Raw genomic sequence first — 72089 nt, forward strand, 5'->3', positions numbered from 1 at the left:
TATATATATATATATATATATATATATATATATATATATATATATATATGTGTGTATGTGATGGGATGTATAGACATTATGGACAGTATGACGATAGAATATGTAGTATATCTATAGAATACGTAGGATAGAATAGTATATGTACAACATTAGTCGAATAGGATGGCCTTGAATAGTATATACATGAAGTGGGTAAAACAGTATAGTGCAGTGTTTCCCAAACTCTGTCCTCAGGACCCCAAAGGGTGCAAGTTTTGTTTTTTTGCCCTAACACTACACAGCTGATTCAAATGATCAAAGCTTGATGATTAGTTGTTGGGGCAAAAAAACAACACTTGTACCCTTTGGGGTCCCGAGGACCGAGTTTGGGAAACCATGCATAGTGTTACCTGGTCTAATTAACAAAGTAAAGTTGTTCTAATTAAAACCTTATTGTCATTGGCTAATAAGTGTGGGTGGGGTTGAGGAGAAAATGGTTAAATTCTGTCCTTTTCATCCAGCTCAGGGTTGAACACCATTATTATAATTTTTTAGAACAATGTGCTCAATAGCAGTTTGTTGTGTCTTGTATGTACAGGCAGTTGCTTTAGGCCAGGGCTGCCCAACCCTCTTCCTGGAGAGCTACTGTCCTGTAGGTTTTCAGTCCAACCCTCTTCTTGGAGATCTACTGTCCTGTAGGTTTTCAGTCCAGCCCTCTTCCTGGAGATCTACTGTCCTGTAGGTTTTCAGTCCAACCCTCTTCTTGGAGATCTACTGTCCTCTAGGTTTTCAGTCCAACCCTAATTTAGCATATCTGATTCAGCTAGTTAAGGTCTTGTTGAGCAGCTAATTAGTAGAATCAGGTGTGTTTTAAATTAGGGTTGGACTGAAAACTCACAGGACTGTAGATCTCCAGGAAGTGGGTTGGACAGCCATGTTTCAGGCTGTTCTTGTAGACTCTCTTTAGTCCCAGTAAGGGGAGAGTTAGGCTTTGTTTAGAACTGGATAAGGGGTAATCCCTAGTTATGCTGTTTAGCATTTAGGCCTAGTTTTAGCTGCAGCAGGAACCCAATTGAGGGGCTGCGCTTTAGACTCACAGTCATCTGTCATTTTTGTGAATTTTCTTTTGCTGACTGTTGCTATGGATAACTGTGTGAGACAAGCCATGTGTCCTGAAATGCAGTATCTCTAATAAATCCAAGTATTGTTTTTGTACAATGATGGGTCCTGATTCTATCACCTCCCTTGGCTACTCTCAGTTCGCTCCCTTACAAGTAGTTATTGACTCAACATTTTCAGCTTTTTAATAATTTGTAAAAATGTCTGTACAAAATTCCCCTTTGACATTGTGGGTTATTGTGTAGATCAGTGGCACAATATACATTTTTCAATCTTTAAATTCGGACTGTAACACAACCAATGTAAGGGGGAAAATACATTTAAAAAAGTCAAGGGGTGTGAATACTTCCTGAAGGCGGGCACTATGTATTAAACGTGAGTGGAGATAGTTGCGTTTATAACCTTGCGCATGCGCCGTGGGAACTTGGTATTGAGCTACCAGCTAACATCCTTGAGTCGAAGTCTGATCCCATCTATATTTGCTTGTCCTTAACGTTAGCTGACTGTCCCTGCATCATGTTTCGAGCCGCCGTCCGACTTTCAGTGTCCGGTGCCCGGAGTTTGACACGGCCACAGCTCGGACTTACAGGTATTATTGTGTTATCACTTAATTTCGTTGTTTGGGACTTTCATGCGGAAATCACTGTCGGCAGTCGTTATTGGCTGGCTAGCTACGTTAGCATGTTACTAGCACAATCAGTTGCGAATGGATAACTACAAAATACACGTTTTCGGTGAGCTACAAGTGGTAGACGTGTTAGATGAGCGATATCCCTTTAATCCTTAAAACAAATGTAATGTTTAAAAACGCTCTAATATTCAAGTGGATTTAAAAAAATATTTTTTTATTGATGTCCTTGCAATGACCGACTGCTTGAGGTGAGGCCTGTAACTAGCAAGTTAACTATCTAATGCCATAACCATGGCCTATATTTGTCTAATACTAGCTAGCGAATTAGCACTGGATAGCAGATGACTTGCCAGCCATGTCTAACTAGCTTACGTTTGCATATAGACTGGTATGGTTGTTCAACTCGAGATAATAGATTGTGCTTTTAAATGAACTAGTACTAAACAGGCAGCAACTCTAGCTAGCAAACCAGCTCAACTAACTAGTAGCGAACTACTGCTGGTTAATTAATAGTGCATTGCCGCATAACCCATTAATAGACCTCACTGATTTGGTGCCTATTGACGATGGTATTTTAAGATCCCCGAAGCTCGGTCTGAACATGGGCGGCCACCTGTACTAATTAGCTGGCGGGCTCCAAATACCGGTGTAATGGCTTCGGTGTGGCTGGTGCCTAGCCGAATTTAGCTAACCGTGTATGTTACTCCCTTAAAATACCTTCGGCAATAGTACTGTCTGTCCATTTTTTTTTTACAATTTGAAGCCAGTATCCACTTCCTCAATAGTCCGAATTAATCTAAGAACTGAAATCGGTCAATAATTTGTTTTTGCAGATATCTTAATTGGACCATTTCAGATCATATTTGGTGCAGTATTTTTCAATTAGAAAATGGTCATGAAAACTAGTAGTCTCTCGTTGAATAACATACTTTTATTGAAAAGTCCCTACTGTTGACCAATCACCGATGAAGGGGTGTAGACTTCGGCTCCGTACTTCCGTTTTCCTCAAGATCATTTGTGCCCGAACATCCGAAAAAACCCGAAGTCCAAAACGAACAAACGATGTCATATGTACGACCGGTTTCGACTGGGGAGCATGCAGACGCCTTATGCGTAACTGGGGAGGAAGTGTTGTTCACTTTAACTGGAGGCGCACACAGTTTATGTGCAAAGCTGCTACAGTAAGTGTTTTTAAAACTGTTTCTCGCTGATATGAAAGATAAGGGGCATATCAGTATATGGTTTGAAAACAATTTATCAAGTCACGATTATTGACTTTAACGTTAACACAGCGTCGGAATTTTAGTTCACCAACCGTGGCCGACGCTAACCACTGAAACCCCTACTGTTATATTAAGGGTTTTCTAGAGCAAATGGCATAACTTGTTAGCTATATTTTCTCAACATATATTGGTACATATTTGGTTCTTAGAAAGCATAATAATGCCTGGCTACCCAGACTCCTTGCTCCGGACAAACACGGATGTTATTATATTCTCCACAATGACTCTGGTTACCTCCCTGACCCTGCACTGAAAGCTCACACATTTGGGTCTGTCGGATTGGCCCAGAAACCGATTGGTTGGACCAGACCCAGCCCACAGGTGGGTAAAGCAGCGTTTAAAAAAAATAATAGTTAATGAATTTGATACTCTGATTGGTTAGATGATCCAATTGCTGATTACTTTGTACAACACTCCTCATCGCCTTAAATGACTAAAATGATGGCCGTCTCAGACTGAAGTATGTAGGGAACAACAGAGCATTTAGTCAGTCGTCAGGCTATAATTTACGGTGCAGTCAAACCTGGCTTCCATTCCCTCACCCTGTTGGACTGTGAACAATTTAACCATTAATGGTGCCATGACTGCCATCTAGCTAGGTCATGCAAATACACTGGTCATGCAAGTACACAATGTCAGTTTTTACCTATTTACATCTACAGCCCTAGTAGATGTAGCTAAATACACTTGACTAGTGATGGCTCTGCTACCCGACCCCTGACCCCTGACGTTATACATCAGGTTAGGGCAGGGTAGGGCCTGTTCTCTTTTTTCCCCCCCATCAATAACTAGGGTACGGGCAGGGCTCGGTTATCACTAAATGTAAGTCGCTCTGGATAAGAGGGTCTGCTAAATGACTTAAATGTAAATGTAAATGGATCATTTAGTAGCTTAGTGCTCTGCTTGCTGCACAGTAATGTCCCATCTGTCTAAAATCATAACATGGTGTCAGTAGTGATTCAACCTCATCAAATATAAGACAAATTATTTCACAATGTTCGCGATTTATCGGAGTTTAGAGTAGTTAAATCAACAACAACAAAAATATTTGTCATTTGCGCCAAATTACAACCGGGGTAGACTTTACTGTGAAATGCTGATTTACAAGCCCTTAACCAACAGTGTAGACCTTACCGTGAAATGCTGACTTACAAGCCCTTAACCAACAGTGTAGACCTTACTGTGAAATGCTGACTTACAAGCCCTTAACCAACAGTGTACACCTTACCGTGAAATGCTGACTTACAAGCCCTTAACCAACAGTGTACACCTTACCGTGAAATGCTGACTTACAAGCCCTTAACCAACAGTGCAGTTAAAAAAATTGAGTTTAGAAAAGATTTACCAAATAAACTAAAGTAACACAATAAGTTAACAATAATGAGGCTATATACAGGGGGTACCGAGTTAATTTGCGGTGGTACAGTTGAGGTAATTTGTTCATGTTTGTAGGGTTGAAGTGACTATGCATAGATAATAAACAGCGAGTAGCTGAGCAGCCCAAGTGTTGTTGCTATGCATACTCAGCCCCTCCCATGTTTTGAACTAGGATCTGAATATCTGTGGCCCTGACTAGAGTCTGAGGCGACGCTCTAGTCAGACTATAGGCTCTCTAAGCCCCACCCCTTTTATCTGGGTGGTATAAGACTGAGGTGACATTTTTCTTGAATAATCCCTGTATCTTTTCCTGCAGCTCCCCTGGTCCAGAGGTGTTACGCCCATGGTGGGAAACTGGAGTCGGACGAGGAGTTTGATGCCCGCTGGGTAACCTATTTTAACAAGGCAGATATTGATGCGTGGGAGCTGAGGAAAGGTGGGTGACGATGAAATCACATGGTCATTACGATTATGACGAAGAGCATAGTGCACAGCTGCATTGATTACTTGGAAGAGTATGTGTGTATGTATGTCTTTATGTGTGTGTATGTATATAGAGATTTACAGTTGACTAGATATCAGTAGTTCTCAACTAGGGTTGTGGAAGTCATGACATTTTGTCAGCCGGTAACTGTCATGCAAATAACTGCTGGTCTCATGGTAATTGACTGTTAATTAACAAAGCATGTTTAGCATCTTCACTCATAGCCGACAAACCACTGATGCAGACCTTTGGAACATCTACAATTGAAAGTCTAATAAATCAATTTATACTCAACAAAAATATAAATGCAACAATATAAAATATTTGGCTTAATTACATTTCATATAAGGTTCAGTCAAGGGGCGCAGCCATGGGTGGGTCCGGGAGGGCTGAGGCTAACCCACTTTGGGAGCCAGGCTCAGCCAATCAGAATTCGTTTTTCCACAAAAGGGCTTTATAACAGACCGACATACTAAAGAAAGTTCTCAAGAAACGCGTTGTGAGTCATCCTTATGAGTCATCCTTATGTTGGGCCCTGATCTGGTTATGCCATATGGCTGTAGGCTACACTAGTTAATTTAGCAGACAAGATTTGCTTATGATTATTTTATAGTAAGACTAATACAATTGAACGTGGCTGAAATAAAATAGAAGATATGATTTCCGGAGGAGTTGAACGGTTAACAAAATTATTATTTGAAACAGGTCCTCCTATATGCTTTACTTTAAAGTAAAAAATAATAATATTTTAATGCAACTTTAGTTGTGATATGAACCTGAGGCCAAATGTTTTGGTTTCTAATACATTCTTAGGCTGCATGATAAAACTAAATATGTTTTGAAAAAAGTTGCATGAAAGGCATGACCTCTGCTCAGTTAATTGGTCAGACTACACACAATCAGTCTCATTCACAATGTGACAAGGACTTGATGTTATTCTCACCATCCGACTATTCTCCATTTTTATTTGGTATTTACATATAACCTACGAATGTGTTGAATTATCTTTTTTTTTTTAATGGTGGTTAGACATTTTTGCTAATTTATTAACAAAACGTATATTACATTTACATAAGTATTCAGACCCTTTACTCAGTGCTTTGTTAAAGCAGCGATTACAGCCTGGAGTCTTCTTGGGTGTGACACTACATGCTTGGAGTCTTCTTGGGTGTGACACTACATGCTTGGAGTCTTCTTGGGTGTGACACTACATGCTTGGAGTCTTCTTGGGTGTGACACTACATGCTTGGAGTCTTCTTGGGTGTGACACTACATGCTTGGAGTCTTCTTGGGTGTGACACTACATGCTTGGAGTCTTCTTGGGTGTGACACTACATGCTTGGCACACCTGTATTTGGAGCTTTTCCACATTTCTTCTCTGCAGATTCTCTCAAGTTCTGTCAAGTTGGATGGGGAGCTTCGCTACACAGCTATTTTCAGGTCTCCAGAGATGTTTGATCGGGTTCAAGTCCAGGCTCTGGCTGGGCCACTCAAGGACATTCAGAGACTTATCCCAACCTTCGTCCCAGTCTGAGGTCCTGAGCGCTCTGGAGAAGGTTTTCATCAAGGATCTCTCTGTACTTTGCTCCGTTAATCTTTCCCTCAATCCTGACTAGTCTCCCAGTCGCTGCCGCTGAAAAACATCATGCTTTCACCACCATGCTTCGCCATAGGGACGGTGCCAGGTTTCCTCCAGGCGTGACGCTTGGCATTCGGGCCAAAGAGTTCATCTTGGTTTCATCAGACCAGAGAATCTTGTTTCATGGTCTGAGAGTCCTTCAGGTGCCTTTCGGAAAATTCCAAGCGGGCTGTCATGCCGTCTGGCCACCACTATAAAGGCCTGATTGGTGGCGTGCTGCAGAGATGGTTGTCCTTCTGGAAGGTTCTCCCATCTCCACAGAGGAACTCTGGAGCTCTGTCAGAGTGCCCATCCGGTTCTTGGTCACCTCCCTGACCAAGGACCTTCTCCCCCTGATTGCTCAGTTTGGCAGGGTGGCCAGCTCTATGAAGAGTCTTGGTGGTTCCAAACTTCCATTTAAGAGGCCAATGTGTTCTTGGGTACCTTCAATTCTGCAAACATGTTTTGGTGCCCTTCCCCAGATCTGTGCCTCGACACAGTCTCTGTGCTCTACGGACAATTCTTTCGTCCTCATGGGTTGGTTTTTGCTCATGACATGCACTGTCAACTGTGGGACGTAATATAGACAGGTGTGTGCCTTTTACAAATTGTCTAATCAATTGAATTTACCACAGGTGGTCTCCTAGTTGTAGAAACATCTCAAGGATATTCAATTGAAACAGGATGCACCTGAGCTCAATTTCGAGTCTCATAGCAAAGAGTCTGAATACTTTAAGTAAATAAAGTATTTCTGTTTAGTTTTTATAAACAGGCAAACCATTTCTAAACCTGTTTTCGATTAGTCATTTAGGGTGTATTGTGTGTAGACAGAGGGCGGAAAATATACATGTAATTTATTTTAGAACAAGGCTGTAACGTAACAATGTGAGTAAAACGTCAAGGGGCCTGAATACTTTCCGAATGCTCTGTATACATGTCAGCCTACTAATTATACAAATAGGCCCTATTATAATCAAATTCGCTAGCTTCTACTTGCTTTAGCATGGTTTAAATGATTCCTGTCTGTATGATACAGTACAGTAATACAGTTCACTCAAAGATTAGCCTAATGGAGCTAGTTGAATTGATTTACCCAAGAGAACATATAGCTAGCTCCATCTATGGGCTTTTATGGTTTTCCCCTCGTGCGTAATTTGCAGTAGCCTTTATCATATGTATTGGATAACGCCACAATCATTTGGGGCTTCCTTGAGCTCATTAATAAATGTCTTTTTTTTGTTATATAGTACTCCTAAAATGTATCATGTATGGCTCGTTAGGCTCCGGTAGCATCGGGCTTGAGTTTTATACCAAAAGCTATAATCACATCCAGACATATTTATATACTTTTGAATGACACTCACGGTTTTAGCGGGAAATCCTGGGTTACCCGAGAGTAAAGTGATTTATTCTCGGGATGGAAAACATTTCTAAAATACGGGTATGCACTTGAATAGCAAATAGAGGACTCTCTTCCTGCAGTTCATTTTCATGCCAGCCAGGTACGCTACTCTTGTCGTGACGTGGCGCGATATTAATTCATTAATATTAGCGAAGTTTAGAAATAAATGTAGAACGCTAATGTGATCTTTTTAATACAGGCCATCACCTTTCTCACTCAGTTAGTACAATATGGCTTTAATAGAAAGTTATTTTAAATCCATGCATCAACTAGCAATGAGGAGCTGACTCTCGCTGAACAGGTGCTCCTCTTACGCTCCAACTCAATGCCAGGGCTCTGTTTTATTTAATTTTTTACAATTTTATTTAATTAGCATTGATGTCAGGGATGAGAGGGACAATAGAGCACTGAGTACCAGGCCATCAGCAAGTTTTTGTAGGTTATGAATGACCATCAGTGACATCAGAGCATTTTGGAGAAGCCTAGTTGCCATGACTCAACGGTCACCATGCCAGCCCTATGCTCAACCTGTCCTGGTTACTGAACCCCAATCATATTTTCCTCTGCCCTGAGTCTTCCTCAGGGGTAATGGTAGTATGGCAGAACCAGCGCCCTAGATGAGCAAAACATTTTTTTAAGGAATGATTTGAGTGAACAAATCTATCCTTTTGGAGTCTCAAGTGACTTGCTGTCATTTAGTTTTTTAAAAACAACTGTTGTGAAAAGTAGACCTCTTCTATCATCCTGTGGTAACTAACCCTGACGTTGTTTGTCCAGGGATGAACACGCTGATTGGATACGACCTGGTGCCTGAGCCTAAGATCCTGGAAGCAGCTCTCCGAGCCTGCCGCAGATTAAATGACCTGGCTAGCGCCATACGTATCCTGGAGGCTGTCAAGGTGAGCTGGAGGATGCTCCTCGGAACACTTCAAAATGATAACGATCAGTTCTAGAAGAACACCTGTTGAATGGCAATGACCCCTTTGACCTCCCCCCAGTCACTAGTCTATCCCCTTTCTATATGTTTACTCTGAACATGAGGTATATTACAAACTCCCAATTTTATATATATATTTTTTGTAATCATTCTGCCCAGAAATAAACAAAACATTTATATATATATATTATGTTTTGCTACACATCGTCCCTGACATTTTCCTCAAAGCAGTTGGTTTATGTTGTTTCCCCCAGGACAAATCTGGCCCCCACAAAAAAATCTACCCATACTTAATTCAGGAGCTGCGACCAACACTAGATGAGCTTGGTATCTCTACACCTGAAGAGCTTGGCATGGACTAAGTATAGATGGGTAGGTATCCAATGGACATGCACTGTCTAAGCAATAAGGGCCGAGGGGGTGTGGTATATGGCCAATACACCACGGCTAAGGGCTGTTCTTAAGCACGATACAACGCGGAGTGCTAGGACACAGCCCTTAGCCGTTGTATATTGGCCATATACCACAAACCCCTGAGGTACCTTATTGCTATTATAAACTGGTTACCAATGTAATTAGAACAGTAAAAATAAATGTTTTGTCATACCTGTGGTATACGGTCTGATATTCCGACTGTCAGCCAATCAGCATTCGAACCACCCAGTTTATTACAGTCCTTATACCCTGAATCCCAAATGAACCCCTGGCCTAGGCAAGGGGTGTGAAACATACAGCCCGATTCAGCCTGTCTAATCGGCACACGTTTTGTTTGTCATTTTAAATCATATTTATATTGGGGGGGGGGCTCAATATGCTTTCAAATAACTAAAACCGAATTGAAACTGGTATAGAAATGATAATAATTATTTTTACTGTGTCCAGCTTGCTGATAATCACTGAACTGAAAGCTAGATTATTTTATGCTCTTACAATCTAAAACCAATGAGTGGAGGAGTGTCTTAGGGCAAATTGACAGCAAATAAATATAACCCATTTTCAGTGCGGCCCTTCGGGCCTAGTTAAAGACTACATGAGTCACGCCCTAGGCAGTTTTATAGATCTTAGAGGATTGGATAGTTGTAAGCAATATGGTGATGGCTCCATCTTGTATATTACCCTTAGATAGGCCTGGTGGAAATGCAGCGATACTGCTTACACCTGTCCAGGCCTGTTCTCTTAACTGAAATAATGTCTTCCTCCCTAGTTTTCTCTGGGCTGCTGTTTTCTCTGGGACTCTCTGGGCTGCTGTTGTCTCTCTGGGAACCTTGTACTTCGTCTTTGCCTCGTATAAATGTGATATTTAATTTGGGCCTTTATTAAGTTCTTTTGCTTGTAAAATATTGATGAACCTAATAAAGGAAAAAATACATTTTTTATTTTATTTTTTATGTGTCAAATGTTCTTCTTGGCATCATTTTAGATATGTTTGCATTTCAACATTGCAGGTGATTTTTATTATTATTTTCTTCCCGTTTTTAAATGTAACTAGGGAAGTCTGTTAAGAACAAGGATGGCCTACACCGGCCAAACCCTACCCCGGACGATGCTGGGCCAGTTGTGCTCTGCCCTATGTGATTGCCGACTGACTGAACTACAGATTGCCTTGCGTCATAAAGAACTGTTAATTATTTGTAGATCAGTCACAGTTTAACCAAAATGCCTCACGTCTGCTGGGGCGGCAGGTAGCCAAGTGGTAAGAGCTTTGGGCCAGAAATCACAAGGTTGCTGGAGCGGATCCCCGAGCTGACAAGGTAAAAATCTGTCATTCTGCCTCTGAACAAGGCAGTTTAACCCACTCTTCCCTGGTAGGCCATTATTGTAATTGACCGTTGAGGTGGTGGGTGCGGTCTGTCAGTCAAGTCTAGGACCCATTTGCAAGGACCATTCTAGTAATTTTAAAGTAGTCCATTTTCATCATTGTCTGACTGCTCAACTCAGGAATCGCCACCCAGTTGACTACTTTAAAATGGTAGAAGCCCTCTGGCAATGTCCATGCTAAAACGCATTATCTGTGATTTAGTCTCTCTGACAACAGGCTGATGACAACTCTGATAAGTTTGTTTTTGGGTAAGTTGCCAGAAGGTGACCAAGCCATAGAGATAGATAGAGGACTCATTTGTATCAGTGTTTTTATAGCATCTGTGACAGCATGGGCAGCCACTCAGTGCATTTATAACAACCCTAAACATTCCAAACATCTATTAAATCAAATAAACCTCAAGTAGCAAATGAGCAATTATCTTTTTTTTGTTTACCAAATAAGACACTCATTGACCTCCATACAAAACTCCTCACTTCTGGGCAGTGTTGTAAAGTACTTAAATAAAAAATATTTTAAAGTACTACTGATGTAGTTTTTGGTTTGTATTTCTACTTTAATATTGATATTTTTGCCAACTTTTACTTCACTACATTCCTAAATAAAATGCTTTTTACTCCATTTTCTCTGACACCCAAAAGTATTCGTTACATTTTGACAGGAAAATGGTCCAATTCACACACTTCTCAAGAGAACATCCCTGGTCATCCCTACTGCATCTGATCTGACGGACTCCAAACACAAACGCTTTGTTTGTAAATTACGTCTGAGTGTGTCCCTGGCTATCCGTCAATAAAAATAACAAATGTGTGCTGTCTGGTTTGCTTAATATAAGGAAGTTAAAATGATTTATACTTTTATCAAATTGTATTTGTAACATGCGCCGACTACAACAGGTGTAGGTAGACCTTACAGTGAAATGCTTACTTACAAGCCCTTAACCAACAATGCAGTTTAAAATAAAAAACAAACATTTTAGTAATTCCATTTACTTTTGATACTTAAGTATATTTAAAACCAAATACTTTTACTCAAGTATTTTACTGGGTGCATTTTACTTTAGTCATTTTCTATGTTTTTACTTGGGTCATCTTTTACTCGGGTACGACTATTGAGTACTTTTTCCACCACTGCTTTGGGGTTTATTTTCGTGGACAGATTTTGGGCAGAGAAACCTCTCACTTTCGCTTCTTCCTCTGTCCATGGTCTCTGAGATCTTCCGTCCAACCGTGACCTGAATGATTTGCTTTTAATTCCTTATTGCATTCGAGTAGCACTATAGCACCGGAGAACGTATAAGCCTACTACTAAACGAATGACTCTTGCACTGCTCTACCGTGACTATAGCAACTGGTGATGCAGTCAGTGTGTTTATGCCACCAGGGAGCAGAATCGAGTCCTGAATTTAATAAGTACTGTAACAGATTTTTATATGCGGTTTTGACTAGAGTATAGTTTGTCACAATTTACCATAATGTATTTTTTTTATAACCGGTTAGGGGAACATACTCAGCAGGTTAGGATAACTAAGTTAAGGTTAGGAAAAGGGTTTAACTAAAATACACCAACAAAAAAAATCCACTTTCGACTTCAAATTGACATAAACTATATTCTGTTTAAGCAATGACCTTAATATGCGCTCATCACGCTGAAGCGCGTGGATGGTCTCCATTATAAAATGGGGGAGACTACATCAACATGGCCAAAGAGCAGACCTAGATATAGATTGTAGGCATAAACATGGTTATTTTTTTACATGATGGTATAGAAATATGCCATGCAAAGAAATTGATAACCGTTGTCTGGTCTCCGCACCAGTGTAACATGCGATCGTACTTCCTAGCATTGTGCTTTTAAAGAAACGACTGTCCAGCCAGTAAACCCAGTTGATTGGTGTTTCTTCTGATGAGCGGGACAACAGTATGTTGATGGTTGTAGATTAGTCTGTTGGCATGAAAATATGAAAAAAAAATATATATGTAATGTGACCATTACAATTACAGCATGCTAAACTAACTCGCTTTTACAGCAATAGCATACAAAAAGCACATACCAGGACGCCCCCAACACCTAACAGGTACCATACATAAATATAAACATAGTGAACTCATACACATTGTAAATCTGAGAATATAATACAGTATTTCAGAACGTGACCGACTGCATACATGTCAATATCAGACGGGGAAGAATGAACGTTCGCGATCACCCCCCTAATCTGCAAGCATGACCAATGGCGTAACACCTTTTTGATATGTCAATTCAACCAACCAATAGGAATACATAAACATTGAATACATATTTCTGCAGCGTCAAGTGGGAACGCAACTAACCCTGCTACACGTGTAAAATACGTGGATCACCCATGTACATGTATTGATGGTGTTGGTTAGTAGGATATAAACTATGCTATTAAAACAGCGTCACATAGCAGGCTACAGTTGCGTCATTTATTCTATAAACACTATTCATAGTAAATAGTATTTCACTTTGCTGTCTGAGGAGCACTGTGGCAAGAATTGACCAACACCATCATGTTGCGAACGAAGAGGCACCACTTTTGAAGTAGGGCGGGCCTTCTCTTGTTACTGTGGGGGTGTAGTAGACTACTAACCTATACAGGCAAAGACAATCAAGACCAGGGTGGGTTTTTTATGTTCAGGCTGCGGTCAGGGAGGTGAGGCCCGGCATTTACCCTACACTGGCCTCCTCGCCAATCTTCCTATCACAACAGTTACAGGCATTATATGGATCTCAACCGAACGTGTATCATAATAAACTATATTGGCATATAAATCGATTTACGTAGGAGAGAGAACGAGTGGAAAAGAAGGTTAAATTGGGAACCTGAGGGGAGGATGGAAAACTCGAAATCGCAAATGGTGAGTTTCGATCGAGTCAGTTCGCTGCTGACGGACGGTTTCCTTTGGCACCGTTCCCCCATTTAGTTAGATACTGTAACAAATTGGGCAACAGTCGTGAAAGTGATATGTAGTTTTACACTTTTGAAACTAATATTTAATAAGCCATGATGGGACGACATTTTGTTACCTGGTCGGTGAATTGTTTACCTTATTCCTATACGTGTTTAAAGATTGAGACACTACTTTGGAAAAGTAGGCGACTATTGTACACGTCATGTTTGCTTTACCATCACCACGGAGCAGAAGAGATCACCTTTTAGAAAGTTGTAGATTGATACATTGTTGTCGATGGAATCTCGTGAAATAAACATTCGACAACATGTTTTCTATTCACCGTATAACCCTTTGTAGATCAATCGTAATTGTAAATTCATCTGTTGGCATGGTTTAAATGTAATTTAGACCAGGCGTTAGATTTATTTTTCTCAACAATAAGTTTGTTTGAGCCATCCACGTGCCAGTGTATCCTATTTATTTAAAAAATAAATAATTGGGAACTGTACTAACGGTCATTTCGATAGGGGCATATTTTATTAAACGAATTTGGTTTAATAAATAATATTGAATTAATCACTTTCTCTTTTGATGTCTTATTGGGCATAATACCGTGTGGTAGGTAACTGCCCCTGTTTATCAAAGAAAACATGCCTTGAAACGCTTTTTAAATAACTTTGAACATGCTGAAAAGAAAAGCCAATTATAGAAACTGTTGACTCTTACACTGCCGCCATTTTCTTTCAGGGTAATTTATAGACCTATATGTTAACAGCTGACCATACATTGTGTGGGTAAAAATCTGAAGTGAAGTGAAGTGGAGTGGTTGAGGCTCTACCCAGAACCCTAGCCAGCAGATCCAACATGCTTGCTTACTGGCTTCTCTAGGGGCAGACCGCATCCCTGTGTATATTAAGGACACTGTGCAACCATTGTGAGATATGTTTTGGAAAACGTACCTCAATCCAGGGACGAGATATGTATTGGACTCCGAATTGGCCCATTATTCCAACTGTTAAACTGAGAAGATTGAACAACTGCTATACTTATTAAACTAGCAGTTTAATCTTTACTGTGTAACAGTTAGGATAATGGGACAATTCGGGGTACAACGCATTTCTCATCCTTGTATTGAGGAACATCTTCAGAGACATATCTTGTGCTAAATCAGCACTACACAGCTGATTTAAATAACCAACTCATCATTAAGCTTTCATTCTTTGAATTGTCTGTGTAGTGCTTGGGGAAAAAAAAGAAAATATGCAGTTAGGGGGGCAGCTGATTTAGTTTGGAAACCCTGTCTTGATATACACAGGAATGCTGTCCGATCCTGGTGCAGCTGTAACCGAGCAGGTTGGATCTGCTGTCTACCCAGAACCCCACATATAGGACACAGTCTTACACCCCTGTAACACCCAGCCATAAACATACATAACTATACAAATAAGAATATTCTATCTTTGTGAAAAAAATCTTAATTATTATATATCAGTTATTTAAATTGCTATTTAAAATGACGGCCTCCACAATGTATCTGTGTGTACATTGTTTATCTCTAGTCTATAAATTCCATAATGTATCTTTTTGTACAATATTTTTACTTCCTTACATCTGTGGGGAAAAATAAGATATCTGTTTACAATATATTTACTCTACATTTTGTTGCTTTCCTCTCCCTACAGCCCAACCTATCGCAGGAGGCTGGGGGTGGTCTGGGTCTGGGTAGCCCTGTTGGTGTCAGACTAGAGGCTGTGATGGAGCAGCTCCAGAGACAGCAGGAGGCCAAGTTGGAGATGGACCGGCAGGAGAAACACCTCCGCCAGGCCCAGATGATGTTCATTAAACACGTAACTGCCACCCGGAACACTGGAGCCCCCCTGGACTCTGCCTTCCTGGGCAAACGGGTGGAAGGAACCGGGACAGGAAGGACCCCTCAGATGGGTCAGCAACAGACCGAGGCTGGTGGTAGTAACACCAACACTCAAAGTGGTGTGCATGGGGAGAACGGAGAAGAGGGACTGGGAGGTGAAGGGTCAGAGGAAGATGATGAGGAAGAAGAAAGGACGGCATATGAAGAAGAGAACAGTGAGGATGAGGATGATGGTGGCCACATGACGAAGATGTCTCCACTCCAACAGGATAGTTCCTTATCTTTTCCTCTGTACTCGACCTCTCCGTCGGCGTCTGCTAAACCCAGCGCCGCTTCCCTTCCTATGAATCTAAAGAAAGAGTCTGAGGAGAAGGACCAGTCTACCACAGAACAACACTCCTTCACATCGTCCAATGGATTTGGAGATTGGAGCTTTGATGATGGACCATTCAAACAAGTGAGTTGTGTTTCACCCTTCAACCCCTTACACTCTGTAAATGTTTTGTTTGAAGATTTTACATTCCAAAAGCCAGGCGTGTGATCTACTTCCACTTCAAGAACATTGGAATGGGTCTCTATTCAGGGAATGTGTAGCTTAAACTGTAGGACGACACTGATGGTATGCATGCGTTTACTGAGGAATTGGCATTAGGTGTCCCATGTGCAGCAAACAGCCCAGCAGCAGACATCATATTGAATCCACACACACTTTACCAGGTTTCAAAAGTGTTCATGGAGTTTTTTTCACCTCCATTGATCACAGCAGTTCTATGTAAAACAGGCTATTATCTACTGTTCGACTACTGCGAAGTGGTATGCAGTCACTTTTAATGACTGGCTTCATATGAAACTTGTATAATGCTTCACAGTGAGGAGGGGGGGGGGGTGTTTCCATCCCTCCTTACTCTCTGTTGACCCACTCACACTGAGAGTCAAGGACCGAACACTGGCACACTGCCATCTCTGCTCCTGCTGCTAAAATAATATAGTAACGTACAATGTCCCACTTTAGCAAAACTGTGTTTTTATCCAAAATGACTTGGTAGACTAGAGTGATTGCATAGAGCCTACATTTTTCTATTCTCTTGATGGGCTGCTAACGTAAATGGAATAGCTGGCCAGCACACTGAGATTAATGCATTCTTTAGTAGGGGTGTGATCCTTATTGCACATGAACTCATGACTTTGGCATTGCTTGTAGCACCACTGAAATCCTCTTAACAATTGAGTTTACACAGACAGCCTGCACTGCTTCTGCTTCCTGTTTCTTCACATGTAGAGGTCAGGCAGAGAGCACAGAGAACTGTGTTCTCCTGGCAGCTAGCCCAACAGGAAGGGGAGAGGAGGTTATTCTCCCACTTTCTTCTTTGTCATCGTGTCTTCCTGGCCACTAGCCCAACAGGAGGGGAGTTTATTCAGCCGGGCGCTCCAGGGGTTTTCCCACCTTCTCCTTTTGGCTCATGTGACTTCTTCTTGTTTACGTCCCAAATGGCACCCTATTCCTAATATAGTGCACTACTTTCTACATGGACTCTGGTCAAAAGTAGTGCACTATATAGGGAATAGGGTGCCGTTTGGGAGGGTACCCTCCACACTCTTCACACAGAAGGGTTCTTGGCAGAGCTAAGTAGCCTTGGCCTCTGTCCAAGACACTGTTGAATGAATGGGAACTACTGGAAGCAGCTGGTTCAGAATGAGATGTGATAGGCCATAAAGTGTGAGACTAGTATTTGTGAATGAATATGACATCAAATAGTTTTTTTGAGGGGAGGGGCAATCGAATCAAATTCTATTTGTCACATTCGCCGAACACAACCGGTGTAGATCTTACAGTGGAAGGCTTACCTACAAGCCCCAAATAAAAAATGCTGTTAGGAAAAATACCTACAAAAATAAGAAATTTAAAGTAACAAATAATTAAAGAGCAGCAGTAAAATAACAATAGCGAGGCTATATGCAGGGGGTACCGGTATTTGATATTTTAATTAGGATCCCCATTAGCAGCAGCTACTCTTCCTGGGGTCCACACAAAACATGAAACATTATACAGAACATAATTAGACAAGAACAGCTCAAGGACAGAACTACATACATACATCTTGGTCATGTTCTGTTATAATCTCCACCCAGCACAGCCAGAAGAGGACTGGCCACCCCTCATAGCCTGGTTCCTCTCTAGGTTTCTTCCTAGGTTCTGGCCTTTCTAGGGAGTTTTTCCTAGCCACCGTGCTTCTAAACCTGCATTGCTTGCTGTTTGGGGTTTTAGGCTGGGTTTCTGTACAGCACTTTGTGACATCAGCTGATGTAAGAAGGGCTTTATAAATACATTTGATTGATATATTTTTTTTAAAGGCACACAGCCTACATGTGAATGCATACACACAAACTATCTAGGTCAAATAGGGGAGAGGTGTTGTGGTGTTGCTTTATCTGTTTTTTGAAACCAGGTTTGCTGTTTATTTGAGCAATATGAGATGGAAGTTCCATGCAATAAGTGTAATACTGTACGTTTTCTTGAATTTGTTCTGGCTTTGGGGACTATGAAAAGATCCCTGGTGGCATGTCTGGTGGGGTAAGTGTGTGTGTGTCAGAGCTGTGTGTAAGTTGACTAGGCAAATCATTTGGGATTTTCAACACATTAATGTTTCTTATAAAAACAAGAAGTGACGAAGTCAGTCTCTCCTCAACTCTTAGCCAAGAGAGACTGGCATGAATAGTATTAATATCAGCTCTCTGATTACAATGAAGAGCAAGACGTGCTGCTCTGTTCTGGACCAGCTGCAGCTTAACTAGGTCTTTCCTTGCAGCACTTGACCATATGACTGGACAATAATCAAGATTAGATAAAATTAGAGCCTGCAGGACTTGACCATATGACTGGACAATAATCAAGAGAAGATAAAACTAGAGCCTGCAGGACTTGACCATATGACTGGACAATAATCAAGAGAAGATAAAACTAGAGCCTGCAGGACTTGACCATATGACTGGACAATAATCAAGAGAAGATAAAACTAGAACCTGCAGGACTTGACCATATGACTGGACAATAATCAAGAGAAGATAAAACTAGAGCCTGCAGGACTTGACCATATGACTGGACAATAATCAAGAGAAGATAAAACTAGAGCCTGCAGGACTTGACCATATGACTGGACAATAATCAAGAGAAGATAAAACTAGGGCCTGCAGGACTTCACCATATGACTGGACAATAATCAAGAGAAGATAAAACTAGAGCCTGCAGGACTTGCTTTTTGGAGTGTGGTGTCAAAACAAACGGAGCGTCTCTTTATTACAGACAGACCTCTCCCCATCTCTTTACTACAGACAGACCTCTCCCCATCTCTTTACTACAGACAGACCTCTCCCCATCTCTTTACTACAGACAGACCTCTCCCCATCTCTTTACTACGGACAGACCTCTCCCCATCTCTTTACTACAGACAGACCTCTCCCCATCTCTTTACTACAGACAGACCTCTCCCCATTTCTTTATTACAGACAGACCTCTCCCCATCTCTTTATTACAGACAGACCTCTCCCCATCTCTTTATTACAGACAGACCTCTCCCCATCTCTTTACTACAGACAGACCTCTCCCCATCTCTTTACTACAGACAGACCTCTCCCCATTTCTTTATTACAGACAGACCTCTCCCCATCTCTTTACTACAGACAGACCTCTCCCCATCTCTTTACTACAGACAGACCTCTCCCCATCTCTTTACTACAGACAGACCTCTCCCCATCTCTTTACTACAGACAGACCTCTCCCCATCTCTTTATTACAGACAGACCTCTCCCCATTTCTTTACTACAGACAGACCTCTCCACATCTCTTTACTACAGACAGACCTCTCCCCATCTCTTTACTACGGACAGAACTCTCCCCATCTCTTTACTACGGACAGACCTCTCCCCATCTCTTTACTACGGACAGACCTCTCCCCATCTCTTTACTACGGACAGACCTCTCCCCATCTCTTTACTACGGACAGACCTCTCCCCATCTCTTTACTACGGACAGACCTCTCCCCATTTCTTTATTACGGACAGACCTCTCCCCATCTCTTTACTACAGACAAACCTCTCCCCATCTTTACAACCATTGAATCATGACAGTTTACAATCTAAGTTTACGCCAAGTAATTGAGTCTGCTCAACTTGTTCAACAGCCACACCATTCATTAGCAGATTCAGCTGAGGTCTAGTACTTAATTTGTTTACAGAGAAGTAGCATTGTATTTGTTCCAACACAATTTTTTCCAACAGTTTGCTAAGAGCCGGCAGCAAGCTTATAGGTCTGCTGTTAGAACCAGTAAAGGCCACTATACCACTATTGGGTAGGGGAATTACTTTGGCTTCCCTCCAGGCCTGAGGACAAAGACTTTCCTCTAGGCTCATATTAAAGATATGAAAGATAGGAGTGGCTATAGAGTCAGCTACCATCCTCAGTAGGAGTGGCTATAGAGTCAGCTACCATCCTCAGTAGGAGTGGCTATAGAGTCAGCTACCATCCTCAGTAGGAGTGGCTATAGAGTCAGCTACCATCCTCAGTAGGAGTGGCTATAGAGTCAGCTACCATCCTCAATAACTTTTCATCTAAGTTGTCAATGCCAGGAGGTTTGTCATTATTGATCGTTAACCACAAAAAATCTGCCTCTCCCACACTAACTTGACAAAATTCAAACTTGCACTGCTTTTCTTTCATTGTTTTTTTATACATGGATATAATTGCTCACTTTTTGTCGTCGGGCATTTCCTGCCTAAGTTTGCCCACTTTGCCAATGAAATAATCACTCAAATAATTGGCAGCATCAAATGGTTTTGTGATGAATAAGCCATCTGATTCGATGAAAGATGGTGTTGAATTAGTCTTTTTTTGTGCTCCACAACCTGCTCCACCCGTCGATGAGAATGGGGGTGTGCTCCGTCCTCCTTTCCCTGTAGTCCACAATCATCTCCTTTGCCTTGTTCACGTTGAGGGAGAGGTTGTTGTCCTGGCACCACACGGCCAGGTCTCTGACCTCCTCCCTATATCCTGTCTCGTCGTTGTTGGTGATCAGGCCTACCACTGTTGTCATCGGCAAACTTAATGATGGTGTTAGAGTTGTGCCTGGCCATGCAGTCATGAGTGAACAGGGAGTACAGGAGGGGACTGAGCATGCACCTCTGAGGGGCCCACGTGTTGAGAATCAGTGTAGCAGACGTGCTGTTGCCTACCCTTACCACCTGGGGGCGACCCGTCAGGAAGTCCAGGATCCAGTTGCAGAGGGAGGTGTTTAGTCCCATGGTCCTTAGCTTATTGATGAGCTTTGAGGGCACTGGTGTTGAACGCTGAGCTGTAGTCAATGAACAGCATTCTCACACAGGTGTTCCTTTGTCATCCATTCTCATAAGCTTCCGGGTTAGAGTCCTGCTCCTTGAAAGCAGCAGCTCTACCCTTTAGCTCAGTGCGGATGTTGCCTGTCATCCATGGCTTCTGGTTAGGGTATGTACGTACAGTCACTTTTCGGGACCACATCATCGATGCACTTATTGATGAAGCCAGTGACTGATGTGTTATGCTCCTCAATGCAATCAGAAGAATCCTGGAACATATTCCAGTCTGTGCTAGCAAACCAGTCCTGTAGCTTAGCATCTGCTTTTTTTTATAGACTGAGTCACTGGTACTTCCTGTTTTAGTTTTTGCATGTAAGCAGGAATCACGAGGTTATAATTATGGTCAGATTTGCCAAATAGAGGGAGAGCTTTGTATACATCTCAGTGTGTGGAGTAAAGGTGGTCTAGAGTTTTTTTTTTTTTTCCATCTGGTTGCACATTTAACATGCTGATAGAAATGAGGTAAAACGCCTTGTTTCCCTGCATTAAAGGTATTTCAGTAACAAACCTCCAAGATCTAACAAAAGGTTGGACATAGACTGAGAAACGCTTTTATTAAACTTTGAGTTAGCTAGGTGTGGGGGCGACTTTTACCTGGTTGTGGGGGCGACTTTTACCTGGGTGTGGTGTAAGATAATGAGTGCGGTGCAGATTTCTTTAGAGGTGCCTGATGTCAATCTTTTACTTGTTCTTTTTGAAGGGACTAATCCATTCTTACATTATTTTAGCCCCCCCCCCCAAGGTCATGTATCCACTACCCCGACCCCTTGTAATTTGAACCATTCCATTTCTTTTTCATCTTTACTGCACCCTATAGAATTGTCTTCCTCTTTGGTCCTAGTGTCAGTTTTCATTAAAGATGGTGGTGGAGGTGAGAGGATTTGTTTGAGATCATTACATCTTTCTGATTTTCCTTCTGTGTTCAATCCAGTTAAGAAACCATAAAGAAAGATACTTCCCCCATATCTCTGGTTTAATTCAAACTTGTCCCTCAGTGAGATAAGTACATTTTAAAGTTTTTTTTTTTTTTTTTTACTTGGATGGGTGTAGTACCAGGATAGTGTCCTGGATAAAGAATACGTCTGCCTCAAATGCTTTAATTCCCTTTCATCTTTTACTGCAGCCTATAGACTAGTTTTCCTCCTTAGTCTCAGGGTCCGATGTCATTAAAGATGGAGGTGGAGAGCCAGACTGGTTTGATGGCACTGTCTGTCCGTACAAAGGCTAGCAGATGCCATAAAATCCATTTACAAATGAGAGATTGGAGGATGGGTTTTAATGTAAAGCTTTTTGCTCAATAGATGTAAATAAGAATTTGTTCTTTGAACTGACTTGCCTAATTAAATAAAGGTTAAATTCATAAACAAATAGTAACATAGGCATAGAAAGCATACAGTACACACACACACATGATAACATATGCACTATATACACATGTTCACATGGGTTTTGTGTTGTAGATATGTGGTAGTGGAGTATGGGCCTGAGGGCACACACTTAGTGTGTTGTGGATATGTGGTAGTGGAGTAGGGGCCTGAGGGCACACTCTTAGTGTGTTGTGGATATGTGGTAGTGGAGTATGGGCCTGAGGGCACACACTTAGTGTGTTGTAGATATGTGGTAGTGGAGTATGGGCCTGAGGGCACACACTTAGTGTGTTGTAGATATGTGGTAGTGGAGTATGGGCCTGAGGGCACACACTTAGTGGAGTATGGGCCTGAGGGCACACACTTAGTGGAGTATGGGCCTGAGGGCACACACTTAGTGGAGTATGGGCCTGAGGGCACACACTTAGTGGAGTATGGGCCTGAGGGCACACACTTAGTGGAGTATGGGCCTGAGGGCACACACTTAGTGGAGTATGGGCCTGAGGGCACACACTTAGTGGAGTATGGGCCTGAGGGCACACACTTAGTGGAGTATGGGCCTGAGGGCACACACTTAGTGGAGTATGGGCCTGAGGGCACACACTTAGTGGAGTATGGGCCTGAGGGCACACACTTAGTGGAGTATGGGCCTGAGGGCACACACTTAGTGGAGTATGGGCCTGAGGGCACACACTTAGTGGAGTATGGGCCTGAGGGCACACACTTAGTGGAGTATGGGCCTGAGGGCACACACTTAGTGGAGTATGGGCCTGAGGGCACACACTTAGTGGAGTATGGGCCTGAGGGCACACACTTAGTGGAGTATGGGCCTGAGGGCACACACTTAGTGGAGTATGGGCCTGAGGGCACACACTTAGTGGAGTATGGGCCTGAGGGCACACACTTAGTGGAGTATGGGCCTGAGGGCACACACTTAGTGGAGTATGGGCCTGAGGGCACACACTTAGTGGAGTATGGGCCTGAGGGCACGCACTTAGTGTGTTGTAGATATGTGGTAGTGGAGTAGGGGCCTGAGGGCACACACTTAGTGTGTTGTAGATATGTGGTAGTGGAGTAGGGGCCTGAGGGCACACACTTAGTGTGTTGTAGATATGTGGTAGTGGAGTATGGGCCTGAGGGCACACACTTAGTGTGTTGTAGATATGTGGTAGTGGAGTATGGGCCTGAGGGCACACACTTAGTGTGTTGTAGATATGTGGTAGTGGAGTATGGGCCTGAGGGCACACACTTAGTGGAGTATGGGCCTGAGGGCACACACTTAGTGTGTTGTGGATATGTGGTAGTGGAGTATGGGCCTGAGGGCACACACTTAGTGTGTTGTGGATATGTGGTAGTGGAGTATGGGCCTGAGGACACACACTTAGTGTGTTGTAGATATGTGGTAGTGGAGTATGGGCCTGAGGGCACACACTTAGTGTGTTGTAGATATGTGGTAGTGGAGTATGGGCCTGAGGGCACACACTTAGTGTGTTGTAGATATGTGGTAGTGGAGTATGGGCCTGAGGGCACACACTTAGTATGTTGTAGATATGTGGTAGTGGAGTATGGGCCTGAGGGCACACACTTAGTGGAGTATGGGCCTAGGGCACACACTTAGTGTGTTGTGGATATGTGGTAGTGGAGTATGGGCCTGAGGGCACACACTTAGTGTGTTGTGGATATGTGGTAGTGGAGTATGGGCCTGAGGACACACACTTAGTGTGTTGTAGATATGTGGTAGTGGAGTATGGGCCTGAGGGCACACTTACACTTAGTGTGTTGTAGATATGTGGTAGTGGAGTATGGGCCTGAGGGCACACACTTAGTGTGTTGTAGATATGTGGTAGTGGAGTATGGGCCTGAGGGCACACACTTAGTGTGTTGTAGATATGTGGTAGTGGAGTAGGGGCCTGAGGGCACACACTTAGTGTGTTGTAGATATGTGGTAGTGGAGTATGGCCCTGAGGGCACACACTTAGTGTGTTGTAGATATGTGGTAGTGGAGTATGGGCCTGAGGGCACACACTTAGTGTGTTGTAGATATGTGGTAGTGGAGTAGGGGCCTGAGGGCACACACTTAGTGTGTTGTAGATATGTGGTAGTGGAGTATGGGCCTGAGGGCACACACTTAGTGTGTTGTAGATATGTGGTAGTGGAGTATGGCCCTGAGGGCACACACTTAGTGTGTTGTAGATATGTGGTAGTGGAGTAGGGGCCTGAGGGCACACACTTAGTGTGTTGGAAATATGTGGTAGTGGAGTAGGGGCCTGAGGGCACACACTTAGTGTGTTGTAGATATGTGGTAGTGGAGTATGGGCCTGAGGGCACACACTTAGTGTGTTGTAGATATGTGGTAGTGGAGTATGGGCCTGAGGGCACACACTTAGTGTGTTGTAGATATGTGGTAGTGGAGTAGGGGCCTGAGGGCACACACTTAGTGTGTTGTAGATATGTGGTAGTGGAGTATGGGCCTGAGGGCACACACTTAGTGTGTTGTAGATATGTGGTAGTGGAGTATGGGCCTGAGGGCACACACTTAGTATGTTGTAGATATGTGGTAGTGGAGTATGGGCCTGAGGGCACACACTTAGTGGAGTATGGGCCTGAGGGCACACACTTAGTGTGTTGTGGATATGTGGTAGTGGAGTATGGGCCTGAGGGCACACACTTAGTGTGTTGTGGATATGTGGTAGTGGAGTATGGGCCTGAGGACACACACTTAGTGTGTTGTAGATATGTGGTAGTGGAGTATGGGCCTGAGGGCACACACTTAGTGTGTTGTAGATATGTGGTAGTGGAGTATGGGCCTGAGGGCACACACTTAGTGTGTTGTAGATATGTGGTAGTGGAGTAGGGGCCTGAGGGCACACACTTAGTGTGTTGTAGATATGTGGTAGTGGAGTATGGGCCTGAGGGCACACACTTAGTGTGTTGTAGATATGTGGTAGTGGAGTATGGGCCTGAGGGCACACACTTAGTGTGTTGTAGATATGTGGTAGTGGAGTATGGGCCTGAGGGCACACACTTAGTGGAGTATGGGCCTGAGGGCACACACTTAGTGTGTTGTAGATATGTGGTAGTGGAGTAGGGGCCTGAGGGCACACACTTAGTGTGTTGTAGATATGTGGTAGTGGAGTATGGCCCTGAGGGCACACACTTAGTGTGTTGTAGATATGTGGTAGTGGAGTAGGGGCCTGAGGACACACACTTAGTGTGTTGTAGATATGTGGTAGTGGAGTAGGGGCCTGAGGGCACACACTTAGTGTGTTGTAGATATGTGGTAGTGGAGTATGGCCCTGAGGGCACACACTTAGTGTGTTGTAGATATGTGGTAGTGGAGTAGGGGCCTGAGGGCACACACTTAGTGTGTTGTAGACATGTGGTAGTGGAGTAGGGCCCTGAGGGCACACACTTAGTGTGTTGTAGATATGTGGTAGTGGAGTAGGGGCCTGAGGGCACACACTTAGTGTGTTGTAGATATGTGGTAGTGGAGTAGGGGGGCACACTGAGATATGTGGTAGGGGCACACACTTAGTGTGTTGTAGATATGTGGTAGTGGAGTATGGGCCTGAGGGCACACACTTAGTGTGTTGTAGATATGTGGTAGTGGAGTATGGGCCTGAGGGCACACACTTAGTGTGAGTATGGGCCTGAGGGCACACACTTAGTGTGTTGTGGATATGTGGTAGTGGAGTATGGGCCTGAGGGCACACACTTAGTGTGTTGTGGATATGTGGTAGTGGAGTATGGGCCTGAGGACACACACTTAGTGTGTTGTAGATATGTGGTAGTGGAGTATGGGCCTGAGGGCACACACTTAGTGTGTTGTAGATATGTGGTAGTGGAGTATGGGCCTGAGGGCACACACTTAGTATGTTGTAGATATGTGGTAGTGGAGTATGGGCCTGAGGGCACACACTTAGTGGAGTATGGGCCTGAGGGCACACACTTAGTGTGTTGTGGATATGTGGTAGTGGAGTATGGGCCTGAGGGCACACACTTAGTGTGTTGTGGATATGTGGTAGTGGAGTATGGGCCTGAGGACACACACTTAGTGTGTTGTAGATATGTGGTAGTGGAGTATGGGCCTGAGGGCACACACTTAGTGTGTTGTAGATATGTGGTAGTGGAGTATGGGCCTGAGGGCACACACTTAGTGTGTTGTAGATATGTGGTAGTGGAGTAGGGGCCTGAGGGCACACACTTAGTGTGTTGTAGATATGTGGTAGTGGAGTATGGGCCTGAGGGCACACACTTAGTGTGTTGTAGATATGTGGTAGTGGAGTATGGGCCTGAGGGCACACACTTAGTATGTTGTAGATATGTGGTAGTGGAGTATGGGCCTGAGGGCACACACTTAGTGGAGTATGGGCCTGAGGGCACACACTTAGTGTGTTGTAGATATGTGGTAGTGGAGTAGGGGCCTGAGGGCACACACTTAGTGTGTTGTAGATATGTGGTAGTGGAGTATGGCCCTGAGGGCACACACTTAGTGTGTTGTAGATATGTGGTAGTGGAGTAGGGGCCTGAGGGCACACACTTAGTGTGTTGTAGATATGTGGTAGTGGAGTAGGGGCCTGAGGGCACACACTTAGTGTGTTGTAGATATGTGGTAGTGGAGTAGGGGCCTGAGGGCACACACTTAGTGTGTTGTAGATATGTGGTAGTGGAGTAGGGGCCTGAGGGCACACACTTAGTGTGTTGTAGATATGTGGTAGTGGAGTAGGGGCCTGAGGGCACACACTTAGTGTGTTGTAGATATGTGGTAGTGGAGTATGGCCCTGAGGGCACACACTTAGTGTGTTGTAGATATGTGGTAGTGGAGTAGGGGCCTGAGGGCACACACTTAGTGTGTTGTAGATATGTGGTAGTGGAGTAGGGGCCTGAGGGCACACACTTAGTGTGTTGTAGATATGTGGTAGTGGAGTAGGGGCCTGAGGGCACACACTTAGTGTGTTGTAGATATGTGGTAGTGGAGTAGGGGCCTGAGGGCACACACTTAAGTGTGTTGTAGATATGTGGTAGTGGAGTAGGGGCCTGAGGGCACACTTAGTGTGTTGTAGATATGTGGTAGTGGAGTAGGGGCCTGAGGGCACACACTTAGTGTGTTGTAGATATGTGGTAGTGGAGTAGGGGCCTGAGGGCACACACTTAGTGTGTTGTAGATATGTGGTAGTGGAGTAGGGGCCTGAGGGCACACACTTAGTGTGTTGTAGATATGTGGTAGTGGAGTAGGGGCCTGAGGGCACACACTTAGTGTGTTGTAGATATGTGGTAGTGGAGTAGGGGCCTGAGGGCACACACTTAGTGTGTTGTAGATATGTGGTAGTGGAGTATGGCCCTGAGGGCACACACTTAGTGTGTTGTAGATATGTGGTAGTGGAGTAGGGGCCTGAGGGCACACACTTAGTGTGTTGTAGATATGTGGTAGTGGAGTAGGGGCCTGAGGGCACACACTTAGTGTGTTGTAGATATGTGGTAGTGGAGTAGGGGCCTGAGGGCACACACTTAGTGTGTTGTAGATATGTGGTAGTGGAGTAGGGGCCTGAGGGCACACACTTAGTGTGTTGTAGATATGTGGTAGTGGAGTAGGGGCCTGAGGGCACACACTTAGTGTGTTGTAGATATGTGGTAGTGGAGTAGGGGCCTGAGGGCACACACTTAGTGTGTTGTAGATATGTGGTAGTGGAGTAGGGGCCTGAGGGCACACACTTAGTGTGTTGTAGATATGTGGTAGTGGAGTAGGGGCCTGAGGGCACACACTTAGTGTGTTGTAGATATGTGGTAGTGGAGTAGGGGCCTGAGGGCACACACTTAGTGTGTTGTAGATATGTGGTAGTGGAGTAGGGGCCTGAGGGCACACACTTAGTGTGTTGTAGATATGAGGTAGTGGAGAGTGGGCCTGAGGGCACACACTAGGGGCCTGAGGGCACACACTTAGTGTGTTGTAGATATGTGGTAGTGGAGTAGGGGCCTGAGGGCACACACTTAGTGTGTTGTAGATATGTGGTAGTGGAGTAGGGGCCTGAGGGCACACACTTAGTGTGTTGTAGATATGTGGTAGTGGAGTAGGGGCCTGAGGGCACACACTTAGTGTGTTGTAGATATGTGGTAGTGGAGTAGGGGCCTGAGGGCACACACTTAGTGTGTTGTAGATATGTGGTAGTGGAGTAGGGGCCTGAGGGCACACACTTAGTGTGTTGTAGATATGAGGTAGTGGAGTAGGGGCCTGAGGGCACACACTTAGTGTGTTGTAGATATGTGGTAGTGGAGTAGGGGCCTGAGGGCACACACTTAGTGTGTTGTAGATATGTGGTAGTGGAGTAGGGGCCTGAGGGCACACACTTAGTGTGTTGTAGATATGTGGTAGTGGAGTAGGGGCCTGAGGGCACACACTTAGTGTGTTGTAGATATGTGGTAGTGGAGTATGGGCCTGAGGGCACACTTAGTGTGTTGTAGATATGTGGTAGTGGAGTATGGGCCTGAGGGCACACACTTAGTGTGTTGTAGATATGTGGTAGTGGAGTATGGGCCTGAGGACACACACTTAGTGTGTTGTAGATATGTGGTAGTGGAGTATGGGCCTGAGGGCACACACTTAGTGTGTTGTAGATATGTGGTAGTGGAGTATGGGCCTGAGGGCACACACTTAGTGTGTTGTAGATATGTGGTAGTGGAGTAGGGGCCTGAGGGCACACACTTAGTGTGTTGTAGATATGTGGTAGTGGAGTATGGGCCTGAGGGCACACACTTAGTGTGTTGTAGATATGTGGTAGTGGAGTATGGGTTGTAGATGAGGGCACACACTTAGTGTGTTGTAGATATGTGGTAGTGGAGTAGGGGCCTGAGGGCACACACTTAGTGTGTTGTAGATATGTGGTAGTGGAGTATGGGCCTGAGGACACACACTTAGTGTGTTGTAGATATGTGGTAGTGGAGTAGGGGCCTGAGGGCACACACTTAGTGTGTTGTAGATATGTGGTAGTGGAGTAGGGGCCTGAGGGCACACACTTAGTGTGTTGTAGATATGTGGTAGTGGAGTAGGGGCCTGAGGGCACACACTTAGTGTGTTGTAGATATGTGGTAGTGGAGTAGGGGCCTGAGGGCACACACTTAGTGTGTTGTAGATATGTGGTAGTGGAGTAGGGGCCTGAGGGCACACACTTAGTGTGTTGTAGATATGTGGTAGTGGAGTAGGGGCCTGAGGGCACACACTTAGTGTGTTGTAGATATGAGGTAGTGGAGTATGGGCCTGAGGGCACACACTTAGTATGTTGTAGATATGTGGTAGTGGAGTAGGGGCCTGAGGGCACACACTTAGTGTGTTGTAGATATGTGGTAGTGGAGTAGGGGCCTGAGGGCACACACTTAGTGTGTTGTAGATATGTGGTAGTGGAGTATGGGCCTGAGGGCACACACTTAGTGTGTTGTAGATATGAGGTAGTGGAGTAGGGGCCTGAGGGCACACACTTAGTGTGTTGTAGATATGAGGTAGTGGAGTAGGGGCCTGAGGGCACACACTTAGTGTGTTGTAGATATGTGGTAGTGGAGTATGGGCCTGAGGGCACACACTTAGTGTGTTGTAGATATGTGGTAGTGGAGTATGGGCCTGAGGGCACACACTTAGTGTGTTGTAGATATGTGGTAGTGGAGTAGGGGCCTGAGGGCACACACTTAGTGTGTTGTAGATATGTGGTAGTGGAGTAGGGGCCTGAGGGCACACACTTAGTGTGTTGTAGATATGAGGTAGTGGAGTATGGGCCTGAGGGCACACACTTAGTATGTTGTAGATATGTGGTAGTGGAGTAGGGGCCTGAGGGCACACACTTAGTGTGTTGTAGATATGTGGTAGTGGAGTAGGGGCCTGAGGGCACACACTTAGTGTGTTGTAGATATGTGGTAGTGGAGTAGGGGCCTGAGGGCACACACTTAGTGTGTTGTAGATATGTGGTAGTGGAGTAGGGGCCTGAGGGCACACACTTAGTGTGTTGTAGATATGTGGTAGTGGAGTAGGGGCCTGAGGGCACACACTTAGTGTGTTGTAGATATGTGGTAGTGGTAGTATGGGCCTGAGGGCACACACTTAGTGTGTTGTAGATATGTGGTAGTGGAGTATGGGCCTGAGGGCACACACTTAGTGTGTTGTAGATATGTGGTAGTGGAGTAGGGGCCTGAGGGCACACACTTAGTGTGTTGTAGATATGTGGTAGTGGAGTAGGGGCCTGAGGGCACACACTTAGTGTGTTGTAGATATGTGGTAGTGGAGTAGGGGCCTGAGGGCACACACTTAGTGTGTTGTAGATATGTGGTAGTGGAGTAGGGGCCTGAGGGCACACACTTAGTGTGTTGTAGATATGTGGTAGTGGAGTAGGGGCCTGAGGGCACACACTTAGTGTGTTGTAGATATGTGGTAGTGGAGTAGGGGCCTGAGGGCACACACTTAGTGTGTTGTAGATATGTGGTAGTGGAGTAGGGGCCTGAGGGCACACACTTAGTGTGTTGTAGATATGTGGTAGTGGAGTATGGGCCTGAGGGCACACACTTAGTGTGTTGTAGATATGTGGTAGTGGGAGTATGGGCCTGAGGGCACACACTTAGTGTGTTGTAGATATGTGGTAGTGGAGTAGGGGCCTGAGGGCACACACTTAGTGTGTTGTAGATATGTGGTAGTGGAGTAGGGCCCTGAGGGCACACACTTAGTGTGTTGTAGATATGTGGTAGTGGAGTAGGGGCCTGAGGGCACACACTTAGTGTGTTGTAGATATGTGGTAGTGGAGTAGGGGCCTGAGGGCACACACTTAGTGTGTTGTAGATATGTGGTAGTGGAGTAGGGGCCTGAGGGCACACACTTAGTGTGTTGTAGATATGTGGTAGTGGAGTAGGGGCCTGAGGGCACACACTTAGTGTGTTGTAGATATGTGGTAGTGGAGTAGGGGCCTGAGGGCACACACTTAGTGTGTTGTAGATATGTGGTAGTGGAGTAGGGGCCTGAGGGCACACACTTAGTGTGTTGTAGATATGTGGTAGTGGAGTATGGGCCTGAGGGCACACACTTAGTGTGTTGTAGATATGTGGTAGTGGAGTAGGGGCCTGAGGGCACACACTTAGTGTGTTGTAGATATGTGGTAGTGGAGTATGGGCCTGAGGGCACACACTTAGTGTGTTGTAGATATGTGGTAGTGGAGTAGGGGCCTGAGGGCACACACTTAGTGTGTTGTAGATATGTGGTAGTGGAGTAGGGGCCTGAGGGCACACACTTAGTGTGTTGTAGATATGTGGTAGTGGAGTAGGGGCCTGAGGGCACACACTTAGTGTGTTGTAGATATGTGGTAGTGGAGTAGGGGCCTGAGGGCACACACTTAGTGTGTTGTAGATATGTGGTAGTGGAGTAGGGGCCTGAGGGCACACACTTAGTGTGTTGTAGATATGTGGTAGTGGAGTAGGGGCCTGAGGGCACACACTTAGTGTGTTGTAGATATGTGGTAGTGGAGTAGGGGCCTGAGGGCACACACTTAGTGTGTTGTAGATATGTGGTAGTGGAGTAGGGGCCTGAGGGCACACACTTAGTGTGTTGTAGATATGTGGTAGTGGAGTAGGGGCCTGAGGGCACACACTTAGTGTGTTGTAGATATGTGGTAGTGGAGTAGGGGCCTGAGGGCACACACTTAGTGTGTTGTAGATATGTGGTAGTGGAGTAGGGGCCTGAGGGCACACACTTAGTGTGTTGTAGATATGAGGTAGTGGAGTAGGGGCCTGAGGGCACACACTTAGTGTGTTGTAGATATGTGGTAGTGGAGTAGGGGCCTGAGGGCACACACTTAGTGTGTTGTAGATATGTGGTAGTGGAGTAGGGGCCTGAGGGCACACACTTAGTGTGTTGTAGATATGTGGTAGTGGAGTAGGGGCCTGAGGGCACACACTTAGTGTGTTGTAGATATGTGGTAGTGGAGTAGGGGCCTGAGGGCACACACTTAGTGTGTTGTAGATATGTGGTAGTGGAGTAGGGGCCTGAGGGCACACACTTAGTGTGTTGTAGATATGAGGTAGTGGAGTAGGGGCCTGAGGGCACACACTTAGTGTGTTGTAGATATGTGGTAGTGGAGTAGGGGCCTGAGGGCACACACTTAGTGTGTTGTAGATATGTGGTAGTGGAGTAGGGGCCTGAGGGGCACACACTTAGTGTGTTGTAGAGAGTGATGTGGTAGTGGAGTAGGGGCCTGAGGGCACACACTTAGTGTGTTGTAGATATGTGGTAGTGGAGTATGGGCCTGAGGGCACACACTTAGTTAGTGTGTAGTGTAGATATGTGGTAGTGGAGTATGGGCCTGAGGGCACACACTTAGTGTGTTGTAGATATGTGGTAGTGGAGTATGGGCCTGAGGACACACACTTAGTGTGTTGTAGATATGTGGTAGTGGAGTGGAGTGGGCCTGAGGGCACACACTTAGTGTGTTGTAGATATGTGGTAGTGGAGTATGGGCCTGAGGGCACACACTTAGTGTGTTGTAGATATGTGGTAGTGGAGTAGGGGCCTGAGGGCACACACTTAGTGTGTTGTAGATATGTGGTAGTGGAGTATGGGCCTGAGGGCACACACTTAGTGTGTTGTAGATATGTGGTAGTGGAGTATGGGCCTGAGGGCACACACTTAGTGTGTTGTAGATATGTGGTAGTGGAGTAGGGGCCTGAGGGCACACACTTAGTGTGTTGTAGATATGTGGTAGTGGAGTATGGGCCTGAGGGCACACACTTAGTGTGTTGTAGATATGTGGTAGTGGAGTAGGGGCCTGAGGGCACACACTTAGTGTGTTGTAGATATGTGGTAGTGGAGTAGGGGCCTGAGGGCACACACTTAGTGTGTTGTAGATATGTGGTAGTGGAGTAGGGGCCTGAGGGCACACACTTAGTGTGTTGTAGATATGTGGTAGTGGAGTAGGGGCCTGAGGGCACACACTTAGTGTGTTGTAGATATGTGGTAGTGGAGTAGGGGCCTGAGGGCACACACTTAGTGTGTTGTAGATATGTGGTAGTGGAGTAGGGGCCTGAGGGCACACACTTAGTGTGTTGTAGATATGTGGTAGTGGAGTATGGGCCTGAGGGCACACACTTAGTGTGTTGTAGATATGTGGTAGTGGAGTAGGGGCCTGAGGGCACACACTTAGTGTGTTGTAGATATGTGGTAGTGGAGTAGGGGCCTGAGGGCACACACTTAGTGTGTTGTAGATATGTGGTAGTGGAGTATGGGCCTGAGGGCACACACTTAGTGTGTTGTAGATATGTGGTAGTGGAGTAGGGGCCTGAGGGCACACACTTAGTGTGTTGTAGATATGTGGTAGTGGAGTAGGGGCCTGAGGGCACACACTTAGTGTGTTGTAGATATGTGGTAGTGGAGTATGGGCCTGAGGGCACACACTTAGTGTGTTGTAGATATGTGGTAGTGGAGTATGGGCCTGAGGGCACACACTTAGTGTGTTGTAGATATGTGGTAGTGGAGTAGGGGCCTGAGGGCACACACTTAGTGTGTTGTAGATATGTGGTAGTGGAGTAGGGGCCTGAGGGCACACACTTAGTGTGTTGTAGATATGTGGTAGTGGAGTATGGGCCTGAGGGCACACACTTAGTGTGTTGTAGATATGTGGTAGTGGAGTAGGGGCCTGAGGGCACACACTTAGTGTGTTGTAGATATGTGGTAGTGGAGTAGGGGCCTGAGGGCACACACTTAGTGTGTTGTAGATATGTGGTAGTGGAGTAGGGGCCTGAGGGCACACACTTAGTGTGTTGTAGATATGTGGTAGTGGAGTAGGGGCCTGAGGGCACACACTTAGTGTGTTGTAGATATGTGGTAGTGGAGTAGGGGCCTGAGGGCACACACTTAGTGTGTTGTAGATATGTGGTAGTGGAGTATGGGCCTGAGGGCACACACTTAGTGTGTTGTAGATATGTGGTAGTGGAGTATGGGCCTGAGGGCACACACTTAGTGTGTTGTAGATATGTGGTAGTGGAGTAGGGGCCTGAGGGCACACACTTAGTGTGTTGTAGATATGTGGTAGTGGAGTAGGGGCCTGAGGGCACACACTTAGTGTGTTGTAGATATGTGGTAGTGGAGTAGGGGCCTGAGGGCACACACTTAGTGTGTTGTAGATATGTGGTAGTGGAGTAGGGGCCTGAGGGCACACACTTAGTGTGTTGTAGATATGTGGTAGTGAGGGCACACACTTAGTGTGTTGTAGATATGGGTAGTGGAGTAGGGGCTGAGGGCACACACTTAGTGTGTTGTAGATATGTGGTAGTGGAGTAGGGGCCTGAGGGCACACACTTAGTGTGTTGTAGATATGTGGTAGTGGAGTAGGGGCCTGAGGGCACACACTTAGTGTGTTGTAGATAGTGTGGGGCCTAGTGGAGTATGTGGGGAGTAGGGGCCTGAGGGCACACACTTAGTGTGTTGTAGATATGTGGTAGTGGAGTATGGGCCTGAGGGCACACACTTAGTGTGTTGTAGATATGTGGTAGTGGAGTAGGGGCCTGAGGGCACACACTTAGTGTGTTGTAGATATGTGGTAGTGGAGTAGGGCCTGAGGGCACACACTTAGTGTGTTGTAGATATGTGGTAGTGGAGTAGGGGCCTGAGGGCACACACTTAGTGTGTTGTAGATATGTGGTAGTGGAGTAGGGGCCTGAGGGCACACACTTAGTGTGTTGTAGATATGTGGTAGTGGAGTAGGGGCCTGAGGGCACACACTTAGTGTGTTGTAGATATGTGGTAGTGGAGTAGGGGCCTGAGGGCACACACTTAGTGTGTTGTAGATATGTGGTAGTGGAGTAGGGGCCTGAGGGCACACACTTAGTGTGTTGTAGATATGTGGTAGTGGAGTAGGGGCCTGAGGGCACACACACTTAGTGTGTTGTAGATATGTGGTAGTGGAGTATGGGCCTGAGGGCACACACTTAGTGTGTTGTAGATATGTGGTAGTGGAGTAGGGGCCTGAGGGCACACACTTAGTGTGTTGTAGATATGTGGTAGTGGAGTATGGGCCTGAGGGCACACACTTAGTGTGTTGTAGATATGTGGTAGTGGAGTAGGGGCCTGAGGGCACACACTTAGTGTGTTGTAGATATGTGGTAGTGGAGTAGGGGCCTGAGGGCACACACTTAGTGTGTTGTAGATATGTGGTAGTGGAGTAGGGGCCTGAGGGCACACACTTAGTGTGTTGTAGATATGTGGTAGTGGAGTAGGGGCCTGAGGGCACACACTTAGTGTGTTGTAGATATGTGGTAGTGGAGTAGGGGCCTGAGGGCACACACTTAGTGTGTTGTGGGGCCTGAGGGCACACACTTAGTGTGTTGTAGGTAGTGGAGTAGGGGCCTGAGGGCACACACTTAGTGTGTTGTAGACATGTGGTAGTGGAGTAGGGGCCTGAGGGCACACACTTAGTATGTTGTAGATATGTGGTAGTGGAGTATGGGCCTGAGGGCACACACTTAGTGTGTTGTAGATATGTGGTAGTGGAGTAGGGGCCTGAGGGCACACACTTAGTGTGTTGTAGATATGTGGTAGTGGAGTAGGGGCCTGAGGGCACACACTTAGTGTGTTGTAGATTCTGTCATGAATTTATTGTAATGTTTTTACTGCTTCAATTTTGCTGGACCCCAGGAAGAGTAGTTGTTGTTGCCTTGGCAGCAGCCAATGGGGATCATTTAATAAATACAAATACAAAATGGTTGTCTGTTTCTCAGTTGGTAGAGCATGGTGCTTGCAATGCCATGATAGTGGGTTAGATTCCCGGGACCACCCATGCGTGAACTGAATGCACGCAGCACTATATCACTTTTGATTTTTTTTTTTTAAGTCTGCTAAATACTATATATTATTAATGGCTAAATCGATACCATAAACATGAGTTTAAAGGGGCCTGACCTTGTGAGTGGGCCCAAGAGGAGATCTTCTTTTTAGTACTTCATTTCTGTCAATAACAAAGTTATTTGTCTTAACGAGGCTAGCCTGGTTAAATTAAATCAATTCAGTACTTACGTCATTGACCACCCCTGGTCCTTGCATAATTCAGCTGTCGCTCGGCAACGCTTTGTGCTGCAGTTTTAGCACAGCTGCACATGATCAATGGAGCCCTAAACACGGCCCTGATTTGGTTTTACTCTGGCCTCATTTACGTTGATTGATGAGGACCAACTGTCTTGTGGATACAAGATGGTTTATAAACCAAATAGAGAAAGTTAAAGGGTCTGTCTTTACATTAGTTCTGCCTAGGGGTGTAACAGTTCACCGGACCCATGGTTTTGTACATATTGCAGTTTTGGGGAAGGTTAAATGCCATTCACAATGTTCAGCGTTCACAATGTTCCTTGCATTGTTGTTGTGACCGGATCGACACGTTAAGCCTCTCAAGTTTCCATTCTGATGCTGCGTTTTTAACCATGTAGGAGGTGGGAATTTAAGTCGTAAATAAAGGGTGGATGAATTCATGTGGTTTGAACTAGTTGAGAAATGCCATTTTGGCTAATGGCCAACCAGGTGTGTCAACCATAAACTAAAAGTACAGCTGTTATGCTGTCACCCCATAGGACGGCACACAATTGGCCCATTGTCGTTCTTGGTTAGGGGAGGGTTTGACCAGGCTAGACCGTCATTGTAATTAAGAATTTGTTATTCACTGACTTGCCTAGTTAAAGGTTAAATAAAAAATAAGTGACAGCCCAATCACATTACCCCATCGTGCTACAAACAAGCCTCCTTTTATGAGGGTCACAAGTGTGCATCTGGCGCTGAAGGAGGCGGTGTCATGGTGCGTTCGTAACCAAGTGGGAATCTACCACATACGACTAGGAAGAAAACACTTGAAAAGCTCTCAAACTGGTGATTTACTCATTCTCACACATGGTGACCTCATCTACTAAAGAAATGGCCTCTAGTACAGCATTTTCGGCAGTTAAATACAACGACAAAACAGTATTTTATAAAAAGCAATCTATTCATGTGGTTTATGAACTGTTATTTGTTTACAAGCATTTTTTTAATTTAACGTTTTATTTAACTTGACAAGTCAGTTAAGAACCAATTCTTATTTACAATGACAGAATACCCCGGCCAAACTCGGACGACCCTCATATCCGTGGCTATAAACCAAAGACTTTAAAAATATATATACCTACTACTCTTGTAATTTATTCTGTCCCGGTCAGAATCAGCTGCCAAGGGCTGCTTGAATTCAGAGGGGAGACTATGTTTCTTTTCGTGCCAGTCCGGTGTACTGGGGTGATGTTTGCATGACATGGGTCAACGTGTGTGAGGTGTTGGCAGCTGCATAGGCTATTGTTGTTGAGCGTGGCAACAGACTGTTTCATGTTTTGATCCACAACTCTCTGTACATCATTGGGAATCTTCTGGGACGCTAAAATGTTCCCAAACTGGCGATTTAAAAAAAAAAAATTTTAAAGGACAATGGAAGATCCTCCAATTCTGGTTTATCCACCCCACCACTCAACATCATATAGAACTAGTTCCCGGCTGCGCCTCACAAAAGGACAGTTTTTGGAATGCGTCATTTAAGAATATAATTTTACACCTTGTGTATAGTCTCTCGTTAAGGGAATAGCCTGGCATGTGTTCAGCTCAGATTTACTCGAGGCCTAGAACGCAGCATAGCCTAGTGGCCTTTGTTTTTATTTTGTACATTTTTGGTAGGTATTAATTAGGATTCACAGTGCGGACTGAACCATCGGTACGAATACATGTACCCTTTACACCCCTAGTTCTGTTCTAGGGTTAAATGCCTTTTACATTCGTCCTGCCACTCTGGAGAGTGTGTGTGAAATGCATGCATGCATACATACAGTTGAAGTCGGAGGTTTACACACACCTTAGGCAAATACATTTTAAACTCCGTTTTTCACCATTTCTGACATTTAATCCTAGTAAAAATTCGCTGTTTTAGGTCGGTTAGGATCACCACTTTATTTTAAGAATGTAAAATGTCAGAATAATAGTAGATAATTATTTATTTCAGTTTTTATTTCTTTCATCACATTCCCAGTGGGTCAGAAGTTTACATACACTCAATTAGTATTTGGTAGCATTGCCTTTAAATTGTTTAACTTGGGTCAAATGTTTCGGGTAGCCTTCCACAAGCTTTCCCACAATAAGTTGGGAGAATTTTGGCCCATTCCTTCTGACAGAGCTCGTGTAACTGAGTCAGGTTTGTAGGCCTCCTTGCTCGCACATGATGCCATCTTTTTTGTGAAATACACCAGTCCCTCATGCAGCAAAGCACCGCCACAACATGATGCTGCCACCCCCGTGCTTCACTGTTGGGATGGTGTTCTTCGGCTTGCAACCCTCTCCCTTTTCCCTTTAAACATAATGATGGTCATTATGGCCAAACAGTTCTATTTTTGTTTCATCAGACCAGATTAAATTTCTCCAAAAAGTACAGTCTTTGTCCCCATGGGCAGCTGCAAACCGTAGTCTGGCTTTTTTATGGCAGTTTTGTAGCAGTGGCTTCTACCTTACTGAATGGCCTTTCAGGTTATGTCGATATACGTCTCGTTTTACTGTGGATATAGATACTTTTTTACCTGTTTCCTCCATTATCTTCACAAGGTCCTTTGCGGCTGTCCTGGGATTGATTTGCACTTTTTCGCACCATAGTACATTCATCTCTAGGAGACAGAACGCATCTCCTTCCTGAACGGTATGATGGCTGCGTGGTCCCATGGTGTTTATACTTGCGTACTATTGTTTGTACACATGAACGTGGGACCTTCAGGCATTTGGAAATTGCTCCCAAGGATGAACCAGACTTGTGGAGGTCTACATTTTTTTTAATGAGGTCTTGGCTGATTTATTTTGATTTTTTTTCCCATGATGTCAAGCAAAGAGGCACTGAGTTTGAAGGTAGGCCTTGAAATACATCCACACGTACACCACCAATTGACTCAAATGATGTCAATTAGCCTATCAGAAACTTCTAAAGCCATGACATAATTTTCTGGATTTTGTCCAAGCTGTTTAAAGGCACAGTCAACTTAGTGTATGTAAACTTCTGGCCCACTGGAATTGTGATACACTGAATTATAAGTGAAATAATCTTTCTGTAAACAATTGTTGGAAAAATGTACTTGTGTCATGCACAAAGTAGGTGTCCTAACCGACTTGCCAAAACTACAGTTTAGTAACAAGATGTTTATGGAGTGGTTGAAAAATTAGTTTATGCATGTAAACTTCCGACTTCAACTGTGTGCGTGTGTGTGTGTGTGTGTGTGTATACACATCAGCAAAAAAAGAAACGTCCCCTTTTCAGGACCCTGTCTTTCAATGATAATTCGTAAATATTCAAATAACTTCATTGTAAAGGCTTTAAACACTGTTTCCCAACCATAAACAATTAATGAACATGCACATGTGGTACGGTCGTTAAGACACAAACAGCTTACAGACAGTAGGCAATTAAGGTCACAGTTATGAAAACTTAGGACACTAAAGAGGCCTTTCTACTGACTCTGAAAAACACCAAAAGAAAGATGCCCAGGGTCCCTGCTCATCTGCGTGAACGTGCCTTAGGCATGGTGCAAGGAGGCATGAGGAATGCAGATGTGTCCAGGGCAATAAATTGCAATGTCCGTACTGTGAGACACCTAAGGCAGCGCTACAGGGAGACAGGATGAACATCTGATCGATTTGGAGGTGGAGGGTCCGTTGTGGTCTGGGGCGGAATGTCACAGCATCGGACATCGGTCATTGCAGGCAATTTCAACGCTGTGTGTTACAGGGAAGACATCCTCCTCCCTCCTGTGGTACCCTTCCTGCAGGCTCATCCTGGCATGACAATGCCACCAGCCATACTGCTCCTTCTGTGCATGATTTCCTGCAAGACAGGAAGGTCAGTATTCTGCTATGGCCAGTGAAGCGCACAGATCTCAATCCCATTGAGCACGCCTTGGACCTGTTGTATAAGGAGGGTGAGGGCCAGCCCCCCCAGAAATGTCCGGGAACTTGCAGGTGCCTTGGTGGAAGAGTGGGGTAACATCTCACAGCAAGAACTGGCAAATCTGGTGCAATCCATGAGGAGGAGATTCACTGCAGTACTTAATGCAGCTGGTGGCCACACCAGATACTGACTGTTACTTTAGATTTTTTTTTACCCCCCCCCATTGTTCAGGGACACATTATTCCATTTATGTTAGTCCCATGTCTGTGGAACTTGATCAGCTTGTTTCTCAGTTGTTGAATCTTGTTATGTTCATAAAAAATTTACACATGTTAAGTTTGCTTAAAATAAGCGCACTTGGCAGTGAGTTTATATATGAAAAGCAATTTATTTTGTCCATTAAAATAACATAATATTGATCAGAAATACAGTGTTGACATTAATGTTGTAAATGACTATTGTTGCTGGAAACGGCTGATTTTTTAAAATGTAATATCTACATAGGTGTACAGAGGCCCATTATCAGCAACCATCACTCCTGTGTTACAATGGCACATTGTGTTAGCTAATCCAAGTTTAATTTTAAAAGGGTAATTGATCATTAGAAAACCCTTTTGCAATCATGTTAGCACAGCTGAAAACTGTAGTGCTAATTAAAGGAGCAATAAAACTGGCCTTTAGACTAGTTGAGTATCTGGAGCATCAGCATATGTGGGTTTGATTACAGGCTCAAAATGGCCAGAAACAAAGCACTTTCTTCTGAAACTCGTCAGTCTATTCTTGTTCTGAGAAATGAAGGCTATTCCATGCGGGAAATTGCCAAGAAACTGAAGATCTCATACAACGCTGCATACTACTCCCTTCACGGAACAGCGCAAACTGGCTCTAACCAGAATAGAAAGAGGGGTGGGAGGCCCCGGTGCACAACTGAGCAAGAGGACAAGTACATTAGAATGTCTAGTTTGAGTAACAGACGCCTCAAGTCCTCAACTGGCAGCTTCATTAAATAGTACCCGCAAAACACCAGTCTCAACGTCAACAGTGAAGAGGCGACTCCTGGATGCTGGCCTATATCTATCTAAGTGACCCCAAACTTTTGAATGGGTGTGTGTACACATTCACACACACAAACTATGATCCCTTATTGCTGTCACCTGTTAAATCCACTTCAATCAGTGTAGATGAAGGGGAGGAGACGGGTTAAAGAAGGATTTCTTTAGGGCCAGTTAAAGAAGTCTTGAGACATGGATTGTGTGCCATTCAGAGGGTGAATGGGCAAGACAAAATAATGAACATGGTATTATGGTACTAGGTGCCGGTTTGTCAATATCTGCAACCCTGCTGGGTTTTTCCACACTCAACAGTTTCCCTGTCTATCAAGAATGGTCCACCAGCCAAAGTATATCCAGCCCAACTTGACACAACTGTGTGAAGCATTGGAGTCAACATGGGCCACCATCCCTGTGGAATGCTTTCGACACCTTGTAGAGTCCATGCTCTGACGAATTGAGACTGTTCTGAGGACGTGTAACTCAATATTAGGAAGGTGTTCCTAATGTTTAGTATACTCAGTGTATAGTGTGGAGAGGGCTAGTGGTGTGGCGTTAAAACAAATATATATATATATATACACGTTTCTTGTCATTCATTTTGATTTATTTGGCATTGTGTAGTACAGGATGGTAATGTTTGAAAAGAGGTTTAATATTCTAGAAATATCTAAAATGGAGTTAAAATGTTTTAAGATGTCATCAATTTTAGTAGCTTTATTGGGAAAAGCATTAATACAATAATGTTGTAGCAATCTAGTCTCTTTGAATGTTTCCTTTTTTTTAAACAAATAGCTTCGGAGATTAATCAGTCATACACTCATATTAAACATCTCCAATCCAAAATCAAATCTAGAATCTGCTTTCTATTTCGCAGCAAAGCCTCCTTCACTCACGCCGCCAAACTTACCCTAGTAAAACTGACTATCCTACCGATCCTCGACTTCGGCGACGTCATCTACAAAATAGCTTCCAACACTCTACTCAGCAAACTGGATGCAGTCTATCACAGTGCCATCCGTTTTGTTACCAAATCACCTTATCCCACCCACCACTGACCTGTATGCTCTAGTCGGCTGGCCCTCGCTACATGTTCATCGCCAGACCCACTGGCTCCAGGTCATCTATAAGTCTTTACTAGGTAAAGCTCCTCCTTATCTCATCTCACTGGTCACCATAACAACACCCACCCATAGCACATGTTCCAGCAGGTGTATCTCACTGATCCTCCCCAAAGCCAACACTTCATTTGGCCGCCTTTCCTTCCAGTTCTCTGCTGCCAGTGACTGGAACGAATTGCAAAAATCACTGAAGTTGGAGACTTTTATTTCCCTCATCAGCTAACCAATCGCTGCATCTGTAAATAGCCCACCCAATCTACCTACCTAATCCCCATACTGTTTTTATTTGATTTACTTTTCTGCTCTTTTGCACACTAGTATCTCTACTTGCACATCATCGTCGGCTCATTTATCACTCCAGTGTTAATCTGCTAAATTGTAATTATTCGCTCCTATGGCCTATTTATTGCCTACCTCCTCATGCCTTTTGCACACACTGTATATATGTACTTTTTTTATCTACTGTGTCATTGACTTGTTAATTGTTTACTCCACGTGTAACTCTGTGTTGTCTGTTCACACTGCTAAATGAGAACTTTATCTTGAATAAAGCCAGGTACCTGCAGTTGTAAATGAGAAATAAAGGTGTGTTCTCAACCTAGCCTACCTGGTTAAATAACTAGCCTACCTGGTGTTCTCAACTAGCCTACCTGGTTGAATAAAGGTGTTCTCAACTAGCCTACCTGGTTGAATAAAGGTGTTCTCAACTAGCCTACCTGGTTGAATAAAGGTGTTCTCAACTAGCCTAAATAAATCAAATAATCAAAGTCTTGAAACGTGCAGAATGCACACACCACCCGACGAGAAACAACTTCCACAGTGCTGGTGCTGGGCCAGGGCCAGCCATGTTTAATCCTTGCGTGTGACCAGGCACACCGGCTAACCATGACATCACTGAGCTAAACGCTGTTGGATAAAGACCCTTATCCGCTCATATAACCCCGGGCACAGCAAAGGGCCAGACCAATTATTTCGACTTGTGGAGGGGAGAGTGGAGGCCCAATAAGTTGATTAAAGATCATTTGGATGAAAGATTTGCCCCCCTCCGTAACTGTATGTTTTAGGGATAAGGTTTCACTGCAGGAGCAGCTGCACCTCTGGTAATGAAGCTCATTACTAGAAAAGCTACGGACAATGAACACAATTGCATCTAATCGATGGCAATTTGAATGCACAGAGATACCGTGACGAGATCTTCAGGCCCGTTGTCATGCCATTCACCCTCTGCCTTCACCTCATGTTTCAACATAATGCACGGTCCCATGTCGCAAGGATCTGTACACGACTCCCGGAAGCTGAAAATGTCCCAGTTTTTTCCATGGCCTGCGTTCTCCCCAGACATGTCACCCATTGAACATATTTTGGATGCTCTGGATTGACATGTACGACAGTGTGTTCCAGTTCCCACCCATATCTAGCAACTTTGCACCATCATTGTAGAGGAGTGGGACAACGTTCCACAGGCCACAATCAACAACCTGATCAACTCTATGTGAAGGAGATGTGTCTCGCTGCATGAAGCAAATGGTGGTCACACCAGACACTGACTGGTTCTCTGATCCACTACTTTGACTTGTTCTTTTTAAGGTATCTGTGACCAACAGATGCATATCTGTATTCCCTGTCATGTGAAATCCATAGATCCATAGAGTTACTGATTTCCTAATATAAACTAACTGTTTTTATATTTTTGTTCACTATAGTTAGTGTCTTATTGGATACATTTAGATTTTTAGATCAACTAAGTGATTTATATTGTGGGGGAAAAAAAGAAGTTCCCCTGAATACTTTTACCCTGATCAGCGTTTTGCTCTCTGTTGTTGTATGGTCCTCTTATCTTAAACAAACATAAAGTGGTCAGAATTGAAAGCCAAGAAAGTAATCACTAAAAGGAGATGACTAAGTGGAGCTTTTTGTCAATGGACAGATCCATAGTTGGATTTCACGATCTCCTCAACAGGGAATCTGATTTTATTTTCACTTTATTACCAACGAGTCACTCAGATCAGGACATCTGCTTCCTCGTCAATAGAAAGGTCCGGTCTATTGGTCGGTTGCCCAGGGCAACCAGACCGCCATTATTAGAATAATATATAGCCACTGGTTTGGCCATTATTGCTGCTTCATGCGACAGCTGTACTCACAGGGGTACTGTTACGGCATGACAATACGGCCTTTACAATGGATTGGCTGTATCTGTCTGTATGGACGGACTGTAGTTAAAAGCGTAACACACAGGGAACCATACAGGGCTTTTCAATGGATTTTGTGTAGATGGACTGTTCCTAAAGAATAGCCCCCCCCCACCATAGCTATTCCAGGTCTGGTGGTCTCCAGGTCTGGCTACATGAGAGAACCGAAGAATAAAAAAACAACACAGGGAGCATGAAGAAAAAGTATTGTTATGCGGAATACAAATTAATCATCCATTTAAGTGGATCTTGCGAGACATTGCTTCATCAGGCGGCTTTTACAACAGTGATTTTATACTACATTTTCCAAAACGACCACCGACCAGCTCCGTAGGACCATATTGGAAAGGATTCATATCTCCATAAATAACTGGTACATAATGCCCAATGATGGCTTAAAATATTAGTTGGTATCTTGAACACCTATAAAATGGTCAGAGCCATTGATATTTGTTCTTTTTGAATATTTTGAAGAAAAAGGTACCCAAAAAACTACCCAAAATACTGATTCTTGAACATACTTTCTTCTTACTTTTCTGTATTTTACATGTAAACACTCATCTGTCAAATGAGTGTTTCCTAAAGTCTACTAAATACAGTGATTTATAAAATATGACATTCTGCATTTTGTCAATTTCTAGAAAGGTGACGAGAAACCTCCCCTGTACATAGAATGTTGACAATGGAACCATGGAATGGGACATGATACTAAGGCTACCATTTACTTTTTGTTCAACTGCTGTTTTGGTACATGTTCTATATCATTCTAATCCAGAGATATTACACAATATTTTGAAATCATTAGGAGCATGCTCAAAATGTTATCTTCTCAATCGCGGGATCAAAATATACTTTTAAAAAAAAATCTGATTTAGACAGCATTTTGGGCACATTTTTGGTCATATAATAAATTTTAAAAAACATGATCTCTTTGACTGTATTTTCTACTCTCCATTAACATTTTATGGCCCATTTATAAATAACAGAACAGTAATTTTAGGGGACATTTCCACCACATTTCCGCATAAAGTTTAAAGGACAGTGCATTCAGAAAGTATTCAGAGTCCTTCACTTTTTCAACATTTTGTTACGTTACAGGCTTATTCTAAAATTGATTAAATTAATTGTTTTCCTCTATCTACACAGTACCCCATAAAGAGAAAGTGAAACCAGGTTTCTAGGTTTTTTTGCAAATGTATAAATACCTTATTTACATAAGTATTTAGACTCTTTGCTATGAGACTCGAAATTGAGCTCAGCTGCATCCTGTTTCCATTGATCATCCTTGAGATGTTTTTAACACTTGATTGGAGTCCACCTGTGGTAAACTCAATTGATTGAAAATTATTTGGAAAGGCACACACTTGTCTATATAAGGTCCCACAGTGGACGTCAGAGCAAAAACCAAAGCCATGAGGTCGAAGGATTTGTCTGTAGAGCTCAGAGACTGGATTGTGGAGAGGCACAGATCTGGGGAAGGGTGCCAAAAAAAACTCTGCAGCATTGAAGGTCCACAAGAACACAGTGACCTCCATCCGTATTAAATGGAAGAAGTTTGGAACCAACAAGAGCTGGCTCCCCGGCCAAACTGAGCGATCGGGGGAGAAGGGCCTTGGTCAGGGAGGTGATCAAGAACCCGATGGTCACTCTGACAGAACTCCAGAGTTCCTCTGTGGAGATGAGGGGGAAAAATGAATGTCACTAAGGCAACAACAAAAAAACGTATTTTAACATGACCTATCTGGGTGTGAAATTTAGTGGCTCTGTCACACTTTTGTAATTTTGTTTCACGTAGCCACTGGACAATGTTCACATTTACTTTAATATGACCCCTTATTCAGATCTTAACAGTACTTTATGATCAGAGTTGTCTGTATAATTGTTTCAGTGCTTGGGAGCAGAGCAGTCTGGAGTAGGTCATTGTGTCCTTGAAGCCAGGGGAACAAACAAAATCCACAGCTGTATAAATGGAGAACATCTCTCATGGGTCACGCTATGCAAATAAAGGTGAAGTCACACACACACACACACACACGTTTCCATCCACTGGCTCTCCCTGAACCCTGTTTTGTAGCTGGTAGAAGATTTAGAATATAGGGCAAAGAGTATGGGGGTAAGAAACCGAGGTGTTAGATACAAAAGAACACACACTGGACAGAGGAACTCTGCCTAGAAGGCCAGCATCCCGGAGTCGCCTCTTCACTGTTGACGTTGAGACTGGTGTTTTGCGGGTACTATTTAATGAAGCTGCCAGTTGAGGACTTGTGAGGCGTCTAAAACTAGACACTCTAATGTACTTGTCCTCTTGCTCAATTGTGCACGGGGGCCTCTTTCTACTCTGGTTAAAGCCAGTTTGCGCTGTTCTGTGAAGGGAGTAGTACACAGCGTTGTATGAGATCTTCAGTTTCTTGGCAATTTCTCGCATGGAATAGCCTTAATTTCTCAGAACAAGAATAGACTGACGAGTTTCAGAAGACAGTGCTTTGTTTCTGGCCATTTTGAGCCTGTAATCGAACCCACAAATTCTGATGCTCCAGATACTCAACTAGTCTAAAGGTCTGTTTTATTGCTTCTTTAATCAGCACTACAGTTTTCAGCTGTGCTAACATAACTGCAAAGGGGGTTTCTAATGATCAATTAGCCTTTTAAAATGATAAACTTGGATTAGCTAACACAACGTGCCATTGGAACACAGGAGTGATGGTTGCTGATAATGGGCCTCTGTACACCTATGTAGATATTCCATAAAAAAATAAAAAATGTTTCCAGCTACGATTGTTAATGTTGTAAATGACTACGTCTACACTGTATTTCTGATCAATTTGATGTTTATTTTAAAGAACAAAAAAAAATTGCTTTTCTTTCAAAAACAAGGACATTTCTAAGTGACCTGAAACTTTTGAACATGTGTGTTTTATTAAGTCTTCGTAGGTTAATTGTATAGAAAGAGGAGAGGGTGCTGACATGGCACTAGCACGGATTCAGACCCCTTCTGCTGCAGCACACATGCACTGGAGGCAGCAGTGTGTGTGTGTGTGTGTGTGTGTGTGTAACCATGTTTTTTTTGTGTGTGTGTGTTTACAGAAAGGCAGTGTGGGCTGGGCGGAGGAGAATGAAGGAGGCAAAACAAGAGGAGAGCCGTCCAGAGACTTCGCCAAGGTAATCAGATTTTAAAGAAGGATGTAAGCTGATGCATTAAGCTCAGCTAAACTAAAACTAATCCACACAGACCCGTCTACAGCTACATTCCGATGCTCTACCCGTGTATTTAGAAGGAGCGGGACTGGTGTCAGGAAATATGGTGGAAACTCCTTCCAACTATGCTTGCACCAATCCAATGCCTTTTTAAATGCCTGACTGGGTTGTGAACAAGTGCACACTTCTTGGAGGGTAGAGAGTAGGTACTCAGCCCTATACTCTAAACTGGATTCCTTTTTGATGATTCATTTTGTACACAGAATCTTGATGTGTCTCCTATTTTGTCAAATGTTCAATGTGGCATACCTACACAGTTCTGGAATGTGAATGCAGTTGACAGTCTTGTTGAGATGAGTCTAGATTTTCTCCAATGGTCTTCGTGGCCCGTCCACTGGATAGTATGTCTGAATAGAGAATAACATACAATTGTGTTTGGATGGTTATTAACCCAATGAGTCCCACCGTAAGTCTGGCCTATTTAGGACTTTTAAACCCTTTTTAAAATATATTTTTTTAACATTTTGTGTTTGGGTGTCAATTCTGGGTTTGTACCTTTTTAAAAATATATATATATTTTTTTAAATATTATTTTTAGATTTGTTTCCTCTGCATCTGTATATACCAACCATTAGTGCGTGATTAACGGGGCCCGGGGCCGTGTCTTTTTATACAAAGAGTCCGAAGGTTTGTAGCTCAAACCAATCTATGACAAGCTGAGACGCTCAAGAACACACACATGTAACATGTTGTGCTCTATGACCCCACAAGCTACACTAGTCGTTAGAAGGTAAGGGGTTATTCTACATGGATCATAGGAAATCCCAGGACATAGTGTCTATAATACTGTAAGGGGTTCTTCTACATGGATCATAGTAAATCCCAGGACATAGTGTCTATAATACTGTAAGGGGTTCTTCTACATAGATCATAGGAAATACCAGGTCATAGTGTCTATAATACTGTAAGGGGTTCTTCTACATGGATCATAGGAAATACCAGGACATAGTGTCTATAATACTGTAAGGGGTTCTTCTACATGGATCATAGGAAATACCAGGTCATAGTGTCTATAATACTGTAAGGGGTTATTCTACATGGATCATAGGAAATCCCAGGACATAGTGTCTATAATACTGTAAGGGGTTCTTTTACATGGATCATAGGAAATACCAGGACATAGTGTCTATAATACTGTAAGGGGTTCTTCTACATGGATCATAGGAAATACCAGGTCATAGTGTCTATAATACTGTAAGGGGTTCTTCTACATAGCAGATCATAGGAAATCCCAGGACATAGTGTCTATAATACTGTAAGGGGTTCTTCTACATAGTAGATCATAGGAAATCCCAGGACATAGTGTCTATAATACTGTAAGGGGTTCTTCTACATAGCAGATCATAGGAAATCCCAGTACATAGTGTCTATAATACTGTAAGGGGTTCTTCTACATAGATCATAGTAAATCCCAGGTCATAGTGTCTATAATACTGTAAGGGGTTATTCGACATGGATCATAGGAAATCCCAGGACATAGTGTCTATAATACTGTAAGGGGTTCTTTTACATGGATCATAGGAAATCCCAGTCACTGACTAGTTGGATGGTAATTTCTGACATAGTGTCTATAATACTGTAAGGGGTTCTTCTACATGGATCATAGGAAATCCCAGGACATAGTGTCTATAATACTGTAAGGGGTTCTTTTACATGGATCATAGGAAATACCAGGACATAGTGTCTATAATACTGTAAGGGGTTCTTCTACATAGATCATAGGAAATACCAGGTCATAGTGTCTATAATACTGTAAGGGGTTCTTCTACATAGCAGATCATAGGAAATCCCAGGACATAGTGTCTATAATACTGTAAGGGGTTCTTCTACATAGTAGACCATAGGAAATCCCAGGTCATAGTGTCTATAATACTGTAAGGGGTTCTTCTACATAGTAGATCATAGGAAATCCCAGGTCATAGTGTCTATAATACTGTAAGGGGTTCTTCTACATAGAAGATCATAGGAAATCACAGGACATAGTGTCTATAATACTGTAAGGGGTTCTTCTACATAGATCATAGTAAATCCCAGGTCATAGTGTCTATAATACTGTAAGCGGTTCTTCTACATAGATCATAGTAAATACCAGGTCATAGTGTCTATAATACTGTAAGGGGTTCTTCTACATAGATCATAGGAAATACCAGGTCATAGTGTCTATAATACTGTAAGGGGTTCTTCTACATAGAAGATCATAGGAAATACCAGGTCATAGTGTCTATAATACTGTAAGCTCACATAGTTGACGTCACAAACTCCTGTCACTGACTAGTTGGATATTAATTTCTGACTGAGAAAACCAGCATTCAAATAAATGCATTTTTATCAGGTTGTTGCTTTGGCAGACCTTGTTTGCCATTGCCATTTGTCAATAAAACTCACGACTTTAACTGTTTTGTCAAATTGTAGTGTTCTACTTGTAGCCCTGGTTGTCCTGAAAAGACATCGGTAACACTTCATTGTGAGGCTACATGTAATTGCTGGGCGGGCAGATAAATGAAAGTCTAGACAATGAAAAGCCGATTTTTGGCTGCTATCTCGGGGCTGATGGGGTTAACTAAGTTAGTTTATAAAGTTGATTATTAAAGTGAAAGAACAGAGGTCTGGTGAATTTTGGGTTAAACTACGTGAGTATTTTTAAAAACCTCCCGCTTTTGGCTGGTTGTGACAATAAGTAGTTCCTGCATGCAGAATCTATGAACAGAATTACTGTCTTAACTCATTTAGCAACGGAATCCCTAGTTTGAACGTGACTATTTAACTCTGTGATAAAGTTATTAACAAGTTCATTTCCACCCCCCAGCTGTATGAATTGGACAGTGACCCAAACCGGAAGGAGTTCCTTGATGAACTGTTTGTCTTCATGCAGAAAAGAGGTAAACCTCCAGTCTTTTTTTTTTACTATAAAGCCAGTTCTGCTTTTGTCAAACATTGCACCTGGGGATTCCTCACTTGGAGTGAACATGTGAACCTTCAGTCGAGCGGTTTTAAGATTATACTGCACATTCTAAACTCTCATAGAATACCGTAGCATGCCACTCATCTAAACTCTCATAGAATACCGTAGCATGCCACTCATCTAAACTCTCATAGAATAGCGTAGCATGCCACTCACCTAAACTCTCATAGATTAACGTAGCACGCCTCTCATCTAAACTCTCATAGAATAGCGTAGCATGCCACTCACCTAAACTCTCATAGATTAACGTAGCACGCCACTCATCTAAACTCTCATAGAATAGCGTAGCATGCCACTCATCTAAACTCTCATAGAATAACGTAGCACGCCACTCATCTAAACTCTCATAGAATAGCGTAGCATGCCACTCACCTAAACTCTCATAGAATAACGTAGCACGCCACTCATCTAAACTCTCATAGAATAGCGTAGCATGCCACTCACCTAAACTCTCATAGAATAGCGTAGCACGCCTCTCATCTAAACTCTCATAGAATAGCGTAGCATGCCACTCACCTAAACTCTCATAGAATAACGTAGCACGCCACTCACCTAAACTCTAATAGAATAGCGTAGCATGCCTCTCATCTAAACTCTCATAGAATAGCGTAGCATGCCACTCACCTAAACTCTCATAGAATAACGTAGCACGCCACTCACCTAAACTCTAATAGAATAGCGTAGCACTCCACTCACCTAAACTCTCATAGAATAACGTAGCATGCCACTCACCCAAGACTTGTTTAATGTTCAATTTCCTCTTTCAGTTTGTGAAAAAATTAGCAACTTTTTCCAGAACCAATCTTTAAGAAGTAAGGATCGATCTTAACCTTATGTCCTAGGAGCCATGTCTGTGGGTTTGATTCCCTGGGGTCCCTCTAAATGGTTTCCTGAAATTCCTCCAGCTTTATTTGTAGACTGCATTTCATGAGAAAATGAAAAAAAAAATGGTTTATGAGTGTAATACTGCAGGAATGTCAGTAATGATGGGTTAAACAGTTCAAATCCTCCAGTTCAAATGTTATTGAAGATGTCAGCTGTGATTAAAGCTAGGGCCATTCTTTCCGCCTTACAATAATGTACCCTCTTTAGCCCCCTAACCATGCTCTCCATATGTTCAGTCTTTCCCCCATACTCAAATATTGATATTTTTCAAATGTATGCGCTTTTAAATTAATATTTGTTAGCTCAATGACTGGAAGTTTATGGAAACGGCTAGCATGTTATTACGCTAACGCTATTAGCAATGCAAAGTAGGGTAATGGAGGGTGTGTTTGGGTGAGGAGGGGGGTATGAAGGGGGTTAAGGGTCTGGAGTAAGGGGCCCCTGTGTTTCAACTAGGCCTGATGTATGAACAAGCCTCTCTAATTCAGGGCCTCTTATTTCATACAGTGCCTTCAGAAAGTATTCACGCCTAGGGGCTGTAAGCGTGACTGTATTACCACCACACTGGCGGTCACGGTCATGACCGCAGTCAAATTCCACGTGACCATTCGGTCAAGGTGATGAGGCTTCTCCAAGCTCTGATGCTGCTTATGGTCATTAGTAGACATGACAGTCTCCCCCCCGTTCCAAGACAGGTGTATGATAATGGTCCGTTCTAAATCCAAACTAATTTCACACATACAGTGCATTCGGGAAGTATTCAGCCCCTTCACATTGTTAGGTTACAGCCTTATTCCAAAATGGATTAAATCGTTTTTTCCCCTCATCAATCTACACAGAATACCCCATAATGACAAAGCAAACACAGATTCGTATAATTTGTTTTTGCAAATGTATTAAAAGTAATTTAAAAAAAACTGAAATGACATTTACATAAGTATTCAGACCCTTTACTAAGTACTTTGTTGAAGCACCTTTGGCAGTGATTACATCCTCGAGGTATTCTTGGTTGTGACGCATCAAGCTTGGCAAACCTGTATTTGAGGTTTGAGGAATTCTTCTCCAGCTCTGTCAGGTTGGATGGGGAGCGTCGCTGCACAGCTATTTTCAGGTCTGTCCAGAGATGTGAGATCAGGTTCAAGTCCGGGCTCTGGCTGGGCCACGCAAGGACATTCAGAGACTCGTTCCGAAGCCACTCCTGCATTGTCTTGGCTGTGTGCTTAGTGTTGTTGTCCTGTTGGAAGGTGAACCTCCGCCCCAGTGTGAGGTCCTGAGCTCTCGGGAGCAGGTTTTCATCGAGGTTCTCTCTGTATTTTACCCCGTTCATCTTTCCCTCGATCCTGACTAGTCTCCCAGTCCCTGCTGCTGAAAATTATCCCCACAGCATGATGATGCTGCCACCACCATGCATCACCGTAGGGATGGTGCCAGTTTTCCTCCAGATGTGACGCTTGGCATTCAGGCCAAAGAGTTCATCTTGGTTTCATCAGACCCAGAGAATCTTGTTTCTCATGGTCTGAGAATCCTTTATGTGTCTTTTGGCAAACTCCAAGTGGGCTGTCGTACCTTTTTACTGAGGAGTGGCTTCCGTCTGGCCGGCCACTGTACCATAAAGGTCTGATTGGTGGAGTGTTTCAGAGATGGTTGTCCTTCTGAAAGGTTCTCCCATCTCGACAAAGGAACTCTGGAGCTCTGGCAGAGTGACCATTGGTTTCTTGGTCACCTGCCCGACCAAGGCCCTTCTCCCCTGATTGCTCAGTTTGGCCGAGCGGCCAGCTTTTTATTTTTCACCTTTATATAACCAGGTAGCCCAGTTGAGAACAAGTTGTCATTTACAACTGGGACCTGGTCAAGATAAAGCAAAGCAGTGAGACAAAAACAACCACAGAGTTACACATGGAATAAACAAACTTACAGTCAGTAACACAATAGAAAAACCTGTATACAGTGTGTGCAAATGAAGTAAGGATGTAAGGCAATAAATAGGCCATAGAGGTGAAATAATTACAATTTAACATTAACACTGAAGTGATAATGTGCAGATTATTATTATGAAGTTCTATTTACAGATTGGCTGAGTTACAGTTATAGTTACAGTGATCGGTCATAGATGGAAATGGCTTCATTTTACATATCATTTTATATCTCTGATGTGTTGGACTTTGTTGTCAGGGTAGAGATCAATTCCATTACAAATCAGTTAAGCTGAAAATAATAAATTCAATCTTCCTAATTTATTTAAAAATGTTATGTTATGAAACAGTGGTTTACAAGACAAAACACAGGTTCTTCATGAGCTGCTGAATAGACTTCTAGCTTTACTGTAGGTTTGTAGGCTAATGGACCCACAATAGATGACATCGTTTGGGACGGACATCGACAGAAGTTTACTGGTTGTGCTACATGTCAGCCCTTCCTGCCCTTAATTCCCCACTCGGAAACAAATGGCATGATTTGAAAACACGTGTGTGTGTTTTATGTGCGTTTTACACACTCATCCCCATGTCTAAAGTAAGAAATAATCCCAACCCAACAACTGCCGTTTAGCCCCCTTTGTTAATTGGTTTTAGGATTGACTGTCAATCCTCACTCTCTTCCTCTCCATGACTCGGTCCACCTGCCATTTACAATAGTTCTCCAATTACCTGACTGTTTTAATCTGGGTTAAATAGGTGTTCTTCACGTTGGGCCAGTAACCGAAAGGTTGCTGGATCGAATCCCCGAGCTGACAAGGTAAAAATCTGTCATTCTGCCCCCGTGCAAGGCAGTTAACCCACTGTTCCCCGGGTGCCGAAGACGTGGATGTTGATTATGGCAGCCCCCCACCTCTCTGATTCAGGGGGATTGGATTGCAAATGCCACCATCTTGGATCTGTAGACGTCTAGTTTCAAGTCTTCTACCTGTTTTTACCTCTTTCTCCAGGCACCCTGGTGAACCGCATCCCCATCATGATATCTGCCACCATCTTGGATCTGTAGACCTCTAGTTTCAAGTCTTCTACCTGTTTTTACCTCTGTCTCCAGGCACCCCGGTGAACCGCATCCCCATCATGGCTAAGCAGATTCTGGACCTGTACATGCTCTACAAGCTGGTGACGGAGAAGGGCGGCCTGGTGGAGGTCATTAACAAGAAGATCTGGAGGAGATCACAAGAGGACTCAACCTGCCCACCTCCATCACCTCAGCAGCCTTCACCCTCCGCACACAGTGAGTCTACTCTGGACCATGTTCATTCTGCACCAAAACAGAAGGAAATGCTCCCGAAATTGAGATCAACGGGGGAGGTACTATGTGAACCTGTCCAATAAGAAACGTTATTTATATGTTATATTATTTTTCCTTTGCATACCAGTTTATACCGTCTTCTTACAGTGTGCCCAAATGAACACAACCCAGCACTATCTACAACTACCAACACCCCCCGGCTACTCAGTAGATGTTAGTTGTTTTCAAATGAGAAATTATTTCTTTATAGGCAACAAACATTTTTCTGTACATGATAGAAATGTACTTCTAAATGCATAACAAATCCAACCACTGCCTTGTCATTCGTCCACCCAGGTATATGAAGTACCTGTACCCGTACGAGTGTGAGAAGAAAGGGCTGAGCTCTCCAGGCGAGCTCCAGGCTGCTATAGACGGTAACCGGAGGGAAGGCCGAAGACACAGCAACAGCTTGTACCACTTCTCCCCCTCCACCACCCCTGGCCACCCCCACCACTCCCTCCTCTCTCCCCCCAAGATGCCCCACCACTCCCTCCTCTCTCCCCCCAAGATGCCCAACCACTCCTCAGCCGGTCACAACGGCCTGCACACCTCCCCCAGCCCATCTCTGAAAAGATCCACAGGTATTTGTATACATATTTTAAACGTGTAGCCGGGGGGGTTTTGGGATGTAGATTGGAAATCCTCCACCATGGTGCTCATCTACTGTGATGGCTGCTATCATGTGGCTACCTTGTGACGGGCTACCTAGTTGTTCATCTACTGTGATGGCTGCTATCATGTGGCTACCTTGTGACGGGCTACCTAGTTGTTCATCTACTGTGATGGCTGCTATCATGTGGCTACCTTGTGACGGGCTACCTAGTTGTTCATCTACTGCTGCTATCCTAGTTGTTCATCTACTGTGATGGCTGCTATCATGTGGCTACCTTGTGACGGGCTACCTAGTTGTTCATCTACTGTGATGGCTGCTATCATGTGGCTACCTTGCTATCATCTACTGTGATGGCTGCTATCATGTGGCTACCTTGTGACGGGCTACCTAGTTGTTCATCTACTGTGATGGCTGCTATCATGTGGCTACCTTGTTGTTCATCTACTGTGATGCTACCTAGTTGTTCATCTACTGTGATGGCTGCTATCATGTGGCTACCTTGTGACGGGCTACCTAGTTGTTCATCTACTGTGATGGCTACTATCATGCTACCTCACCTAGTTGTTCATCTACTGCTACTATCATGTGGCTACCTTGTGACGGGCTACCTAGTTGTTCATCTACTGTGATGGCTGCTATCATGTGGCTACCTTGTGACGGGCTACCTAGTTGTTCATCTACTGTGATGGCTGCTATCATGTGGCTACCTTGTGACGGGCTACCTAGTTGTTCATCTACTGTGATGGCTGCTACCTCATCTACTGTGGCTGCTACACTGGCTACCTTGTGACGGGCTACCTAGTTGTTCATCTACTGTGATGGCTGCTATCATGTGGCTACCTTGTGACGGGCTACCTAGTTGTTCATCTACTGTGATGGCTGCTATCATGTGGCTACCTTGTGACGGGCTACCTAGTTGTTCATCTACTGTGATGGCTGCTATCATGTGGCTACCTTGTGACGGGCTACCTAGTTGTTCATCTACTGTGATGGCTACTGTTCATCATGTGATGGCTGCTATCATGTGGCTACCTTGTGACGGGCTACCTAGTTGTTCATCTACTGTGATGGCTACTATCATGTGGCTACCTTGTGACGGGCTACCTAGTTGTTCATCTACTGTGATGGCTGCTATCATGTGGCTACCTTGTGACGGGCTACCTAGTTTTGAGACCACATTTACAAAGAGTTAATGTGTTATGACACCCTCTGCTGTTTAGTTTGTTTATTTTATTTAACCAGGGAGGCCAGTTGAGAACAAGTTCTCATTTACAACTGCGACCTGGCCAAGATGAAGCAAAGCAGTGCGACACAAACAACAACAGAGTTACACGTGGAATAAACAAACGTACTGTCAATAACACAATAGAAGAAAAAAAATCTATATACAGTGATCTACTATTCAAATCAAATGTGTCACGTGCACAGGATACAGGCTGTACATGGAACAGTGAAATGCTCTCCTCTACACAAAGTAGTAATGAAATGAGAACATGGTACTGATTCAGACATGATCACTGGGCTTCCGAGTGGCGCAGCGGTCTAATTTAATTAAAAATATATATATTTTACCTTTTATTTTACTAGGCAAGTCAGTTAAGAACAAATTCTTATTTTCAATGACGGCCTAGGAACAGTGGGTTAACTGCCTGTTCAGGGGCAGAACGACAGATTTGTACCTTGTCAGCTCGGGGATTCGAACTTGCAACCTTTCGGTTACTAGTCCAACGCTCTAACCACTAGGCTACCCTGCTGCCCCACTGCATCTCAGTGCAAGAGGTGTCACTACAGTCCCTGGTTTGAATCCAGGCTGTATCACATCCGGCCGTGATTGGGAGTCCCATAGGGCGGTGCCCAATTGGCCCAGAATCATCCGGGTTTGGCCCGGGGTAGGCCATCATTGTAAATAATAATAAATAAAAGTTCAATTAAAAATGAATCACTCACCATCCAGATAGTGGCCTTGAATCTAATGGCCTTGCTTCTGAAACAAATCTAATGGCCTTGCTTCTGAAACAAATCTAATGGCCTTGCTTCTGAAACTAATCTAATGGCCTTGCTTCTGAAACTAATCTAATGGCCTTGCTTCTGAAACTAATCTAATGGCCTTGCTTCTGAAACTAATCTAATGGCCATGTTTTGAAAAATGGTGATATTTGAGGGGTGATTAATCTCTGAAAAGTTCTCTCCTTCTGTTCCCTCTCAGAGGAGATTTCAACCCCCATGCTTCCAAGCCGTCTACCCATGGCCCATGCTCTCTCCCTGGGTCAGCAGCAGCAGCTAGCCCAGGCCGCCACCTTGGAGCACCTTCGAGAGAAGCTGGAGAGGGCTGCTGGCGGAGGAGAGGGTCCAGACATGAAGATGGCTCGTCTGGCCATGGAGGAACAGCAGAGACTGATGCAACAGGCGTTCCAGCAGAACCTTCTGGCTATGGCCTCTCACTTCAACCCCGGCATGAAGCAACTCAAACTCAACAACAACAGAAACGGTTGGTACTGGGCTGGGTGTGTTGGCGACCAGTTAGTTGTTATATTCTTCCGTAGTCGGGTTTAGCCTGTTCTCAGATCTGTTTGTTCTTTTTCTAAACTCCATTTGCAGCCCATTGTCAAGCCAAACATAAACATTTACTCACATAACTGAATTTGAAACATTAACAGACGGTCTCATTTTGTCTTTGTCCCACCTCAGAGAGTACCACTGAACAAGACCTGTCTCTCAGTATTTCCAGTAGTGGGGCAGCCAGCATCAGTGTGTCTGTGGAGGTCAATGGAACTCTATACTCAGGTGAGAGTAATCAAATGATTAGTAATGCTGTATTTCAGATTCTTGAGACATTTCGTACCCGTCCAGAAACAACTCCGATCCCCTTATTTCTTAGGCGGTGTGGCATTGAACTTGTCACACTCACACAGAGGCCCACTACTGACCAACAAATGTGTTCTTGTCTCCCCTGCAGGAATACTGTTTGCCCAGAAGACTCCTGGTGCAGCCTCTGTGATGTCAGAGACCGTGGCTCCTGCTGGACAGAGTGGTTTTGGTGTCCTCTCCTCCTCTCAGAGCCCTTCCTCCGCATCCTCCTCTTCCTCCAAGGGGCCAAACTGAGCATGGTGCTCCCTCAGTCTCTCTCCAGTGTTACTCATGTTATTCTATTGGCCTTGAGGACAAATTAGTGCAGAGGACAAATTAGTGCTCAATCAAATACCTCTTCTTTAGTCAAACTGAATTTGTCTGTGTTACTGACGACAAATATGGGAGTGGAAAATCAAAGGAATTTACCTTAAAAAAAGGAATTTACTTTTTTATTAATAAGTTCATTTTTTTCTAATTCCACCCCTGACAACCAATCAACTGTTGTACAATCACTTTATCTTTGTATTGAACACAAATGCATTTTTGGAAAAATCTAAATTAGAACCAGGTGAAGAGGCAAATTTTGTATTTTGCAATGTTTTTATTTTTTTTGGATTTCTTTTAATTTCACGTATTACAAAAAAGTGCTGTTTTCTTTGTATACCTCAATTCATTGGCTGTGAGAGCTACAGTATTAGTAAAGAACAGTTTCCCTTATTGCCACATCACAAACTGCTTGTGAACAGACTAATCTATTTAAGTCATGTAAGGAGAACTCACAATTGGATTTTAGTTTATTTTCTAAACCTTTAGAATAAAGCAAAAAAGCATGATTTGAAAAGGTTTGTGAAGAAAACATTTTTTTTTTTGGTGTGTTTTTTTGTTTTTACATCAAAATACTGTGTGGTGATTGGCTATACTCTGGAGCCGATTAGTTGTCTACCTCATTTGATGGTTTTAACATTATGTAGCCGTCACTTCTGTTTACGATACGTTATTATAGCCATCAGCAGGACAATATGGATGCCAATAAGAGCTTTCAACCGGTGCGTTCATTTTAACTCGCCTTTGGCGCCGGTTGGGTGGAGTTGGCACATTTTAGACCATCCTAAAGTGCAAGCTCCCCCTGTTCACAGGCAGGGTGAGATGAAACTGATGCACCCAAAAGTCATGTTCTCTTACAATTAGCTAAAGGTAAACAACTGGTAACAGCTCAGAGACGAGCTGTTTTGTAAAACAGGAAACTATACACGTCTTACCTCATTTAAAGGGGAAGTTCAGTATTTTACAACTTGATGTTTACATTGTTCCTCACCCTGAACGTAGTCTATGGCCCTGGAGAAACTGTACTTTCAGGGTGATGATCCATCTAGCGTTTAAGTTGTAAAATACTGAACTTCCTATTTTTAAGGCATTTCCATCTCGGGAAGTGATTTTCTCAGGAACTCACAGGACCAGGGTAGTCTGTCTTAGAATACTCTTCAGGAAAATAGTTCAGTTTTCATACAGTGGGACACTGAAATAGGTCTACCTCACTTGTGACATCTGTGTCATGGGAGCTGGGTTGTGTTCATTAGCGCAAAATGCTTTGAAAGTAGTTGGCTGGGGTTCGGGCTCAGCTACCTGTCTATCTTTCAAACCAGTCATTGGTCAGGGACCTTATTTAATATGATAATTCTGTATGTACAATCATGGGGCCATAATCATAGCCTGGTAAAACCATACTGTCAGTGTTTCCAAATCAGCGTTATCTCACTTTGCGAAAACATTCAGTCTGGTTTAACCAGGCTAACAATCATGTATACCTCACACTGCAAACTACACAAATCACACACACACAAAATGCCTCAGAATCACCAGCTAGCTGCATTATATTCCAAAGACCTGATGTATTGATAGGAAACAATTCAAATGTTTTTGGTGTTTGTTCACTCAGTGTATTCTTATGTGGACAAGAGAAACTAAATAAACTTGAGGAAATAAGTCGCTTTCTCATTTTTTTATTGCTATTTGTGATGCTGCTTCATAAAGACCCAAAGCCTGGTTGGTCTTAATGCCTCAGACCTTCCTGGCCTGACGACTCCTGGCTGTCCCCAGTCCACCTGGTCATGCTGCTGATCCAGTTTCTGTTGTTCTGCCTGCGGATATGAGACGTTATTAGCACGTGTGTCATGCATTATGAATGTCTCATAACTGACATAAGGTGTTATGTTTACTTATGCATTATGAAGAGGCTATTCATGGGAAGGATGCAGTATAGGATGGATGCAGTATGATCCAGTGACCTGTTGGGGGTGGCATTGCCTCTTAAACAGATTACATCCAGCGACATCTCTGGAGCAGAGTCCATATCTGTGATCTGTTTATTTACAAATGTGTATTACTGTTTTATTAAGCCTCTACCATAACCTCACAGATATCTGGTGTCCTTTGTGATCTTAAATATTCTCCCATCTCTCCTCTCCCGGAGGACCTGAGCTCTAGGACCATGCCTCAGACCTTCCTGGCCTGACGACTCCTGGCTGTCCCCAGTCCACCTGGTCATGCTGCTGATCCAGTTTCTGTTGTTCTGCCTGCGGATATGGAACCCGGATCTGCTGTTTCGACCTTCTCTCGCTCTCTTTCCTGCTATAACACACTTGCTGTCCTGTCCTCTGAATGCTCGGCTATAAAAAGACAACTGAAAAAAAGACAATTTACACCTTTTGCACTCTCTATAAGCACTGTGATTATTATTTGACCCTGCTGGTCCTCTATGCACATTTGAACATCTTGAAGAACGAGCTAGCCTTAATGACCCTTATACTCTTATACTCCTGGCACAGCCAGAGTCTGGTTTCTTCCTAGGTTCCTTTCTTTCCAGGGAGTTTTTCCTAGCCACTATATAATATTTCAAAGACAAATACAGGATGAGAAGTCAATAGAGAACTAACGATCAATGGAATAGTGTTTTTTTCTATAATAGGGGATTAATGGGAGGAATTTGTCTATATTTTATAGAACAAATTCTACAATGACAGCCTAGGAATAGTGGGTTAACTGCCTGTTCAGGGGCAGAACGACAGATCTTGTATCTCAGCTCAGGGGTTTGAACTTGCAACCAACCAGTCACTAGTCCAACGCTCTAACCACTAGGCTACCCTGCCGCCCCGTATATATTAAGTCTGAAAAAGGATATGTGTTATTTGGCCATTGGCCAGATAAAGATGTATGTGTATAGATGTATAGATGTGTGTGTATAGATGTATGTGTATAGATGTATAGATATATATATAGATGTATGTGTATAGATGTATGTGTATAGATGTATATGTATATATATATAGATGTATGTGTATAGATGTATAGATGTATGTGTATAGATGTATGTGTGTAGATGTATAGATGTATGTGTGTAGATGTATAGATGTATGTGTATAGATGTATGTGTTTATCTCAATACTCTGTTATATACACTTTGTTGGCAATAACAGAGGTCAAACATTTTCTGTAAGTCTTCACAAGTTTTTCACACACTGTTGCTGGTATTTTGGCCCATTCCTCCATGCAGATCTCCTCTAGAGCAGTGATGTTTTGGGGCTGTTGCTGGGCAACACGGACTTTCAACTCCCTCCAAAGATTTTCTATGGGGTTGAGATCTGGAGACTGGCTAGGTCACTCCAGGACCTTGAAATGCTTCTTACGAAGCCACTCCTTCGTTGCCCGGGCGGTGTGTTTGGGATCATTGTCATGCTGAAAGACCCAGCCACGTTTCATCTTTAATGCCCTTGCTGATGGAAGGAGGTTTTCACTCAAAAAATCTCACGATACATGGCCCCATTCATTCTTTCCTTTACACGGATCAGTCGTCCTGGTCCCTTTGCAGAAAAACAGCCCCAAAGCATGATGTTTCCACCCCCATGCTTCACAGTAGGTATGGTGTTCTTTGGATGCAACTCAGCATTCTTTTTCTAGATGTATAGATATATGTGTATAGATGTATAGATGTATGTGTATAGATATATAGATGTATGTGTATAGATATATGTATAGATGTGTAGATGTATGTGTATAGATGTATATAGATATACAGTTGAAGTCGGAAGTTTACATACACCTTAGTCAAATACATTTCAACTCAGTTTTTCATCATTCCTGACATTTAATCCAAGTAAATATTCCCTGTTTCAGGTCAGTTAGGATCACCACTTTATTTTAAGAATGTGAAATGTCAGAATAATATTAGAGACAATATTTTCTTTCAGCTTTTATTTCTTTCACGCTTTTTCAGTTCTGCCCACAAATGTTCTATAGGATTGAGGTCAGGGCTTTGTGATGGCCACTCCAATACCTTGACTTTGTTGTCCTTTAGCCATTTTGCCACAACTTTGGAAGTGTGCTTGGGGTCATTGTCCATTTGGAAGACCCATTTACGACCAAGCGTTAACTGATGTCTTGAGATGTTGCTTAAATATATCCACAAAATGTTATTTCCTCATGAAGCCATCTATTTTGTGAAGTGCACCAGTCCCTCCTGCAGCAAAGCACCCACACAACATGATGCTGCCACCCCCGTGCTTCACGGTTTGGATGGTGTTCTTCAGCTTGCAAGCCTCCCCCTTTTTCCTCCAAACATAATGATGGTCATTATGGCCAAACAGTTCTATTTTTGTTTCATCAGACCAGAGGACATTTTTTACTGAGATCTTGGCTGATTTCTTTTGATTTTACCATGATGTCAAGCAAAAAGGCACTGAGTTTGAAGGTAGGCCTTGAAATACATCCACAGGTACACCTCCAATTGACTAAAATTATGTAAATTAGCCTATCAGAAGCTTCTAAAGACATTGCATCATTTTCTGGAATTTTCCACACTGTTTAAAGGCACAGTCAACTTAGTGTATGTAAACTTCTGACCCACTGGAATTGTGATACACTGAATTTTAAGTGAAATGATCTGTCTGTAAACAATTGTTGGAAAAATTACTTGTGTCATGCACAAAGTAGATGTCCTAAGCAACTTGCTAAACTATAGTTTGTTAACAATAAATTTGTGGAGTGGTTGAAAAACTAGTTTTAATGACTCCTCCGCAACATCTTAAAGTGTGTTTATGTCCATGTGTGTGTGGAACGGAGAGAAGGAGTTTGTTTCCGGATTAGTCAATTCCTGAACTCGGATGTGCAACAGACGGATGACAGTGGACATGCTAATAGAAGTGACAGCTTAGGGGGGGGTTGGTGTGTGTCTATGTACAGGGATGAGGGGTGAAGGGTAAGTGTACTGTGTGTGTGTGTGTGTGTGTGTGTGTGTGTGTGTGTGTGTGTGTGTGTGTGTGTGTGTGTGTGATGTGTCGGTACTCGCTTCACTGCTGGATTGACATCTGGAGCAACAGTTTCATTCATCCTGTAACCCCTCCTTCCTCCCCCTCCCGCCTTCCCTCCTCCCGCCCTCCCGGCTCCTCCTCCCGGCCCCTCCTGCCTTCCTCGTTCCCCTCCCTCCTTCCCTCCTCCCCCTCCCGCCTTCCCTCCTCCCCTCCCAGCCCCTCCTCCCGCCTTCCCTCCTCCCGCCCTCCCGGCCCCTCCTCCTCCTCCCTGCCCCGCCTTCCCTCGTTCCCCTCCTGCCTTCCCTCGTTCCCCTCCCGCCTTCCCTCGTTTCCCTCCCGCCTTCCCTCCTCCCCCTCCCGCCTTCCCTCCTCCCGCCCTCCCGGCCCCTCCTCCTCCTCCCCCTGCCCCGCCTTCCCTCGTTTCCCTCCCGCCTTCCCTCGTTCCCCTCCCGCCTTCCCTCCTCCCCCTCCCGCCTTCCCTCCTCCCCTCCCGGCCCCTCCTCCCGCCTTCCCTCCTCCCGCCCTCCCGGCCCCTCCTCCTCCTCCCTGCCCCGCCTTCCCTCGTTCCCCTCCCGCCTTCCCTCGTTCCCCTCCCGCCTTCCCTCGTTTCCCTCCCGCCTTCCCTCCTCCCCCTCCCGCCTTCCCTCCTCCCCCTCCCGCCTTCCCTCCTCCCGCCCTCCCGGCCCCTCCTCCTCCTCCCTGCCCCGCCCTCCTCCCTCCTCCCCCTCCCGCCTTCCCTCCTCCCGCCCTCCCGGCCCCGGCCCCTCCTCTCGCCTTCCCTCCTCCCCCTCCCCTCCCGCCTTCCCTCCTCCCGCCCTCCCGGCCCGGCCCCTCCTCCCCCTCCTGTCTTCTCTCTTCCCCCTCCCGCCTTCCCTCCGGCCCCTCCCACCTTCCCTCCTCCCGCCCTCCCGGCCCCACCCTCCCCCTCCCGGCCCCTCGTCCCCCTCTCGCCCTCCCGGCCCCTCCTCCCCCTCTCGCCTTCCCCCTCCCCCGCCTGGCCCCTCGTCCCCCTCCCGCCTTCCCTCCTCCCCTGCCCGGCCCCTCCCCACCCGGCCCGGCCCGGCCCCTCTCTCACTGGGGAGTCTCTCTGTAGAAGAGGGAATTACCAAAACGTTTAATCTCTGGAATTATTATCCTGGCTGGATTGAGACTGAATTGAATCACAGAGAGGACATTGGAGAAGGACTGCAAGATTGGTCAACCCATCCTTGAAGCAGTGTGGAAACGGGGATTTTTGGAATGATATAAGGTTGATGCATCATAAAAAATTTGTGAAGATCAGACTTTGTGATACTAATAGTAACTATGGAGTTGTACAGATTAGATCCTCCTGACCATTCTTTCATGTCATCTAGACGTCAAGGACATTGTGATGTTGACTGCCAGGGAAGCTTTGTCAGAAGCAAAATTCAAAGTTGTGGTTTTCCTTTCTTTGTGACTTTGATCATCACTCTGAAGCAATGTGAGGCAAACAAAGAGCCTTCTGAAGAGAAAATCTAAAGAAGAAAGAAAGAGAGATTTTGGATTGGATTGTGAATAACGACACAGAGCAGGGATAAAGACACGGAGCAGGAATAAAGACATGGAGCAGGAATAAAGACACGGAGCAGGGATAAAGACACGGATCAGGGATAAAGACACGGGGCAGGAATAAAGACACGGAGCAGGGATAAAGACACGGATCAGGGATAAAGACACGGAGCAGGAATAAAGACACGGAGCGGGAATAAGGACACAGAACGGGGATAAAGACACGGATCGGGGATAAAGACACGGAGCAGGGATAAAGACACGGATCAGGGATAAAGACACGGAGCAGGGATAAAGACACGGATCAGGGATAAAGACACGGAGCAGGGATAAAGACACGGAGCAGGAATAAAGACACGGAGCAGGAATAAAGACACGGAGCAGGGATAAAGACACTGATCAGGGATAAAGACACTGAGCAGGGATAAAGACACTGAGCAGGAATAATGACACGGATCAGGGAAAAAGACACGAAGCAGGAATAAAGACACGAAGCAGGAATAAAGACACGGATCAGGGATAAAGACACTGAGCAGGAATAACGACACGGAGCAGGGAAAAAGACACGAAGCAGGAATAAAGACACGGAGCAGGGATAAAGACACGGAGCAGGGATAAAGACACGAAGCAGGAATAAAGACACGAAGCAGGAATAAAGACACGGATCAGGGATAAAGACACTGAGCAGGAATAACGACACGGAGCAGGGAAAAAGACACGAAGCAGGAATAAAGACACGAAGCAGGGATAAAGACACGGAGCAGGAATAAAGACACGGAGCAGGGATAAAGACACGGAGCAGGGATAAAGACACTGATCAGGGATAAAGACACTGAGCAGGGATAAAGACACTGAGCAGGAATAACGACACGGATCAGGGAAAAAGACACGAAGCAGGAATAAAGACACGAAGCAGGAATAAAGACACGGATCAGGGATAAAGACACTGAGCAGGAATAACGACACGGAGCAGGGAAAAAGACACGAAGCAGGAATAAAGACACGGAGCAGGGATAAAGACACGGAGCAGGGATAAAGACACGAAGCAGGAATAAAGACACGAAGCAGGAATAAAGACACGGATCAGGGATAAAGACACTGAGCAGGAATAACGACACGGAGCAGGGAAAAAGACACGAAGCAGGAATAAAGACACGAAGCAGGGATAAAGACACGGAGCAGGGATAAAGACACGGATCAGGGATAAAGATACGGATCAGGAATAAAGACACGGAGCAGGAATAAAGACACGGATCAGAGGAAGTACTGACATGAGTGAAACGCTGCTCTGCTTCACAGAATGCAATCATCCTGCAATCCATCCTAATTCGGCAATCCGTACGAACTCGGCAATCCATACGACCTCGGCAATCCGTCCGAACTCGGCAATCCGTCCGAACTCGGCAATCCGTCCGAACTCGGCAATCCGTCCGAACTCTGCATTCCGTCCGAACTCTGCAATCCGTCCGAACTCTGCAATCCGTCCGAACTCTGCAACCCGTCCGAACTCGGCAATCCGTCCTAACTCGGTAATCCGTCCTAACTCGGTAATCCGTCCTAACTCGGTAATCCGTCCTAACTCGGCAATCCGAACGAACTCTTCTGGATTCTCTGAACTGGTACGGATGTTTCGAAATAAAGTGAAGTACCTACAGGATTTAATCTCAGGCTCTTCCCTATGCTGCACAGAATGACAACAATCCTAAACCAGAACTGTCTCTCCTTATGCTGCACACAATAACATATCCATCCTAAACCCTAACTGTAGTTTTGTGGAACCTGGGGACTGTATTCTGCTGTGTTAGATACCTCATATCTAAACTCAGGGTTTCCCTTTACTGAACAGAATGTACTATCCATCCTAGCTCAGCAATGAGTCCTAACTCTGTGTAATGGATCCAGTGGATGTTTAGAGGCACCGTATTTCTGTGGACAATTTCCAGTAGGACCCCACGATTCTCTGGAGACTAGCACTGTTGAGGCCCTCTGCTCCACTAGGAGCTGAACGGAATAAGCCAAGTCCCAATAAGACCTCTGGGACCCAGGTCCTCCCTGTAGAACCACTTATATATCTACAAATTCTTCTGGATCTAATGTACTGGAGTAGGAGTTGAGCTATGGAGTAAGCTATCTCTCCTAGGATCCATATTTAAGTTGAAGTTTCTGCTCACTCTATAGAGCCCAAGGGCATCCATGAAGATGCACTCTTAAGACCTTTCGCTTCACTTAAAAGAATAACTCAAGTCCAATAAGACATTCGGGCATCACCAGCACCATGCCTTACCACGATGAGGAATACCCTGACCAGACCCTGTTGCAGGCAGTGGTACTCTTCTGCTGTAAAGGAATGATCGAAGGCATTATGGTCGTACTGTTCTTCTGGCTGCTCATACAGGTCCTGTTCACCAAGCAACTGGAAGGTATAGTTCAGCTGGGAGGTATGGTTCAGCGTGGATGTATGGTTCAGCTGGGAGGTATGGTTCAGCAGGGATGTATAGTTCAGCTGGGAGGTATGGTTCAGCTGGGAGGTATGGTTCAGCAGGGAGGTATGGTTCAGCAGGGAGGTATGGTTCAGCAGGGAGGTATGGTTCAGCTGGGAGGTATGGTTTAGCAGGGATGTATGGTTCAGCTGGGAGGTATGGTTCACCAGGGAGGTATGGTTCAGCGTGGATGTATGGTTCACCAGGGAGGTATGGTTCAGCGTGGATGTATGGTTCAGCTGGGAGATATGGTTCAGCATGGAGGTAAGGTTCAGCTGGGAGGTATGGTTCAGCATGGAGGTATGGTTCAGCAGGGATGTATGGTTCAGCTGGGAGGTATGGTTCAGCGTGGATGTATGGTTCAGCTGGGAGGTATGGTTCAGCAGGGATGTATGGTTCAGCTGGGAGGTATGGTTCACCAGGGAGGTATGGTTCAGCGTGGATGTATGGTTCACCAGGGAGGTATGGTTCAGCGTGGATGTATGGTTCAGCTGGGAGGTATGGTTCAGCAGGGATGTATAGTTCAGCTGGGAGGTATGGTTCAGCTGGGAGGTATGGTTCAGCTGGGAGGTATGGTTCAGCTGGGAGGTATGGTTCAGCAGGGAGGTATGGTTCAGCAGGGAGGTATGGTTCAGCAGGGAGGTATGGTTCAGCAGGGAGGTATGGTTCAGCTGGGAGGTATGGTTTAGCAGGGATGTATGGTTCAGCTGGGAGGTATGGTTCACCAGGGAGGTATGGTTCAGCGTGGATGTATGGTTCACCAGGGAGGTATGGTTCAGCGTGGATGTATGGTTCAGCTGGGAGATATGGTTCAGCATGGAGGTAAGGTTCAGCTGGGAGGTATGGTTCAGCATGGAGGTATGGTTCAGCAGGGATGTATGGTTCAGCTGGGAGGTATGGTTCAGCGTGGATGTATGGTTCAGCTGGGAGGTATGGTTCAGCAGGGATGTATGGTTCAGCTGGGAGGTATGGTTCACCAGGGAGGTATGGTTCAGCGTGGATGTATGGTTCACCAGGGAGGTATGGTTCAGCGTGGATGTATGGTTCAGCTGGGAGATATGGTTCAGCATGGAGGTAAGGTTCAGCTGGGAGGTATGGTTCAGCTGGGAAGTATGGTTCAGCATGGAGGTATGGTTCAGCAGGGATGTATGGTTCAGCTGGGAGGTATGGTTCAGCGTGGATGTATGGTTCAGCTGGGAGGTATGGTTCAGCAGGGAGGTATGGTTCAGCAGGGAGGTATGGTTCAGCTGGGAGGTATGGTTCACCAGGGAGGTATGGTTCACCAGGGAGGTATGGTTCAGCAGGGAGGTATGGTTCTGCAGGGAGGTATGATTCAGCTGGGAGGTATGGTTCAGCAGGGAGGTATGGTTCAGCTGGGAGGTATGGTTAAGCTGGGAGGTATGGTTCAGCATGGAGGTATGGTTCAGCAGGGAGGTATGGTTCAGCAGGGAGGTATGGTTCAGCTGGGAGGTATGGTTCAGCTGGGAGGTATGGTTCAGCTGGGAGGTATGGTTCACCAGGGAGGTATGGTTCAGCAGGGAGGTATGGTTCTGCAGGGAGGTATGGTTCAGCAGGGAGGTATGATTCAGCAGGGAGGTATGATTCAGCTGGGAGGTATGGTTCAGCAGGGAGGTATGGTTCAGCTGGGAGGTATGGTTCAGCAGGGAGGAATGGTTCAGCTGGGAGGTATGGTTCAGCTGGGAGGTATGGTTCAGCTGGGAGGTATGGTTCAGCTGGGAGATATGGTTCAGCATGGAGGTAAGGTTCAGCTGGGAGGTATGGTTCAGCTGGGAGGTATGGTTCAGCATGGAGGTATGGTTCAGCAGGGATGTATGGTTCAGCTGGGAGGTATGGTTCAGCGTGGATGTATGGTTCAGCTGGGAGGTATGGTTCAGCTGGGAGGTATGGTTCAGCAGGGAGGTATGGTTCAGCAGGGAGGTATGGTTCAGCTGGGAGGTATGGTTCACCAGGGAGGTATGGTTCAGCTAGGAGGTATGGTTCAGCAGGGAGGTATGGTTCAGCTGGGAGGTATGGTTCAGCTGGGAGGTATGGTTCAGCTGGGAGGTATGGTTCAGCATGGAGGTATGGTTCAGCTGGGAGGTATGGTTAAGCTGGGAGGTATGGTTCAGCAGGGAGGTATGGTTCAGCATGGAGGTATGGTTCAGCGTGGATGTATGGTTCACCAGGGAGGTATGGTTCAGCGTGGATGTATGGTTCAGCTGGGAGATATGGTTCAGCATGGAGGTAAGGTTCAGCTGGGAGGTATGGTTCAGCTGGGAGGTATGGTTCAGCATGGAGGTATGGTTCAGCATGGAGGTATGTTTCAGCAGGGATGTATGGTTCAGCTGGGAGGTATGGTTCAGCGTGGATGTATGGTTCAGCTGGGAGGTATGGTTCAGCTGGGAGGTATGGTTCAGCAGGGAGGTATGGTTCAGCAGGGAGGTATGGTTCAGCAGGGAGGTATGGTTCAGCTGGGAGGTATGGTTCAGCTGGGAGTATGGTTCAGCTGGGAGGTATGGTTCACCAGGGAGGTATGGTTCAGCAGGGAGGTATGGTTCTGAGGGAGGTATGGTTCAGCAGGGAGGTATGATTCAGCTGGGCTGGGAGGTATGGTTCAGCAGGGAGGTATGGTTCAGCTGGGAGGTATGGTTCAGCAGGGAGGAATGGTTCAGCTGGGAGGTATGGTTCAGCTGGGAGGTATGGTTCAGCTGGGAGGTATGGTTCAACTGGGAGGTATGGTTCAGCTGGGAGGTATGGTTCAGCAGGGAGGTATGTTTCAGCAGGGAGGTATGGTTCAGCAGGGAGGTATGGTTCAGCAGGGAGGTATGGTTCAGCAGGGAGGTATGGTTCAGCTGGGAGGTATGGTTCAGCAGGGAGGTATGGTTCAGCAGGAAGGTATGGTTCAGCAGGGAGGTGTGGTTCAGCTGGGAGGTATGGTTCAGCATGGAGGTATGGTTCAGCAGGGAGGTATGGTTCAGCTGGAAGGTATGGTTCAGCTGGGAGGTATAGTTCAGCATGGATGTATGGTTCAGCAGGGAGGTATGGTTCAGCTGGAAGGTATGGTTCAGCAGCGAGGTATAGTTCAGCATGGAGGTATGGTTCAGCAGGGAAGTATGGTTCAGCTGGAAGGTATGGTTCAGCAGGGAGGTATAGTTCAGCAGGGAGGTATGGTTCAGCTGGGAGGTATGGTTCAGCTGGAAGGTATGGTTCAGCAGGAAGGTATGGTTCAGCAGGGAGGTATGGTTCAGCAGGGAGGTATGGTTCAGCAGGGAGGTATGGTTCAGCATGGAGGTATTGTTCAGCATGGAGGTATGGTTCAGCTGGGAGGTATGGTTCAGCAGGGAGGTATGGTTCAGCTAGCAAAAAAACCGATATGTTGTTATAAATCATCTCAGCGTAAAAAAATATGACTAATAGTATCAAATACTGTACAAATATTGTAACAATGTCAAGTTTTCTTTTAACTTAAAATGTGGTTGTTGACTTATAATGCTTAGCTCAGGTCTGTAAGAAAAAGGTTGATTTAATGCTTCCTTCTCCATTTTGTACCATGATCATTGTCAATGACTTACTAGCTAGCAGATGTGGACTGGGACTAGAAATCAGTCCTGCTATTTCACACAGCCTATTTGAATTATATATTTCACACGACCATTTGAATTATGTATATATACTGTATATAATTCAAATGGGCCGTATGAAATATATAATTCAAATAGGCTGTGTGAAATAGCAGGACTGATTTCTAGTCCCAGTCCACATCTGCTAGCTAGTAAGTCATTGACAATGATCATGGTACAAAATGGAGAAGGAAGCATTAAATCAATCAATATATATATTTTTTTAAATCTTCCTTGTTCTGTAGTCCATCTGCAGGTTCTGCTGTTGGTTGGCTTGGTGACATTCTGTCTCTGTCTAATCCTGGGTTGTGTGTTGTGCTGGAAGAGGAGTAAGACCTGTCCTCTCCAAGACCAGGAGCCTAGAACACCACCACCACCTGGTGACACCATGACCCTGGGAGTCCAGGCACAGAGACCCGCTTCACCTCATCCTCCCCAGGCAGGGACCACCACAACCAGGCAGCAGGACGAGGATCTAGACGGGGAGGTGGTGGATTACCCCACCACCTTCAGCAGCTCTACTCCCTCCGATGACGACTTCACCACCCTTCCCCTCTCCTCCCATCGCTCCTCCCGTGGATCCTCCTCCGAGCACAAGGAGCAGCATTCCAAGTCCTACTTCCCCCTGCGTCGTCTATCCACACCCTCCATCGCCTCCCCGCACTACAAGCCCATGAACTCCCACCATGGCGGTGGACGCTCCTCTTTCCCCTCCCTCCCTCGTCTGGGTCTCATCTCCAAGACTCGCCAGACTCTGGAGCGGAGTTGCTCCATCACGGGACACAGCCTGTACAGCGAGCGCAGAAGACTCACCAGTACATCCTCATACCATAC

At 44.6% G+C, this 72089-nt stretch overlaps 2 protein-coding genes and 1 pseudogene across 3 annotated transcripts in view; all 3 read left to right on the plus strand.

Moving 5' to 3' along the window:
• Nucleotides 1-1510: 1510 nt before the first annotated feature.
• On the plus strand, nt 1511-11172 carry LOC115144689 (cytochrome c oxidase subunit 5A, mitochondrial-like). 2 transcript variants are annotated; one of them, XM_065002962.1, is made up of 5 exons: nt 1511-1687; nt 4706-4825; nt 8671-8792; nt 9085-9202; nt 10320-11172. In XM_065002962.1, exons 1-4 carry the CDS (start codon nt 1615-1617, stop codon nt 9190-9192), a joined length of 423 nt encoding a protein of 140 aa, XP_064859034.1. In that variant the 5' UTR covers nt 1511-1614; the 3' UTR covers nt 9193-9202; nt 10320-11172. The 2 variants fall into 2 exon arrangements, with proteins under 2 accessions (XP_064859034.1, XP_029541568.1); XM_029685708.2 differs by lacking the exon at nt 10320-11172 and adding an exon at nt 10035-10211 and having other exon boundaries at nt 1512-1687.
• Nucleotides 11173-13011: 1839 nt separating this feature from the next.
• Nucleotides 13012-60305, plus strand: LOC115144690 (AT-rich interactive domain-containing protein 3B-like; annotated as a pseudogene).
• A 10443-nt stretch (nt 60306-70748) lies between these two features.
• The window catches only part of LOC115145428 (uncharacterized), a 7909-nt gene continuing 6568 nt past the window's right edge, over nt 70749-72089 (plus strand). Inside the window, exons 1-2 of the mRNA XM_065002760.1 lie at nt 70749-70764; nt 71501-72089. The exon at nt 71501-72089 is cut by the window's right edge and continues 525 nt beyond it. Of these exons, the coding sequence (XP_064858832.1) occupies nt 70749-70764; nt 71501-72089 (605 nt within the window). The remainder of the gene's footprint in view (nt 70765-71500) is intronic.

The sequence above is a fragment of the Oncorhynchus nerka genome, linkage group LG17 (assembly GCF_034236695.1).
Source record: "Oncorhynchus nerka isolate Pitt River linkage group LG17, Oner_Uvic_2.0, whole genome shotgun sequence".
Lineage (NCBI taxonomy): Eukaryota > Metazoa > Chordata > Actinopteri > Salmoniformes > Salmonidae > Oncorhynchus > Oncorhynchus nerka.

Bases quoted from the DNA above. Each gene is read 5' to 3' on its own strand.
- LOC115144689 (XM_065002962.1), top strand. From the start codon at position 1,615: ATGTTTCGAGCCGCCGTCCGACTTTCAGTGTCCGGTGCCCGGAGTTTG. The intron at 1,688-4,705 runs GTATTATTGTGT...CTTTTCCTGCAG, and splicing joins GCCACAGCTCGGACTTACAG to CTCCCCTGGTCCAGAGGTGT. The intron at 4,826-8,670 runs GTGGGTGACGAT...TTGTTTGTCCAG, and splicing joins TGCGTGGGAGCTGAGGAAAG to GGATGAACACGCTGATTGGA.